The sequence below is a fragment of the Melanotaenia boesemani genome, chromosome 12, assembly GCF_017639745.1.
Source record: "Melanotaenia boesemani isolate fMelBoe1 chromosome 12, fMelBoe1.pri, whole genome shotgun sequence".
NCBI lineage: Eukaryota > Metazoa > Chordata > Actinopteri > Atheriniformes > Melanotaeniidae > Melanotaenia > Melanotaenia boesemani.
In genome coordinates, this window is record NC_055693.1 from 25,802,243 (window position 1) to 25,874,331 (window position 72,089).

The 72,089-nt window shown below is 38.1% G+C and overlaps 1 protein-coding gene across 1 annotated transcript; it reads left to right on the forward strand.

Moving 5' to 3' along the window:
- Window positions 1-10,731: 10,731 nt before the first annotated feature.
- On the forward strand, window positions 10,732-38,406 carry wnt10a (wingless-type MMTV integration site family, member 10a). Its single transcript, XM_042001114.1, has 4 exons — window positions 10,732-11,283; window positions 12,912-13,177; window positions 18,889-19,262; window positions 35,889-38,406. Exons 1-4 carry the CDS (start codon window positions 11,222-11,224, stop codon window positions 36,426-36,428), a joined length of 1,242 nt encoding a protein of 413 aa, XP_041857048.1. The 5' UTR covers window positions 10,732-11,221; the 3' UTR covers window positions 36,429-38,406.
- Window positions 38,407-72,089: the final 33,683 nt, after the last annotated feature.

Consider the following 72,089-nt stretch of genomic DNA (forward strand, 5'->3'; position numbering starts at 1 on the left):
TCCACCACCTCCACCTCCTCTCCCATGATGGAAACACTTCTATGTGTGTTCTTGTTCCTCCTGAAGTCAACAATCATCTCCTTTGTTTTCTTGGTATTCAAGATGAGATGATTGTCACCGCACCATTTCACAAACTGACCGACCAGTTCTCTGTACTCTGCTTCTTGTCCATCACTAATACACCCAACAACTGCTGAGTCATCAGAGTATTTCTGCAGATGACAGAACTCAGAGTTGTACTGGAAGTCTGAGGTGTACAGCGTGAATAGAAATGGTGAAAGTACAGTCCCTTGTGGTGTTCCAGTGCTGCTGACCACCATCTCAGACACACAACCTTTCAGTCTCACAAACTGTGGTCTGTTTGTGAGGTATTCGTAAATCCAGGTGGTTGTGGAGGGATCCACCTGGAATTTCTGCAGCTTCTCACACAGCAGAGCAGGCTGAATCGTATTAAAAGCACTTGAGAAATCAAAGAACATGACCCTCAAAGTGCTGCCTGACTGGTCCAGATGAGAGTGGGCTCTCTGAAGCAGGTATATGATGGCATCTTCAACCCCAAGTCCATTACGGTATGCAAAGTTATTAAGATAGTACCTAAAGGGTTCTTCAGTTGGTTTAAATACCCTTATTCCAAAAATATGTTGATTAATGATCTTTAAACTAACTATGTTTGATTGCACAAAACTGTTAATTGTATGAAAAATACCCACAGTATTCTGTTCTGATGGAATAGCACAGACTGACAGATAAACCTATAAATTCAGCCTGCGGTAGCGCATTACTACACAACACCGGCAAAGTGTGGCGACTCATGCCAAGCTGTGGCTGCTACTGCAAGTTGGTGCTGCAACAATTTACTTGCTGTCTCTCATCATATGATGATCAGCAGGTGAACGTGTCATCGTTGTGCTCTGTGTGTGTCTGAGTTTGCAGGTAGGGCTGAGCAGGTTGCCATGGGGACTGAGGGCGGAGTCTGGAGATACAGCTTATCATCCAGCTCGTTATCCTGCTCAACTCCCTGCTATTTAGGGACAAGCAGGAGCTCTAGTCTTCACCAGATTGTCTCTATTTGCTGCATGATAATCAGGCCAGCCGCAGTAATTTCCTTGCATATAACCTGACCTTGATATCTCTACTCCTCAGCACCTTGATATTCTCTCCTTGGAACTAACAAGCAATTCTGGACCAGGACTTCTCTAGTGGTTCATAGTTCATGGTTCATACAAACACATATTTACCCCTGAAGTATTGTTTTTGGACACACTAGCAATAGTAAGCAAAATTGATCAATCTCATGTCAACCAGACCCATGTCACTGTCACGGGAAGCTAAAAAATGAAACATGTTGATAACAACAGCCTATTTCATTTAGATATTGATGGCCTTTATTTCATAGTACTTTTCAGTATTAATGAGGTTTGCTAGTGACACACAGTTGTAAAATCTACTAGTCATAAGACAGCACACATCTATGAAGATGGACCAGGTTTGGATATCTAGTGACAGTGAAACAGCAAAGGGGACGTCTTCTCTAAATCATTGGTGCTCTGCAGATGTTGGAGACACATCATTTATGGGGCTTGTGATGAGAGAAATTATGAAAAGGTTCTGAGATACAAATCAGAGTGTGTCTCTCCTCTAACAAGGTAGTTGTCAGATCGTAAAGGATTTGTTCTTCAGCTATGCAGGGGTGAGTCTAGAAAAGTTTTGAGCATGGGCCAGAAAGGGCCACTGGCCAGGAAAGGAGGCGGGGGGCATAAATGAGATCTTTTTTAATATCTTTTTCTCTTTAACATCTAGATTTTATGAAATATTAAACAGATAATTACAACTAAAGTGATCATTTAATGTAAAAAGTGAAGAAAAGCCCTTTCTGTTGATACAATGCAGTAAAAACAGACATATTTCAGGCATAGTTGTGAATAATGAGTAATCATGATTAATTAACTTGCAAGCTGTGATTAATCTGATTTAAAGTTTTTATCATTTGACAGCCCTTCTTATTATGTCTGGTTTGTGTAATATGAACACAATATGGCGATTACATAAGTATGTAGATTTTTGTAAGTCATTTTCTAATAGTGGCAAATCATTTCTTTCAGTTTGTAGTTTATTGAACAGGGACCTACTGTAGCATTGTTCACAGAGGAAAAAATGCACTGGACCAGATTGTAGCCCTCTGAGCTAACTTCCATCTGCAGTTCAATTTTCTTTCCTGTTATCAACAAAGCTGAAATTCAGTGTCTCAGTATCTTATGTCAAATTACATTTTGAAGCATCTAAAGTTAATTAAATTGACCTAGGAGGAGGGGGCTAACTTCCCGAGCATTACCAGTGCTTTACTATTGCTGGTGATTGATCAGTTTGCTGTAAATGTAACACACCCATGGTTCCAGTTACAGGGAAGCAAAGGGGAGCTCAGTTCCTCTCAAAAAAAAAAAAAAAAAAAAAAGAGCTCCTCTGAAAACAGTCACCTGAGACCCTGAGGAGGGTGCCCGAGTTCATTTGCAGCTTTTTTGTCTGTAGAGGAACTTTTTGTCTTTGTGATGTGTTTATCAGCTGCACAGTCATAGAATGTTTTTGGCTATAACAGTAAAATATATATGTGCATGAACATGACTTAGGAAGTTGTGATGTCTGCTTAAATATGAAACTCCCGCGAAAGCCCCCATGCAAATCGAGCCCTGAACATACTCATTCATTTGCAGTATTTGTATTAGTCTTAAAGCATATGGGTGTCACCATGGCTCTGGTTTTTAACCTCACTGGAGTAGAAAATTCAGAAAAACATTCTAGTATTGATTTATGCTTTTAAGGCTTAAGTGATATATGAGTGTGGCATATTGAACTTTATTTGAAATGAACAGAAAACATCAGCCAACAACACACTGCATTTAGAGTAAACAAGTTAACCAGTTTAATTACTTTTTTCCATTTAATTGGAACATATATACATAGTGTGCAAAACATGCAACCTCTTTCTACAAAATGGTTCAAAACTGTAGCTGATTTGTCTTTGACTTCTTATGTCTGTGAACCTCAACATTTCGAGAGCACTCTGCAGTGCAAAAAACTGTGTGCATACTCCAAATAACAAAGGCAACAGCAAGAATAGATTAAGGCAGTAGTATTTGTGCTTTGTATCATTTGAGTTTTTGTGTGTATGGCCTTTATTCAATCTTCCTCCCACCGTCCAAAGATATGCCTGTTAGGTTAACTGGTCACTGTAAATTCTCCCTAGGAGGGAATGTGAGTGGTTGTTTGCCTTGTTTGGCCCTGCAAAAGACTGGTAACCTGTCCACGTATGAGATAGAAAATGAACAAACGAATGAATGTGGTTTCAATTTAAATTAGTCAATAATGTATTTGTAATTTTTCTTTCTTTCTTTTTCAAATTTAAGTTATTTTGGCATTTCAAGTGCACTTGGGGGCCCCCAGGTGACATGGGGGCTTCATGTGACTGGAGTTCATGTATTCCTTGGATCGACAGCATCTTACCATCACTGTCTATATAATGTGAACTTATTATTATGTAGAATCTGAGCTGTCTTGCTAGTTGTTTTGTTTAGTAAGAGATTTATTCGTTAAATGTCTTAGTACAACATTTTAGATATTTAAAACACTCTTCAGTATTATTTTTTAATACATCCAATTTGCCAGATGTCTTTATTTGAGAAATTCTGTAAATCTGCACAATAAACTTGCATGGGAAAGCATTTACTGGCCATAACACTGGAAGAGCATCAGAAAAAATACCTATGAAGGTGCAAAAAAACTGTGGGCTTGAGGTTAAGGCCACATGACAGATCTAATTTTAAAACACTTACTGATTTTGGGTTTCAGGAACACATGAATCCAAAAACTAGATTCATCAAGAGGAGAAACTGAATAAGCTTTAACTTTAAACCCTGCATATTTCTCCGTAGTGATATGTCTCTGCTGTTTCATGCTTCTACTACACAAGAAATGAACATGCCAAAAGCATAAGCCCATGAATGCTGTATGACCTAATGTGTTTGCATGGCACGCTTTACCAGACTGTGAAAACTTAGCTTGGCCGTGTCTCTCCCTGCAGGACAATATGGATTCAACTGAACCAGACACTGCGACCTCACAGAAATACAAACGCTATTGGGAAAACTCTGTGTTTCAGCTTATTATTGAATTAAATGTTCAGTAGTTTCATATTTCATGCAGCAAAAATTGAGACGATGAGCAGCACAAGACAAAAATAATAAATGTTTTCACAGGGAAATCATGTTACAGTAAAAAGGAAAAAAAGAACAACTTTCAGGAACAAAACTGGGAACTCTAAAATGAAACTGGAACAAGTACTTGACAAAAATACAGGCTCTATTTCTCTGGACACAAGAGTCAAGTTGAGCTGAGAGTAGAACTGAAATGTTTCCCCACATCATTTTTAATGAATGTAACTGAACAGGAACATACTCTCTGCTGCATACTGAGACACTGTGTGTGTGTGTATGTGTGTGTAAGAGAGAAAAACAATGAGCGTGGAAGAAGAAAAAAGCACTTGAAGAGGTCCCTGATAAAGACTGATGGCTGTTCTTGACATGGCCTCTACTGTAGTCCAGATGTGTACCTGTATCAGAATTTGATTTTGCATGTGTGTGAGTTTGTGCACACAATCTCCATCTTATGTGTGTCAAAAGTGATGATGATGATGATCTCTTTTGTGAGAATCTTCATAAATTCCAGTTCCAGTTGGATACCTCCACCACCACCTGGATTTATGACTACCTAACAAACACCATAATTTGTGAGACTTAACGGTTGTGTGTCTGAGATGGTGGTAAGCAGAGAAATGGTTAGCATACAGTTCCTTGTGGCAAGGAGTGCCACAAGGAACTGTATGCTAACCATTTCTCCTCACACTGTACACCTCAGATGCAGAGTCTAATCTGCAGAAATACTCTGATGACTGTGCAGTTGTCAGGTATATCAGTGATGGACAAGACGCTCAGTACAGAGAACTGACCAGTCAGTTTGTGAGATGGTGCGCTAACAATCATCTCATCACAGACAAACACAAGAGATGATGTTTGACTTCAGAGGGGAACAAGAGTAAACTATATACTGTACATCCTGGAAGAGGATCACAGACAACAAGGCTAAAAAAGAAAAAACGTTCATTATAGCTTAGCAGAGGTGTTATACAAGTTAAAGTTGATTTCTTATCGTGGGATGTTTGGTAGAGACTAGTAGTATAGTCCTTTAAAAGAAGGCCTATTGCTATATGAAGATGCAGTAAATTTTGGTTAACAAACTCTAAATCAGGGGTCTGCAACGTCTGGAGCTGCAAGTGGCTCTCTGGACTTTCCAAAATGGCTCTTGATGCATGGCTAAAAAATGCTAAAGAACAAACTAATGTTTTTACATATAGATATAATAACAAATGCAGGTTTTAGCAATTTTTCAGCTTTTTCATGAAATACTTGCATTTAATTTCACAACATGACACTAAAAGTACCAGTTATATATATATATATATATATATATATATATATATATATATATATATTTCTCTTTTTTTTTTTGTCATTAGTTTGGAAACTATGGTTTTGTTTTGTTCTTTTTTTTCTTTTTTTTTAATTTTTCATAAACATCTACCTCCCATAGAAGAAAGTCTGACTATTTTTTTTCTTTATTTTAAAATCTAAAATTGGAATAAAAATGTGGTTCTTCAAAAATAACAAATTCCCTGTAGTAGATATTTAGTCGACCGATCTAGTGACGCTATTACAAAGAAACAACTAGCGACAAATCTAGCGACATTTTCTGGTGTTATTTGACACTTTTAGAAACTGACATGAAAGCATGTAACATTTACTTCTTCACAATGAGCTTCGCTTCCACCCCTCCCCCATCCGACAGCTCTTACAGCTGCAGTCGGAGCAGGAGATGTTCAGCTCTGCTCCATGACCAGACTGAAAATGAAACGTGCAAAGCTGCTGCTGGCTGATCTCACCCTGGATTACAGTCAGACATTAATGCCTCTTGATGGTGCATTTACACCATGATTGTAGTTGTTGCTTTATATGCAATAACATAATAAATATAAACACACAGAAACAAACACCTATGTCTTCATACTGAACTGATGTGAGCTTCCAACTCCCTGCTTTGTCATGCACTGAGCTTCCCATGCATCACCACCAAGATGAAAATGGAGTTTTTCTTCTTGTAGTTTGTGAATTTTTATTTAAGTTTCTGCATTTTCCAGCTTTAATCCATACTGAACACCCATATCCAAAACTGAACAGCTTCCTTCCTCTTCCTAGGTCTGGGTTTAATTCACGTGAACCAGATGCAGAAAGCAGGTTACAACTTATGTGGTGAAAATTGAAGTTGCCCTACATTAATCAATAAATGAGTTTTCTTGTTTGTCGTTTGTCTTCTCTTTCACTAAGTTTTGATGTAGTGCCACCTCAGGCACGGATGGAAACACATTCAAAAGTTCAGCTTGTTTAACTAAATGCAGTGTGAAAGTAAACTGGCTGAATGTTGCAACCCCCTAGTTGAACTTGAGTGTCTAACCGTAGCAAGTCTAGCAGACTTCTTGGTGTAAAAAAAACTAACATTTTATAAACTCTTGTCATAGTCTAATACACTTGATTAACATGTACAAATTTAATCTCTAATTTAGTGTTCTACCTCAAAATTTTGTCTTAACTTTCCATATAAGAGTTTTGACTGATGAACTATGGCTTTTTCTTGCATCATCAACTTTGGACTTATTTTTCTGATTATTGTAGCCAAAGTGATTTGTTCTCAAACTTTTTCTCTGTCCCCCTTCAGAGGAATAATCAATCCTAGTAGCTCTTTCAAACCCCAGTGTAGGTAACAGGGAGAAAAAAAAGACTCTTCTTGTTCTTGTATGGTCTACATGGACCAGCAGAACAGAAGTGCACAGTGGTAACTTGTGGGTATTTTGTCTTGATAACTTTAAGGACCGGATTCATGTGTTTTCAGATTGCTGCAGAATCGCCTCTTTGACTCTGAAATTGTGCAAAACCCTGTGTTTCCACCCTTTATGTAGTACATTCCAGCATGCAGTGTTATCTGGCCAGCCTGAACTTTAGGCTGATATTTACATGTCCAGGATTCCGAAAAATCAACGTGGATAATTTCTGTACTTTCATCGCAGGTCTCAGTCGTGTTTCCATATGCTTTTGACTAATTTTGTACAAAACATACATGTGGTTTCATTTCTAAGCTTTTCCTCATAGAGTTTGATGAGTTTCATTGGACCTTTTCTGTCTGGATCTGTTCTGTTCCTCTCTTCAATACCTTCTCTGGTTGCTCTGTCTCACATCTCACATATTTGATGCAAACTCTTTTCTTCCACCGTTGCCTTTCTCCTTCTTGCATGTCATTCATGTCTGCTCTCTGACATATGACAGGGTGGGGACAGCAAAGCTAAATAAAACTTGTAGTTTTGGCACTGCTAGCAAAACATGGACAAATTTGTGAAAGTACCAATGGGAAACAATGATGGATCAACAAGAGAGGCTTCAACTACTAAAAAACAAAAAGTATTCCAGAACAGGAAAACCCTGTACCTACTTTTTCTTTATTTTAAATTGTTAAGTCAGTTCTTCACTAGATATCCTCTGTGCTGCTGTTTTTTATTACCAAAAAGACACTTTAATATAGCAAGTTCTATTTATCATACCATTCATATTTACAAAAACCTGTGATTCATAAAGCAATATTATGATTAGTCATTATGTGTTTGCAGATGATAAAATGCAGCACATCCTGCTGTAGAGCTTAAGTCAGAGTCACAAAACCACCAAGTCTACATACAATCCAGCTTTCCTCACGTCTTGAAATAATTAAGCACAAATTTGCCATCCCTGCCAAACCTTCCAGGTCAGGGTGCAGTGATAAATCCCTCTGGGAGAAAATTTGATGTGGGATTGTTTCCTTGATCTTCTAAATTTGTGTATGGCAACTTAATTATGTCTGAATGCTAAACCCATGTTATGTTTGACCACTCCGGTGACTCCATGCTGGCAGAATGCTTACTTCCCTGCACTGAAGGGGAAAGCCTTTTTATTTGTGGTTACTAAATCTTTATTCTGAGCAACTCATAAAGCACTGAGATGAGTGATATCATGTGGTCTTCATCAACAAAGGAGCTTTTGTTTTACTTTATAGTCATTTAAATAGAGAGATTAAAGACCGTGACACATGGGCAAGGTCAGAAAGCAATGGGAACCAAAATTTTTAACAACTCCTCCTTTCTTCAAAATTTCTTCTACTAAAAGAGCATGAGGGGTCCACACATTTACAAAATTCAAACTGTGTCAAAAAAAAGAGAAAAAATTAAATGAAACTCTTACCAGGGGTTACCAGATAGGATGGGTTTTTAATGATGCAATGTTAAAGCTGCCTAATGGGATGTTTGTTTCAAGCATCACTGAAGCTTACTCCTTTCAGGTGCTGCAAGCAAAGACATTTTCATACCTGCTGTTCTGATTTTGTTACTATAATTGGCTTTATATTGCTGTGTTTGCTTCACATTTAAAACATGTGAAAACATGTGAAAAACAAAAGTTGAATGGAAAGCATAAAAATCAAATAAACTTCCACTAATTTGTGAAAAGGTTTATACGCTCGCTTTTTGTCTGTTTTGAATAAGACTTAATGCATAGTAGAGGGAATGGAAATAACTTTGTTAACAACATCTGATCTGACAAAGATTTAGAAGAGGTGGTGTCGCTGATATTTTATGCCTGAGCAAACAAGCTATGAACTCGTGTGAAGGGCCAATTTTTCCAGATGTGCTATAATATGGCAAATATTCCCAGAGTTAAAAAATAATTCCTTGAGGAGTGCTCTTAATTTTTCTCTTGTGGGTGTCCACCTCAGTTGTTTCCTTCAAACCAGTTTATGAAATTGAATTTCTGTTCTTGTTTTACAGCTAGCATGCCAACCAGCTACACTAGCGCTAGCCAATACCCTAAAAAATATTGCTGTACTTGAGGATAGGAAAGTGAAAAACATCAGATCTGCCCTGAGCCTGAGGTTTAAAACTAAGTGATACCAAATCCTTGTCATCATGAAGTTCAAGTTGTCAATTAAGTAGACATTAAATGTCACAGTCGTTGAAGCATTTTTAAGCAACAACTGGAAACCAGAATTAACTGGACATGAGTTAGCTAGACCTCTTTAACAAACTTAATCTCACTCCCAAATGATCCCAGATCATTGTTAAATCAGCCCAATTTGCACATTTTATTATAATTTTTAAAATAAAGACAAATCCTTAATACATAGATGTTATAGTACTGTACTCTGTTGGTAGTAATTCCCACAGCTATAACTCAAAAAATGGAAGAGAGGCTTGTTGCAAAGGGAAGAAGTGCACAATTTTAAATGTCAGAGGGTGTACTTTAATCCAAACCATAATGTTTTTCTAAACATAAAATGTAAATAAAAATGTAACCAAACAGTAACTGAAACTGAAATTGTAAAGTTAACTGTAGCACATAAAATTTCGTAATGTGTCAGGGGGACAATTTTACAGAAGCTTGTAACAAAAGGAACAAACTAATTGATTTTTCTTGTGAGATTAGTTAAAAATAATAAGCCAAAATATGTCTGAGAACCATATTTATAAGAAATTCTAATCCCACGCAATGATCGCTATTGCTTCATGTTGTCTTAGACAAACGCTTGGCCTCTGAGAGGTGATGGTGACAGCTGGACTGGGTCTGAATACACTGTACCACACAAAGCAGTGAAAATAAACTGGCTGCAAAGATTTTTCCAGCTTAATTAATCAGGTGTACCACGCTTTTCCCTTCACTATCAACCATCAACTACCCTCAGCAGCATGTCAGGATCACCCATGTGATCTGTAGATTGCCATACAGTTGGGATGTTAAATATCTAAACCACAGCTTTACCTTTTTGTTTATGTTACATCACCTTAAATATACTTTAAGTCATTAATAAAATACACATTAGTCTATACATAAGTCAGCATCTTGGGACTGTTAGAAAGCAAAATAAAATCCATCTATCATACAAGTTATGGAAATTTTAACATTAAGTGAGAAAGACACGAAAATCAATAGTAAATTCAGTAAATAAGCATGGTCATTGTAAAAATGAACAACTCTGAAGCTTTTGACAGGGGATAAAATATAATTTTCCTTGTTACTTCATTTTGTTGGGGATACACAAATGTGGATGCAGGCTACACACACACCCAAAATAAATTAAAACTATCATCTAAACTCATAAATGAAAAAAAGTTCATGTTTATTTCTATAGCACGTTTGCAACGACAGAGCCGCACACAGTGCTGCACAGCACAATAAAACACTTCAAATAAATACAATAAAGCCAAATTAAAAATAAAAACGTAAGTCTAATGGTTTACATTAACAGCTGCAAAAACGTGACTAAATATGATGATCATCAACTTTTCTCTTGTCTTTTTTCTCTTCACCATCCTCCTCCACCTCAGCATCGCTCCTCCACGGTGAACAGAACCGCTCCTTCAGGGAGGGCGCGGGCTAAGTGTTTCTGGTGTCCCTATCTTGAAAGATCTCTATTTTGCTTTAACGAGGCACTTGACCTCCCTCGGCGCTTTTCTACTCCCTGAGTGACGCAAAAAAGTGGGCTGGCGAAGCGTTAAGAGCAGCGGTATAGAGGACAATCGGCGCGCACCGAATCATCACAAGTCAAGCAGACTTCATTAGAGCGCCTTTAGATTCAGCGTCTCTGTCAGATGTTCCGTCAGCGCAGAAAGCTCGCAGGCGGAGATACCGGCATGTGTGCGGATGTATCTGAGAGGGGGAGCGCCGACTGTTTCTCAAACTTATAGCAACCTCTGTCAGTCACTAAGTTGGGAGGTTGAAAAAACTTTTCTTTTCTTCTTTTGTTTTTTTATGAATGAGTATCTCACTGCTGGTTGGCACATCTGGATTCAGGGCAGTAGGAGCTGTCAGGGCAGCCAACTTTTAGCAGGACCTCAGCACTTTTTAAAATTTTATTTGAAATATTTTTTTTAATCATATTTTTTTCCGCCGCTGAAACAGAAGGGGGATATTGGAATTAGATTGAATTAAACCCATTTCCTAATTTTTTACAACTTTTAAACTTTTATTATTGTCATTTTACTTTTTTTTCCCTATTATTATTATTTTACTATTATTTATATATTTGTTTACGAGGCACAAAGATGGATCACTCAGTCCTGAGATTGACGTGCGTCTTGGTGGTTATCTGTCTGCTGGATAAAAGGTGAGTTCATTAAGGAGACGTGAGTTCAAATTAAAGTCCAGTTGTGCTAATTTAACACATTTAAAAAGCATCTCTGTCTCTCGAATTCTTTGTCTCTTGTGTTATTTGCAGCAAGACACTGATAATTACTAAGAAGTAAATATATAAACTGCATCTTCACCAACAGTACATTTATACTTCATACAAGTTAATGTTGAATAACTCAAATTATTCTAATACATGTAACATACATGAGTACAACAACAAAATATTGTGATTAAAAGTAATCTTTTTAACTGTCTTATACTAGTTTTACTAGTTCATACTAGTACCTACATTTAAAAAAACAAACAAACAAAAAAAAAAAAAACAACTTTGCAGCTGCAGTTGTTGAACTCTTAGAGCAGGAAAGACAACAGGTAGCAACTGTAACTGGAAATTCAGGGGCACACCAGCTTCAAAGTTCCGCACCGTTGTGCCAGTGAACTAAATATCACATGTCATGGCATGTTGTATTTCTTGATTTATTTTTTAATGTAAATCCAGAGTTACTGGTTGATTTAGAGAGCAAAACATAGTTTTATGAATGAAAGTATAACTTAAAGTCTGTTCCTTTTGTTTAATTAGAAAGGAAAATAGTTGCAAGAGTAACACGTGTTGTAGAAACTGTGCAAAGCGGTGTGTGTGCAGGAGTAAGTGTATACACTCCTTCTTACACCTGGGTATTTGTGTGTGCATGTCAAAGTGTGCTCAAGCATGTGAGCGCAGATACAGTGTGTTTGCCCAGAACTATGCTCTCGACTATATGTAGGACTGTGTGTTTCACTGAAAACGAACAGGGAGACACACAACCTGTATTTACTGTGTAATGACAATGAAAAGAAAAGCAGGACAGCTTTCAGCTCATAAGCCATCATCAGCGCAGCCTGTGTTTTCCTTGTTACTGCTGTTGCTGCTCCTCTGTGAAGTAGGAAAGAGCTCAGAGATGGCTGTCAAATGAATTACTGGTGTTCACATGATTGATTTGCAACAGAAACATCTCAGGTTTGAGTGCACAGACACACCTTATGGCTAATAAAAAATATGTGTTAAAGTATTTCCTCTGTTGATTTTATGAGGCAGGTGGGCAGTTTTGTGTTTTGTTTTTTCCCCCCCCTCTGAACATGTGTTACATATTCATAATGATTGTGGAAAAGTTGATAGACAGGTTACTGTATTAGGCTTGAATTAACAAATACATGCTTTAGAAGTCTTATGTGACTCATGTGAATTACTTAAGCTTTTTTTTTTTAACAAGTTTGCACTATTATAAAGTGAATGCATCTGAAAAACAAAAACATACTTGCAAATTTAAGAGTGCACTTTCCTCTCAAACCACTTGCATCTGGAGATGGTTTTACAAGTGTTAACCCACAGTATGTGTGTATTTTTTTGGTTTTTACAAGAATCAACCACAGCAGAGAACATCAACTCGGAGCATCTTTTTGTTAATGTGGGAACCGAACATTGGGGTCACACCTGAGAAGCACTAACAGAAGCACAAATAGTGCTAACTATACTTTAGTGTCTAACAAAAGTTAGTAGAAGGCAGAAAAAGAGTTTGAGTTAAGTATTCATTCAGCCATTAACCTGACATGTGTTCCCCACAGGGTGGACTCCAATGAAATCCTGGGCCTGAAGCTCCACAACATCGAACCAATCCTGAATGCCAATACAGTGTGTCTGACACTGCCAGGTTTGACAAGGCGCCAGCTGGAGGTGTGCATGCGTAATCCAGACGTGACGGCTTCAGCAATTCAGGGAATCCAGATTGCCATCCACGAGTGCCAGCACCAGTTTAGAGGGCACCGCTGGAACTGCTCCAGCCTGGAGACTAGAAACAAAATACCCTACGACAGCATAGTCTTTAAAAGAGGTCAGTTATACTGTCTCTTTTACTTTTACTTTTTGTTTTTACAGGCATCTTGCCTTTTATAAATATAAAAGTTTAGCTAAACATTTCTTTTAGCTTTTAAAAGTTGAAACATACCTGTTATTGAAATCATATTATCATATCCACACAATTTAAAGCCTTCATGACAAAGAGGTTGTTTTAGGCTTCGGAGTTGAAATCTCATCACAGGGTACCAGGCTAAAATTCGGTCTTCAAACACACTGTGGTATTCTCCTCAAACACACTTCAATGAAGCATCTTGAAAGGATAGGCTTAGCAAGATTAGTTGGCCCAGAGATACAAAAGGTCCTGAACAAGAGTTAATATAATATTCTTCAAACAGGACTATACAAAGAGATCATTTTCCCCTTGGTTACAGTTCATGAATGCCATCTCACAGTATGTCCTCCAATGGTCAGGTTATCTCTAGTCACTAGCAAACTGGTGTCTTTTTTCTAACCACCTTACTGTAGCTTCTCAATCATACATACAAAGGAGAATGTAACTTCAAAAGCAGTTAGTCACCTCCAGATTACCAAACCTCATGCAGATCAGTTTTCTCTGTTGCTTTGTTGTGCTTGGAGCTTTGCGAGTTGGCCACAAAGGATGAAAGAGGATCTTTAGAGTTGAGAAGCCTTCAGATGGTCTCATCCTAGGTTATGGACTGGAAAAGGCATCGATTTCTTAGTAGCCTGAGCACCTGGATTGATAGACCAACACACAATGTGGCTGTCGGTTTACGGGTTGGGTTTATAGCTGTCAGCTTTTCAGGAAGTAAAGAATCAAAGAATCATCCGAAATATGCAAATGTTGTATCAATATTTTAAAAGTTGTGGGAAATTTTGAGAAATTCAACTTCAGATGTGCATTTGGTGACATGGTTAAGATTATTGCTTTGCTTTAATATCTTTCATTTTCGTGTACGAAGTTTATTTTCATAGCCACTCTATTTCCTATCACTGTAGAGAATTCAAACGAAGAAAAAAAAAACTACAGTTGATGCTCACACACACTTTCACTCCTCACTGACTCATTGAAAAGCTGTTTGTCATTATTAGAAGAGTCAGTTGCTGGTTGTCTGGCATCCCTGGTTTGCCTCGGGTGCAGAAACACCAAACCACTGACATAAACAACCTCTTTAAATCGGATGATTCATCTGTTGCAAGTTGATATGATCCTTTCTTCAGAAGCTAAAAAATGGATACAAGTTAAGACGCTGCAGCCTTTATTGCGTGCAGCTACTGCAGAGAAGCAGTGCTCTCAGTGAGGCATGTTTACAGACATGGGTTGGATGGAATTGGGGAGGGCTTTGAGCGTAACTGCCTGTAGAAAAATAACTGACAGTCTCAGATGAGACTTGTGAGTGCCAGACTAGTATTGTCTTCAACAAGTTTATCTATGTTTTTAAAAACTTTGTAAAGCAAAAGTCTTTCTGGTAAAACACCTGTCTTTGGAACCTCACCTGTACGAATATTGTTGCAGAGCTTTTTCAAATCTATGAAGTTTTTGAATGCGCTATCAAGTGCTATTAAGTTTAGTATTTGTTCTGATGTCTGATTTAACTGTTTGGATCCTCTGGCTCTGCTACAGACCTCTTTGCTGATAGTCTGTGACTTTTTTGGGTCTGCATTTCAGCTCAGGTCACCTTAAAAACTAGGCTAAAGACGAACCCAGGAAAGATGTGAATAGACCTAAGTAGGAGAATTGGTTCCTCTCTATCTGTTTTTCTTTCCTTCATTCTCCCTCTTTGCTGTTGCTGGGCTGCTCCTAATGCTTTTACTTCCCTTGCCAGTGCAAGTACTTGTGAATTTGCTCTCAGCACTTTCCCAACTCTCGGCGGCAAAAGCATAAACCTGTTTAGTCGGTTTCTGTAACACAAAGTGACAGTCTCCTTTGAATCTTTAATTCATTTTGCCACTTCCTCTGCCATCAGTTCAGCCGGGCGTGCCGCAGCCAGTGAATTATTTGTTAGATTGATTTGTTCCCAGTCTTCCGGGGGCCTGCGTTGCGGAGCCCAGAGCAGAGCAGGGCAAGAGCTAAAACAGGCTTTCTATGTAGGAGGATGTGCCTAAGTGCCATCTCTCCTCTTTCACCTTGTGCGGGTCAAGGTGATAGGGTGGAGGATGAAGGGGGACAGGTTGTGACTTTGCGAGTGAAATTATATATAAAGTCAGTGTAGTTTCAAAGTTTCTGTGTGTGCCTTTGCTTTTCAAAAATAGTTGTTTTTAATCAGATATGAAGATTTAGATTTAAATTAAATGTAGCTTCATCAAGCTGTCATGTGGCCAGAAAACATGATCTAAGATTAATTAAGTCAGTTTCACATCTTTGCTGACTTGAAAGGTGACAACATGTTGATGCTGTGTTTTTTACTTGTTTTCACTGCCTCAAATTGCTAATCACTGTCAGCTTCCTCAGTCTGCTTCTGGTCAGCACACTGCCTTTATGAGACTAACTAAAAGAGGATAACCTCAAGCCTGCTTTTGTGAAAACTAAAATTTAGAAATTTAGCAGTTTTCACTCAGAAAGTGCCTCAAAGTCTTTCTGCCACATGAAATTGAAAAAGTTTTGTGCAAGACTCCTCAGTTTAACTTTCACTGTTCACAAAAGCAAGCTGATTCATTGGAAGGGAAGAACAAATTAAGAGGATCCAACACTGGCACAAGTTTATCCCCTGATAGACATTAACTTTCCAAGTTTTTTTCTTTTTGGTTTCCTATTCAACAATTTTTACCTGTCCTTTTACTTGCTATCAGCTTAGGTTAAGGACTTAAAAAGTGCTTGGCCTGGTTTAGGAAAGCATACCAGGTCACAAGTCCTGTCCCATCTGCAGTTAAGGCTGCCACTTTTTCTGCAAGTTGAATTCAAATGAATTTAAAATTTAAACACACACATCTTTGAAGGTATTTAAGCCCCACCCTATTTCACCTCATAATCTGTTAGAGTTTTTCAGTTTGATTGGGTAACTTCCATATATTCAAATGCATCTGAATTCAAAACTACAAATGAGTGGCTGAATCTCAGGTTTTGGCACATTAAAAATGATGTTCCACCCATCCATTGCCTATACCTGCTTATTCCAATGCAGGCTCACAGTTGGGGGGCTGGAACCTATCCCAGCAGCCACTGGGTGAGAGGCAGGGTGCATCCTGGATAGGTCACCCATCACAGGGCCAACACAGAGAGATGACCACTCACTCTCACACTCACAGGGAGAATCTAGAAACCAACTGACTTGGGATACATGTTCTTGGACAAGAGAGAGCCCACACAAAGAAAGAACATACGAAAGGTTCCAGCTGAGGTTCAAACCAGGAAACTTTCAACTGTGAGGCAACAATGAGGCAACAATGCTAACCTGAAATGGTTAGAAAATGGTTAAAAAAATAAAAAACGAAGAAACGAAGAAACGAGTTAGTGGTTTTTTTAAGTTTTGCATGTTGTGGATGTTTAATCAGTGAGGAAAGAACTGGTATAGTAGTAAATCCAGGCATTTAAATGTCAATCTGAAAAAGATCCCTTTTAAAGTCATGTCAGTATCACAAATAAATAAGTGATTTTTGTCCACCTGCACAAATAAAGTATTTTGCTTTTGGTTTTGATTAAAAAAATAAACCTTTTTATTATTAACCGTAACACTGAGTTGGAAAATAAGGAAGACACATTTGTATTTGTGTCTGTATGAAAGACTACCTCTTGCTCAGCGTGTGAATCTCTCATTTACTGCCTATTACGCAGCCTCCAACTTTATATGTGTTCAACATTAGTTATGCAGAGCAAAGAAGTTCAGCAGGGCAGTATCTGCGTCAAATATTACACCATATGTAATATAAAAGAAAAATATAGTATTGCTCTTTTTTTAATTATATAAACACGTATAAAGAAGGAAGTAACCTCAAACAGTTCTAAAAGGGGCAGCTCCAGTTAATAGATTTTTATTTGACTCCAACAAGCAGCCTGAATCATTTCCCCCTTCAAGCACTGCGCTATAAACCCCTGAGTGGTTTCTTTTCATGTTTTCTTTACAAGTTTCCATTCTAATCCATTTTCTAAACCAGTAAGTGACTGCTATTGAGGCTGCTTTTACAGAACCTGAGGGCACCTTCACAGGGCGTAAGCTGAGATCTAACAACAAACATCACAGAGGGTATGAGTGCAAGTGTTTCTGTCTCACTTCATCTTTTAGTATTAACGGATTCTAAGATTGGACATGGACCTCTTTGTCACAAAAAGTATACTAACATGGGCAGAGTGATTGTGTATACACAACTGTATGTGTGTGTTAGTGAACTCTTCTTACAACATTCAGTCTTCAGATGTATGGATCAGTCATGGTATAGGTGCGCTCATTACATGTACTGCAAGCAAATCAAGGAAAAAAATACTGGTATTGCTGAAAATGCAAACTCAGTTACACATTATATGTAGACATAACACATACAAAGTTGTTTAGCTGACCCCACTTCTTGCAGTAATCTGTCTGAGTCAGTTTGAAGTGATTACAAGGCAAGAGCTACAGTTTGGCATTATCTACCTCTCTAAGCTAAACACATGGACACCAAATCTTTGAAATGTCCAAAAACAGTTAAAGGATCAGCCAACAGCCACCATTACACCAGAAAAACAAGGCGGTAAGGAAGTCTGCTAAATGATCACAGTCTAGGTAAAAGATTAATGTAAGATGGTTACAGTTAGTTCAAATTCAGGAATCATCTCACTACCACTGCTACTCACTTGTAAGCAGTAGTTTAACTCCAAGCTGTGAAGCGCACAGCTGGATATCTTGTATATGATTAGTAGGACAGACAGAAGGAGACACAGCCCTTTTTAGTCACAGTGTAGGAGTCTCTTGTGTATCTTGGGGTGTGGTGGGGGTCTGTTCATGCTCAGCTGGTCCTTTGAGACAGAATACATAAGTGTTTGGAACTGTTAATTGCTATTGTTCCAGGTGTTTCCTCTTGTTTTAGGAGATTATGGTGTGTCTGTATGTATAAATCTGTGGGTAAAATCATCTGTGTATTATTTATCTTGTTAGAAACAAAGAATGCAAAGAAACAACAAAGTGCAAACTCACTAAGCATCACATAACTTCCCAAGTATTAAAAGTTTGTCTTTTACCTTGCATTGTATTAAAGAAAAAAATCTTTCTGGCTTTCTGAGGGAATGAAACAGCTTTGTTGCTACTTATCTGAATAAGAAAGACATGTCCATCTAACATCTTTATCCCAGCAAAATAAAGATGGAATCTTACAAAGAAATGTTTCAGTCTTCTAGCTGACTATATAATTCACTAATTTCATCTGACAAGTTCAAGGCACTTGTGCTCTGCCTGCAGGTTATTTAGAGTTCCACATCTTTGAGTGTAACACTTGAAATGTTTTTTTAACAGCTTCTTGCAATCTCCAAGGCACATTTCCTATATAGTCTTTGTGTCAACCTTTGTAGAATTTGAATTTGATGCTCATGTCATTTTGGACATGGCAGTAAAACATCACACTGTAGATTGTCAGTTGGCAACTGGTGTTAACTGAAAACATGTTTTGGACTAGCCAGTGTTATTGCTTTCTTTATTTTAAACATATTCCAATCATTTCTTTTCCAAATCCAGTTTCCTGGTTGTGCCACTTCTAATAACCATTTTCTTCCCCATTAGTATACATACCATAATTGCACCCTTCTTTCTGTATCCACAGGTTTTAGAGAGAGTGCCTTTGCGTATGCCATTGCAGCAGCAGGTGTTGTCCATGCGGTGGCCAATGCCTGCTCCATGGGCAAACTGAAAGCATGTGGCTGTGACGAGAAGCGCCGTGGGGACGAGGAGGCCTTTCGCATCAAGCTGCACCGCTTGCAATTAGAGGCCATCCACAGAGGGAAGGGTATGGTTCATGGTGTCATGGAGCACTTCCCAGCTGATCTACCGGGGCCTCAGGACTCCTGGGAGTGGGGCGGCTGCAGCCCTGATGTGGAATTCGGTGAGAAGTTCTCACGGGACTTCCTGGATGCCCGTGAGACCTACAAGGACATCCATGCTCGTATGAGGTTGCACAACAATAGAGTTGGGAGGCAGGTGAGTGGTTATTGTGGATGACTGAGGGGATGTGTAGTGCACTGCACAACAAGATTTACTTCATTTTAATAACATGCAACAAACAGTTTAGCCATATTGCATGCTGGAATTCTGTTATTTATTTAGTAGCTTTGGCAATACACAATTTAGGAATACATAGTCTTTTCTGGCTACAGTAATTGCTTCACCAGTGATGTAACTAAAGTCTCATATTTTGTCTAGATGCTGGCCCCCCTACCTGTGAATAAACATTTAGATTCAGGTGTTACTCAGAAAATCAATTAGTGCTGCTTTATGACCCACCAGTACCACTGCATCAGTGTAAATCACTTCATTTTGAATGAAAGCTTGTCACAACCTTACCTCGATCATGTCACTATGATCAGTTTGTTATGCAAAAGTCACACCTGGCTGTTACTGGGTCAAAATGTTTCATGTTTACCATTTGACACTGTAAATGAGGGATGGATGGCTGGGTTGTCGTTTGGTTGTTACTACCTTTAGTTTTTAGCAGCCAGGGGCGACATATAGAGGATGGATCTAACTGAAAACACAAGGACCCTATATATATATTTAATGGCTAATAAGCTCAGGGCTTGTCTGCCAGTCACAGGAGCAATTGTCAAGGATGTCTGGCTGAGACACACAGTTGGACAAACTTTGCCCAACTAGTTTGGGTTAGGAGGCAGGGTTGGCGGTCAGTGGGTGTAGCTTCCAAAGTAACATGATGAATGATTTGGATGTGGGCTGAAACGGATGGTCCAAATCCACCTTCCCACAGGTTGACACGAAAGAGTATTTGCAGCTGTAATGGATTGCTGAATTTTGCATCCTTTTCAGCCATAGCAGTTGCAGCATCGTTCAACAAATCATTGCATAATCTCATTCTGCTGTTAATGTAAATATCATGCTGTTTTTTCTGTCATTTGAGGCAAAATAAAACAGATGTGGAGTGGGTGAGTTTAGTGATTCTTGGACGTTGATAGTTTTCCAGTACATTGTAAAACTTTTTCTAATCTGTCCCATATTACGCTGCTGTTTTTATTATTTTTTTTCTTCTTTTCTGTTGGCTGACAGACAGACTGTGTTTATGTGTGTGTCAAATAACAGGGAAAATGTTTTTAGAAAATCATTCAATTCAGTTAAAAGAATTGACCCCTTTATAGCTGTAATTTGAATATATGGGAAATGTTTAAAGTATAACTTACAAATACTTAATTTCTTTCTGCTGAAATGCAAAAGTCAACAGAAATGAAGGATCTTTGTATTGGATTAAAATCAGGTTCTAAAACTGCTCTAGTGGTCAATATTGCCTGCATCTTTTATTGTGTTGTCCATTAACATGCTTAGCAACCGTTTTTAATTTAAATAATTTATTTTCGATTATAGTTCCAGTAAAATTTTTTCTTTTTTTCTTTCTTTTTCTTTTTGTAAAGCTTCCTAAATAGATTTAATTACACCAATGTTAATTACACCATTGGTTCCTATTACTATTAAGACTGATATGCTGTCATTTTGGAAATTTAAGCCATGATGTTGCTAGATGCATTGGTCATAAAAAAACATTGACATAGCATTATAACTGCTTATGTTGGGGCTGCAGTAGGTGCAGTATTCATCCTGAACAGCAAGCGTAAAAACTGAGACAGTGACACCACAACTCTGCAGGGATTTAAAGTTTAAACTTCATTGGGTTAGTTGATGTTTCCGAAAGTTTTTACAATAATTGTACGCTACCTCTTGTGGTTTTGTTGGGTCAAAAAAAGGCTTGCAGAGATACTGTACTCTTCCTGTTTTGAACATGAGATCTGCACACAAGAGCTTGCAAAAATTGTGAGAAATACATTTTCTTTTTTTTTTTTTTTAGAAGAAACTTGCTTAATACATTTTCCAACAAGGTTTTGTAACTAGTTCTGGAGAATTTTTGCCTTGGGCGACATGAGGGAAAGATGTAAATGACAGTGATAAGACTTGGCAAAGTCCAGCAGTGTGGTGCCACATAGACAATAAGCAACCATAAATTGCTCATTGTTCCCAGTTTCCTCCTGAGTAATTTGGGACAGTATCTTTTCATCAGTTTGCTTCTGGTTTCCTTGATTATGCAGACAAAACACAAATGTGGGAGCTTGTCAGTCTGATCCGACAACAGCTGGCCTCCCTGTAGTAGCTGCAATGGTTGAAACAGTCTTATACGCAGCGCTAGTGACATAAGCTCCAATCAGTGCTTTGGACATGGGAGTAAACACGGGTGGGGGCTGACATGAGTAATAATGAATAATTGAGCCAAGTAAAAGGGTCATAGTAGTATATGTGTAAGCTGTTTTCCATCTGTCCCTCTTTACGCCACAGGCCTCTACATAATTAAATATTTGGAGGTAGTACATTGATTTATCAACTGTCTCACAGCCAACACATTCCAGGTATAATCGTGTTTTGTCTTTGCTTGTCATTTTCTAAAGATATGCAATTAAATAAAACATTGAAACTTCTCTTTTGATGGAAGATGTAAATCAGAGTTTCTTATACTACAAAATGCTAAATAATAATTTTTTTTATGATTATGTGTTTGTAACTTTGAGTTTTCTTTATAAATGCAGCTTTACATTTACAGAGGTAATATATATATTGCCTCTGTAGCACACACACACACACACACACACACACACACACACACATACACACACACTCACAAATATATGTATATATATATATGACTAGTGAGAGCAAGAACTCCAGCGCGTTGCTTTCTGAGACTAGCTTGATGGCCTCTGATGACCTTGGTTGAGTTCCAATCTAAAGTCTTTTGCAACTAGCTTATCTGATACTGCAGATCTGATAACTGAAAACAAACTTTTAGCTAGATTGTTGACAGTGAAGAATCCCTGTTTTCTTGTCAAGATAACAAAGTGGGCTTAATGGATTCTTGTAATGAAGAAAATGTTTAAATAGCAAAGTTTTCAGCAAAATACCACCAGCTACAAGGTTGTCTAAACTTCTGGATGTGTTATAGCTGACCTGGAGTTTCCTAGTTAAGTAACCAAGTTTCAATTCTCTAGCAAAGCAAATCTGAAGCAAACTTTAAATGCTAGAAAACAATGTGAATTATGTTTTCATAGATTGGTTGAAAGGAATAAATTAGGTTATGTAGTGTCAGCAGAGAGTAGCACTATACGCTGTGTGTGTGTGTGTGTGTGTGTGTGTGTGTGTGTGTGTGTGTGTGTGTGTGTGTGTGTGTGTGTGTGTGTGTGTGTGGTTTTCGGGGTAGTTAGAGAAAGGAGGAAGGGATAAAGAACAAACTTGACTCACTGCAGAGCTGTTTTACTGTAGAAAACCCCACATCTGACACTTCCAGTGTTATAGAAAAGCCCAATAAAACCCTATTAAAACCACACAACACACTCATACATGTGCACACACAGACCCTTGTATCAAACAGAAAACCCTGACAGGTGGGGCTTTAAAATAACGCCCACCCATCCCCTCTGTCTTTCCTCCCACCAACCCAGCACTAGCACTACTTCACCTCCCTCCCCCTGTCCCTCTCACCCCTTTCGGAGAAGTAGTCTTTAAGCACAGGAATGCGGTAGTTTTTTCGCGGGAGTGCATGTTGCCTCATGCCCACCCCAGGGTTCTCACGGCGTCCCGTCTTGTTTTTAGCCCTAATTAGTGACTGCTTGCAGTTTGAAAACAGATGTTTAAAACCCTGCAAAAGATTTTAGACTTCAAACAGCAGGGCGGAAAGTAGAAAGAGATTCGCCCTTCCTTCCCTCCCTTTTTTCCCGTTTGTTTCTCTGCCTCCTCCAACTTTGCTCCAGCAGGACTGATGTTACCATGTTAAAACACCATATGTGTAAAGTAATAGCTCATACTTAGTAATCTAAAATATTGATCAGAAAAAAAAATTAATTATAAAATCAAACATATTTTTTTTTCAATTAGGACTTTTTTTTAAGAACTGGATTCTTTAAATGGGATTAAAAATGAATAAAGTAGTAGTATTTAGCACTTACCAATATATATATATATATATATATATATATATATATATATATATATATATATATATATATATATATATATATATATATATATATATATAAATTTTAATGTTTACATGTACTTCGACCATTTTAATTTAGCTAGCATTGACAATTCAGTCCCCCCCCCTTTTTTGCTGTCATTAGTTTCCAGTAAACACAGACACTGCTGCTCAGTTGTTATAATAAGCAGTTTTAAAATAATGAACCATCAGCTAGCAATAAATTTGATGACATTTTCATCCTCCCTCTGAGTATTCTTATCTGTCATTTAAAGAACACACTTCAAAACAAATACTTGGCATGCTTTCCTGTGTTCATGTTGCAGAGCTGGGAGCGATGTAGAGGTTTCTGTTGAATCCTGCCTGTTCTTCAAGCAGGTGGTGACAATGCTGGCTACACAACAGTGTGTGGTGTTACTGGCAAGCTTCTTCTGGTAATTACAATTTACCATCAGGGCCTGACTTCAGGCAAGTAAGGAGAGATGGGTTACAGCTTTTCAGGAAGGAAGCTATCCATTTCAACTCCTTTCCTTCCCTGTTTTTTTTTTCTGATATATACAGTAGTGTGCAAAGTTTTGAGTTACTGCTTATTTAAAGTATTGTCCAAAAAACTAGGTGCAGTAATAAATTGAAATATGTGCAAAAAGAATGCAAAAAAGTTTGAGCCCATCAAGCTTTTTGGAGTATTAAGCTTTTCTTTGGCTGTTTGTTGCCTTTTGTTCTGTTCTCAGTCAAAATTAGCTCACACTGCTTGAATAATGCTGAGGTCTTTGGCGAGGATCTATCATTGTGTAAGACCTGTTGCCACTGATATTACCTTTAGTTCTTCCTTTTTCTCAGCCATTTTCTACCTGTTTGCTTTCTTAATAATGGCCTCTTGACAACCAAACTGTGCTGACCATTTCTGATGAGGTTTCAGTGAGCAGTTGATGGATAAACTGAAGGACCAGATACATCTCTGAGGTCCTGTGTCAGGTGTTTGCAGGATTTTCTCAGAAGACCTCTTTCATGCTGTTTTCTAACCTGCTACTTCTTTCATCCTTTACCTGAACAGTTTCTTAAATTTTGTTTGTAAGGATGCACTTCTTATGTGTTTCTGAAATATGTTGCGTTTTCAAGTAATAGCCCTTTGGTAACCATCTTTAAACCGTAACCACCTTTGACACTTTTTTACCGAAGCACCTACAGAAATGGGAGAAAATGTGTCAGTGTGACAGCTACTAGTATCACAGTACCAAAGGATACAATTTAAAAAGATTTTTTGTTGTTGTTGTTATCTGTTAAGACCCAAAAGTGGTTCATGTGTAAACAAAAAAAGCAAAGTCTGGAGAACTATTGCCTGACACCTCAAAAATGACAAGAAAGTCTTGCTAATGCTGCTAGAAGTTTGCACAGTAATGCACATCTGACCATTCAGTGGTTGACAAAAACACTGGTAAACATTTTAGGTTCCAAATATTTATCCTAGCTCTCAAGATCATTGTCACCCTCTATCTGTAATGATACCTCTATCTTTGTTATTTTGTTGTGTCTTCTTGAGTTTCTGTACACAGGTTCAGACATGTGCTTATGATATTATATATTTCAGGTGGAAAATGTAGGTAAAGTATGTTGACTTCTAATAGAGTCGAGACTTGTTTTGGTTAATAACTTAACAGAGGAGGTGCACTGTACAAGTCTGATGTTGTCAATGCACACCTTGTTTGATCAAGATTATGTATGTATTATTGTATGATAATGCAAAACTCCAAAAAACAAACAAACAAAAAAAAAAAGTAAAGTAAAAAGATTCAGCCACATTTTAATTATTTTTTGACCAACTGAAAAATCCTATCATAAAACTAACTATGTGTGCCAGCTTAACACTGCCTTACTAGAGCTCCCTTAGATAAATAAGTCATTCTGAATTTGAGCAGCACCCCTTTGAGATCTAATCTGTCCAGCAGTACAGGAACTTCCAGACTCTTTTATGGCTAATTTAACCCTTGAGCAATGATAAACTGTTCTTAAGAGTCCATTCATGTTAACCCATTGACTCAGAACCCACACTAAAACCAAAGTGCGTTTGATCAAAAAGCATTAGCGCTGTGTTAGTCTTGTGCTCCTCAGAGGCCATTTCATATCATCAGGGGTGTGTGGAGCGTTCTTGACAGTACAGAGGAGCAGGATTTAATCTGACCTAACACACACTCTGCATGTGTCCACATCTAAAAAGAAACAAAAAATAAACCTTAAGCCTAATCTGTCCATACAGTTCTGCTGTAGTAATGCACACACATACATATAAGTATACACTGGGGCGAATGTTTCATAGTAAAAACTCAACAGGTGGAACTGCTTATGTGGGTAATAACATTTTATTAAACTCTTTAAATGAGAGCTGTGGACACTGTGCAATTAACAGTGAGTAAATGTTGTGCACACAGACACAAAAGCGCACACGTTATAATGTAGCAAAACTGTGTACTGCACATAAGCATTTGTGCTGTAATTGCATGTCATTGTGCGAGTGTGTGTGTTTGTCTGCGTACCCTTAGCCTTTCTTTTGAAGCAAGGCGTTCGCTTTGTTTAAAGCAATGTCTGGGTTTAATGTGTTGCTGTGGGATTTGTTTGTGTGCTTTGATGCCTGGCTTTAAGGTCCTTCAGTAGATTTGCTTTGAACTTACAAACACAAGGCAGCAAGCGGACTAGTCGGCTGTTGTTCTGCAAGAGGGTCGATTTTGGGACACGCAGACATAAAATTAGGATTTTCCCAAATGCGGTTAGTGGTGATGACACAAGGATTGGCCAGTGATTAAATTCAAGGCACCAAACAAAACAGGGAATAAGACGTCATTTTTACTGCTGCACTTAAGCTGGTTATTACAGGCAAGGACATCGCTTAATTTCTGTACTTCCACATGGTTAATACATCATATTAATTGCATGCATCATACGTTTTGTAGTTATTGTGATAAAACAGGAAATGATCACAGCTGGAGTTTGAGGTGACACATTTGATGGTGAGGAAGACAAAAGGAATTAAAAACACAGACAAATTCTTATCAGATTATGATTAGATATTTATCTTGCAGTTTGTGTCATGCCAGAGGACTTCCCAAATGTTGTTAGTCATCCCCACCTGCTTCATGACCACAGAGTCAGTACTGAGTCAACCAAGTCTTTATATTTGGTGACAAAACTGAGAGAATATTTGGCTAAAAGAATGTGGTAACACTTCACCTTTGGCATACAGCGGTCCTCAATCACGGTATGTGTTACAACATGGTTGCAGCAGGCAAGTGCATGCAAGAATTGAACTGCCTCATTAACTTTGTATGTTCTGGAAGAAAAAAAATCACTGTAATTATTAACTATTGTTTAACTGACATGCAAAATATAAGTCTCTCTGGCGCACAACTGCAGCTACTATGGGCAAATTGTGTCTCTGGATCTTGATGCATGTCATCGCCTTGTCTTTCTTGTTTTTACTTCCGCTAAGGCAGAGGTCATGTATTCGGCGACATTAGTTTGTGTGTCTGTCTGTCTGCTTGTCAGTTAGCAACATAACCCAAGTTATGGGTGGATTTTGATTAAATGTTTAGGAAATCTCAGAAATGGAATAAGGAACAAATGGTTAGATTTTGGGGGTGATCAGGATCACCACCTGGATCCAGGAATTTTTTTAAGGATTCTTTACTATGGTGAGATGGGGAAAATTTTGCCATTAGTGCTTCTAACTCAAAAATAATGCCCACAATCATTGGCAAAAATGAAATTACAATGGCTTGGCAGCAATCCACGCTCTCTGAGTGCTTTTAGCTTCCCTTTGCTTTCGACAGCTTGCCACATTTTTTCTTTGTTTTAATTTCAGAATCACACTGTGCTAACAGGGTTCCAGTATTAAATAAATCCATTTCATCTACTCCTCCACATTGCACAATAGTCTGCATTTACTTTTTTTCTGGTCTGTATTACTGTATTATGTAGCTTCCAGTCCTAGTCTGCCATCAACATGTTGTATTTGATCTCCGTCTGGGGTTGTTTTTATAGATGTGTCTGTCTACTCTCTAGGCCCATTAAAAGTTGCCAGATGTTTGTTCAAACTATGGTCCTCATTTGACGTTACAGTAATTACATCTCTGTAGTGTATGTGCAGTGTATCAACAGATTTCAATCCATATACCAAATAATCCAGAATTTCTAAGGGCAATATTTGATGCATATAACAATCAAAATTGCAACCCATTTTAGATATATATTTAGTTGCAAATTAAAATAACTACCAACATAAAGTGGCTGAGCATGTGCTGGGCAGGAATGTGCCAAGCGAGGAACAATATTCAAGTGTCAGTACAGGAAAAAGCCATGGTTTACTCATTAAATGCCTAGTCTATTTTTGTCTATTGAAATTACAGTGTACAAGTGGAACAGGTACAGAGGGGTGCAAGATGAGGAGGTGACCTCAGAAGAGAAGAGCCTTTAGCTGTTGTAGAGATGGATGCTCCTAGATTGAACATTGGGATGGCAGAGCCAGCTGGTTCTCCTATGAGAAACACCAAGATTGGGAAGGAGTATACGCCTGTATGACCGAGTCAGATAGCTGGGCAGAAATGATGCAATCACTGTATAGGCTAAATTGGTGACTTGAATTAGATTCTGGCAGCCACAGGTAGCTGGAAGAGATTGATGACTAATGGTGTGATGTCTGTCCATTTTTTTTTATCAAGCTGCTGTCCTGTTCTTGTCCACTGTGTATACTGGGAGATCTGCTCAAAGATCATTGAAGTGGCTGAAGTGAGAGTTAACTGTTGATTCAACCAAGAGTTTAGAGGCATACTGAGTCAGATACAGCCAGATTTTTCTTATGGTATAGAGCAGGACTATGCAGGACCATGAGGGCCACTGTCCTGCATGTTTTTTTTTTTTTTTTATCTTTCTTGCTGTAACACACCTGAATCAGATTAATAGGTCAACATGCTTGGGCAGCACTTAACAAGCTGTTATGGAGAACCATTTAAATTGAATCAGGTATATTGAAGCAGGGCAACATCTAAAACGTACAGGACTGCAGCCCTTGAGGAGCTGGATACCTCTGGTATGGAGTTTAGAGCAGTGGTTCCCAAACTAGGGGGCAGGCCCCCTAGGAGGAGCTCAGAGTTATGATAGGGGGGACATCAAGGATAAATAAAAGTTATAGTTTTTGTACTGCTTGAAAAACATGGACACATTTGTGAAAGGTCCAGTGGGCAAACAATGATGAACTACAAAAAATAAAATAAAATTAAAAAAAAGAAGAAGAAAATATGATGAGGCATATCCTGCCCTAGGATTGACCAGGTAATGGTCACGTAATGGTAATGGTCAGTGGCAGGTTATGAAGAGAGACTGTCAGCATCATAAAGCTAAACAAGCTGTACTTGGGGACTTCTTATCCTGAACACAAAGAAAAGCCTGTTGATTAATTTAGAAATAACTACTCCACTGTAATATAAAGCAGAGTTGTTTTATTAAAGCAGCATCTGTCTCATTGAAAGCTCAACTCACCTAAAGTAGAAAGAAGAGTTTCCTGGTTTTCGCCTCACACTATAGCAGAGGAACTGATTCCTACTGCCACAGACATGATTTTAACTATAGTTAACAAAGAAGTAGTGAATAAACTAAAGACTATTTTCTGGCACATTTCTTCGTATATTTCTTTGTAAGCTTCGGGGTGCATGTAGTAGTGGAACTGGGGATGAGGGGGCCTTGATATTATTGTTGTTGATGGAAAGGGAGTCCTGCAGAAAAAGTTTGGGATCCACTGGTGTAGAGCACCATGATTGAGAGACAAATATTAAACAATCAAAGAGAAATCTATCAAAAGAGCAACAATGGGTTTTAGGTACTTTTGTTGGGCAGACAGGTGCAGAGGAGATTTATATATTAATATTGTGTGACTGGTTGGGATGAGCAGTATCTCAGTTTTAAAGTGATTAATATATGTGTGTATGTCAGGTAGTAAAGCTGAACTTTTATATTCATTCTGTGTATTTCTTGAACACTTCTTGAAGGTTTGACCAATTTCAAGGAAAATACACTCCTCTTTTTCTTTAGTGTTTTATGATAATGGTGAAACACATCAGTCAGCATAGTAATAGTTGTTCAGTTGAGTTCAGAGCTGCCTAAAACACACAACTCATATGTTTCAACTTCATCAAACCAAGAAGTATTCAACACTGTAAGGGAGCATTATTATCCTGAAATTCTGAAGCGTTTCTTCTAGGGATGTCTTGATTGGATTAATTTGTTCCTGATATTAATGCTAGTAATTTAAGGTTGAGTATTAGTCAACACTGAATCTCAATCTGAAACCTGCTTTTTTCTGCAAATTGCACAAACTGACTACGTCATTGGAATTTTCTTGATCAAAAATAGCCACATAAAAATATATACAAATGAAGAAAACTGTTAACATAGTGAGTAAAGCATACATTTCCTGTTATTTTTAAACAAAAGATAAATATTGCATATTAGAAATTGAGAAAACTGCACAACAAAGATTAGGAGTTGATGCATACTCACTGACAATGGGTACATATACAGCTGAGTTGAGCTACTGTAATATTTCTCTGCATTATGCTGCTTCTAACTTTTGCTGTGGGAAATCATCATACATGTAAGTATGGCTGAATTAATTTCACCGATGTCTTTAAGGAACTTGAATTAGGATTTTGTCAGATGACTTGGCTTGTAATCTTAAGGACCTGCTTTTCAGTAACACGTCCGACATGTTTAGCCATCTGACAAAAGAATCAAGTAAAAGTGTAAATAAGAGCAGCTTTGTTGGGAATATAGCTTATTAATATACTCTCATGCATTAAAAAGATGCAAAATTGATGGACCTGTGGAGCTTGTGCAGAGTGCTTAGGCCCTGGCATGCAGACAGCCACATTGTCTGTATGAGTTTGTCTGGTTTTGAGAGCTTTCATTTTGTACAATTTAGGCCAGAGTAACACATTTACATGCATTATTAAAGAAACGTTTTGGTCACTAAGACAGTAATCTGATTTCTTTTTCTTCTTTTTTGTGTGCTGAAATACCCTGATAGTAATCACATTTAAAAACTGCATTGATCGGGATCCTATGCAACACATGAGACTGGATTGGGACATCTTGAGTCCCTTATCCTCAAACATCTGTACATTGATTTGCTATGACAACCTCCACTCCCAAACCTTGTCTCTCTCTCTCAGCGAATCAAATGGTTTGAATCAGCGATTCCAAACTACACCAGCCACTACACTATACAGTATAAGAGCCACTGGACCTCTGTGGGTCAGGTATTCTAAATTTTATATATATATATATATGTTGTCAAACACTGTGGTTTCTTGCTTATTCCAAAAATCCTGTTTTCTTAGTTAACAAAGTGTTACATTTCAGTCCTCTCAGACCCTAAATCGGTATTTTCAATTATCGTGTATTATAGTGATGACAGGTCAGATGGGACTTTTGACTTTAATCTATGGCAAATGACAGCTAGATGGACAGATGATGTGTGATAACATCTATGCACATTTCACACAAAAGCCCTTTGTGTATAAAGTGGTGTTAGCCTCTGATTGTCTTTTCCTTCTGCATCAAGAATCAGACACCTCATTAGAGTCTTTTCTCAAAAACTAAAAGAGGTCTAATCTAAACTCTTAAAACAGGAAGAAAATTGTTTTTTTTTCTTCCTGAATGTATCTCTGTTTCAAATGGACCAGACCACATTTCGAATTGGCAGACCACTTCTAATAAAACATGAGCAAACAGCTTCCTTATTTCCTATCACCTTTGTACCTGTTTACCTTTCATCTATCAGCCAAAAGAATATTTCCCACACACATAAAGCACTTTTCACCTGCAGTTATTTTCTTTTGTTGAGGTTTTAGGAGCTTGCAAAGCCAGAGCACAGGGTGTGCAGCACATCAACAGTGTGATTAATGAACAAGTGCACCCTGAAAAAGACTGAACAGATGTTTTTCCTTTGATGATCAATTGGCAGATAAGTTTGATTTCATAGCAAATGTGACTACTCTGACTTTAAAAAAGAAAAACATACTTGCAGTTCTCATTATTTAAGTTTAGACCAGTAACTAAAGGAACACAGTTAGGAAGTCATAAAGCACATGGCATTGACAGATAGAATAAATCAAAGTAATAGGGTACAGCATTTTTATTTTGTTGTTACATGTTCAACAAGAAAGTGACCCGTCATGAAGTTAGTAGCTGTTTCTTTTTCTACACCTGACTGCTTTACTTCTCATAATCTTTTGTCATTTTGAAATAAATAAACAAATAAAAGAACCAGAAACCTGTAAAACCTGTCGGCCAGTGGTGGCAAAAGTATAGCATTTGATATTCAACAAGGGCTGATTGCTTCTTTGTTTTTAAGCCTGCACATAAGCCTTCTCCACTTGTGTTGGCTGGATTTCCATTGGCCAAATTTGACTTCCTGTTGCTTTCACACACACACATGAATAGGAAGTCAAATAATCACAAGGATCTTTCCAACCTTTTAAATATTATTGGTCTGAAAAGATCTAATTCTGATTGTGAAAATAGTACGTGCAAAGAAGACATGGACTGTTTTACAGCAGCAACTTATGCCAGCATTTGTTTGTGGGGAGGTTTTTTGGTCCAGTTTGCATCATGTAGCAAGATTCTTCCACCATGCAAAAATGACTTTTCAGGCCAGTGCCCTTTCTGGGAGATTGACTTTTCTGCCATCTGAAGTTATATGTAAGCCAGACATGCTGTGCAACTGATGTGCATTGATTTTGAATATTTATGTTGCAACACTTCTATACTCTGTCTGCCTTAGGGAAAAAATGTTTTCCCTTATGAAATAACTCTTCCATATACATAAAAAACTGAAAAGTTTTGCACATCTGTTTGCAGTAAGGAATAAACTCTAGAAGCTACTTCTGCTGTTGCACAGTTCTTTGTAACCCCGACCCTGCTGTGAATTTTCCATCAAACAGTAGCAATGTGGATGCAATTATGACTCCTAGGTCAGTTTGTGTTTTTAAGGTTTAAGTGGGTAGGAGCATTTCATGATTACAGACTTTGCTGTGTGTTTAAGGCCAGTACGTTTGTGATTCTGGGGTTGCCTCTGTTTCTCTATAAAACCTGAACCAGAAGCTGCAATCTGAACTGCAGTGCAAGTGCTGTTTGAACTGTTATAGTGTTGTTTACTATAAAGTCTCACAGCCTCTAGTATCTACTGGCCACTGATCACAGCTCCCTTAAACTTTCTTTTCAACACACTCAGTAACAGTAGAACTCTGTTTATTCAAAATATGCACTTATCAGTCACTTTCTGTTGCCCGAGTACTCTGTAAACAAAACACAATGATGCAAAGACTGAAAATATTTTGCACTCTTTTGCATGATTATTATAGCTTGCCATCTAAATATGTACTACATAAGTGTAACATAAAATTTTCTGTGTTGGAAGAACAGAAATGAAACAATTATTAACCGTAACTGTGTATATCCAAACAAATGAATAAAAAAACACATTCTTACTGTAAGTCTATGAATACTCTCTGCAAAACTGCTCAAAATAGTATTTTAATAGGAAAATATTGCATCATAGTTGGATGCATTTTACCGGATCTTCTTACTTGGTCCACAGATTTTGTGGCAATAAGTGGCTTATTTATTATTAGCCATGGCAGTGAGGCTGGTATCATGAGAAAATGTGGTTCTTGAGTCACCTACTGTTTGTGGAACCGCCTTACATTACAGATTTGTGTTTACATGTAAGTATATCTGGTTGTGCCATAGAATAGCATTTCAGCTATACATACAATCACCGAATCTTGCATGTGTACAGTAGTCACACCTGAAACATGAAAACAAAGGTTAATACTTTAACAGCCTCTTCCAGTGTTTAGCATAGCAAATTTACGTATTAATGTATTTTATTATTTATTACAAATTTAAGTAACTAAACCTGCCTTAGCCAGCTCTACCACTTGGTTTAGGTATGTCAAACATAAAGTAAATGTGTGTAATCCCTTTACTGTCTTGACCCTTTAACTAATGTTACTACTGTTATATTTAACCACCTAAATGGCATACTGTATATGGCGTAAGAGAGTGTGTCAGCTCGATCACTTGTAGCTTTGGTTCTGCCACAAAAAGGAGCTTTTATTTTTCAGTGAATCCCATTCCGTCATTTTAAATTGATAAGTAAGGTGTACTTTACTCTGTATTGTTTGCTCAAATGGGTACCTGGACAGCACAAATGCTGTGGTACACAGTCAGCATGCTCTGTGCAATATTAAACATAATGTTGAGAAAAGTGTGATGGAAAAAAGCAGGATTTTCAACAAAAACAACAACTACTGCCCAACTACTCCCCCCCCCCCCCCCCCCCCCCCCACACACACAACTTGGTCCCCATACTTACAGAAAATCTATATAAGTTGGAGTGCTATCAGATTCAATTCAATTCAATTCAATTCAATTCCATTCAATTCAATTCAATTCAATTCAATTCAAAAATACTTTTTGTTCCCAGGGGGCATTTAAAAGCACATGGGAAGTTATACACACTAAATCAAATCACAAAAAGATACATTAATATAAAAAAGGGGTTTGTATAAACACACTAACATATAGGAATATCAGATAGCAGTCAGGAGAGTGTGGAGCAGGGTGAGATTTCATGCCAACAGTCTGTGTGCGGTAGCCAGTTCAGATCATTCAGATCATCATTGCTATGGAGTATGAAGATTTGTGTGTGTTGTGAGGTGGGTGTGTGGGTGAGGGGAGGGGGGTGTGTATGTGCCCATGATGATACATAAACCCAAACCACAAGCCTGGGCAGCCATCCTTATTTGGACATTCATCTCAATTTACTGTTGAGAGCATATGCTTGATTCTTGACAATGAGCATTTCATGCCTTCTCCTAGTATTAACCTGACCCCAATATACACCTCAGCCCTAAAAAAGACCTCATATACATGGATGCATTAAATATTAAATAGATCTATTATTGCATCATGTGTTATTATTATTATTATTATTATTATTATTTAGTGTATAAATAACATGTGTTGCATGTTAATAATACACCTATTATTACTATATCAGACATGGATTGTTCTTTAAGGATATATTGATATTTTTGCTGAGTATTATTATTATTATTATTGCTATTATTGCTTCATTACAATACAATGTAATGCATAGTTGCTATTAATAATAAATGTAACTATTATAATGACTATGATTATTATTATTATTGTTTAATTGTTAGAATTGGGGTATGGAAAAGAGATGAGATTAGATAATCGTACACCTTCTACCATCCCTTTTAAATGTGAACATTTTGTTGTACTGAAACACTTTTTTATTTCCTTTTAACATTTTTTAACCCTTTGTTCACATTAACTTGATCGATCAATCAATCAATCAATCAATCAATCAATCAATCAATCAATCAATTCAGCACACCCACACAAACATGACATACAAACATAAATGACTCCCCATGGTCTCCTGTGTTTGTTTACCATTTTAGGTATATTTCTTTGTAGAGTGAACAAGTATTTAAGTGAAGTTCATATTTTGTTAGTATGTTATGGTAAGTAGACATTTTGTCAGCACACGTTTAGAATGGTTTTAATGTCCAAACTCTTGAGTTTGTGTGTTGTATGTGTGTGTACGTGTGTGTGTGCTGTGTGTGTTGATAGGGGCGGCAGCAGTAGCATCTGTCAGTACTCTGGGTGGCCTAATGTTCCTGTTGGTAACTGGATCTTAAAGTTTAGGACTGGTGCTGATTGATAAACACATACCAACACACACATATGCACACACACATACACAAATGCACATAGACATTATTGAGTTGGACAAGGCTCATTCCATGTAGGATTAATCTGTCTATAACTGTGTGTGTGTACTTATGTGGCAGGGATGTGGTCAGATTTGGTAGTGTTGATAAAGCTTTAAGTGGATGTTTTCTATTTACTCATGTAGATGCTGACTTTAGACAACAGAATCTTTCATGAGGGAGTTAAATTATGTTTTGCCATGTCTTCACTAATTGAAGTGCTGCCTTCTGAGCCTAATTCACTGAGCAACCATGACTGTTCTTGTCTAATTACCTCCATTGGCTGGCATTAAACCATTAAAGAGAAAATATGTAAATATTGTAATGCCCTGATGCCTAATGTGCTGCTACATGTGGGTCATACTAGGAGTCATTACTTGATGTCATAAGATGAATAATGACTGCAGTTTCTGTTTGGGTAATGCCTGCATCTACAGGGTTATTTGATATCAGCATGTTTAACAACATAGTCAGAGTCAGACCACCTGGATTTCTGAAGGTGGAACCAGTATTTCTTAAGTGATTTTTGTACCACTTACTACAAAAACAAAACAACAACTATGTGTTAGTAAAAATAGTTTGATGTGTACTTGTGTCTAGTAAACTTTAAATACAACCAGAAATAAAGAAAATCATTAATTTTTTTAATCTTCTTTCTCCCTCTCATCACCTCTGCCTACTCCCTCCCTGCATCCCACTCTTTTTGTCTGCCTACCCTGTCTGTGTGTCTCGCAGGTGGTGCTTGACCACATGAGAAGGAAATGCAAGTGCCATGGGACATCAGGAAGCTGCCAGCTGAAGACCTGCTGGCAGGTCACTCCAGAATTCCGGGTGGTGGGCTCAATCCTCAAAGAGCGCTTCCACATTGCCACGCTTATCAAGGCTCACAACCGGAACACCGGACAGCTGGACCACTCTCACAATAACCATCACAACCACCACAACCATCACCACCATCACCATAATCAGCACAACCACCACAGTCACCACCACCACACACATCGGCGGCGGCCAAGCATCAACGAATTGGTCTATTTTGAAAAGTCGCCAGATTTTTGTGAGCGGGACTTGAGTTCAGACTCAGCAGGCACACAAGGCCGGATCTGCAACAAGACCAGCCATGGCATGGACAATTGTGAAAGTCTGTGCTGTGGGAGGGGCCACAACATACTGCAGCAGACACGGAGCGAACGTTGCAACTGCAAGTTTCACTGGTGCTGCTATGTGGTCTGTGAGGAGTGCAGGATAACAGAGTGGGTCAGTGTCTGTAAATGAAGAAACATACTTTAGAAGACTTACTACAGAAAAGAAAGAAAATGAGACATTTTTTCTGTCCAGACCATTACATCAAAAGGGGAAATGACTGTAATATAAATGCCCCAGCAGTTTTGTTTTGTTTTGTTTTGTTTTTTTTTGTTGTTGTTTTTCTTTTTTTTTCTTTTTTTCTTTGCAGTGGACTGCTGTTTTTGCTTTGCAGAAAAAATGCTCAAGGACAGAGCGTGATGCAGTCGAGCTAGTGGATAGATGCATGTGTATGTTAGTAAAGAGTGTGCACATGCATGATACGTATGAACCTGCCACAACCCAGAGAGATGGGACATATACTGTCTCCTCTTGAGCTTGAGGACCACAAATATATTAAAGAAACATTTCAGATGAAAAACATATTGGTTAAATATGGCTGCATTTCAAGTTGCCAAACAGGAACTTGAAAAAGCAGTAGACTGCAAGCAGAAAGAAAACAAAATTGCTTCGTGGCTACAGCAGCATAAGGTCTGCATGACACCTGAGAAACTGATTTATTTTTATGTCGTACTCTAAAATTTCCTCAACTGTTAATACCATGACTTACAGTTAAGCACACTGTAAATCCAGCCATTTATACATTTCCTATGTCTTCTATTCACATCATAAAAAGACAATATACAGTATTTAAGCACTTATGGATTTTTGCCTCATTCAAAGGCAATAAAAATTCTTCAATATTTATTTAGAGCAGTTGTCACGTTGCACATATAATACAGCAGGTTCAGCTGACACATTGTAGCTATACCAGTCAATGTTTCTGTGTTGATCTTTAGAAAACATTTTGATATGAGAAAAGATCATTTTGCATAGTTTTGTCTAAAATTAACCCTCAAAACAGATTTAACTGCAAGGCTGTATCTAACGGTTGAGAAACTGTAGCCTCTGTGTAACAATTAAACCGTGACGACTGAACGGTCTAAGTTAAAGTCATTCAAAAGACTGATCTGAAGCTCTGATTGATGGGATTGCTCACTACAACACTTCACAACTAAAGACATTTCCTTTCCCCAAGTTGAGGTTGTGAAATAAAGTTAACACTAATTGGTTTTAAATAGAGTAAGTACCACTACTATACACCTTAACATTCATATTGTGGACCCACTTGAAAATCACTGGAAACCATTAAGACAAAGGCCTGTGCTGTGGTTGTTAGTCTCACCATAAAACATAACACAGGTACATTGTACTGAATTAAGTTTTCCAAAACATACCATGTGTGGTCTGTGTGATGTGATACGTAATGTAAGGGAACCATCAGAGTGCACAGCAGACACTCACTTCGTCTTTGACATGACATGAATGGCACTGTAAATAAAAATGAGTAATGCTGCACAAATGCCATCAATAACATTTAACTGCCTCAGGAAACTGAGCGGACATGAACAGGCTCTTGTTGCACACACTATAAACATCCTTAAGAGACATCAATCAAAGTGTTTCCTGTTTTGTGATGCAATGTGATGTGTGCAACACTGTAAGCTTCTTGTTAAATATCTACACTCACCCTCTTCACACTTCTTCGATGTGTACTACAGGGATCTTATGTTGTCAACTTCAGAGTATATAAAAAGAATGTTGATATGGATTTCTGCTTATGTACATTTATAAGATCATATTTGATCTCAACAAACTTGTATGTGTAAGGCTTCTTATCAGATGGTGTAATTTATTTCAAACAATTTATGTTTCTGTGTTGAAACCAGAGAAAAAAAGAAAGAAAAACTGGGATTATGTTTCTGTTGTTACAGGTTATTTTGATTCTGATAAGTAGTTTGCACATACTAATTGTGTCCAAGAAATCTCTGGGAAGATATCAGCAATATGCATTTTTTTTTTGTATGTGTTCCATGTAAAGTTTGTATGTATTTGTATGTTTAATATGGTTATTATCTAAGTTATTTTATTTTTGTGGATAACTTAATATTTGTAAGACAATAAAGACAGATCATGTTAATGAAAGTGGCTTTAATGTGATGGATGCTAAAGATGCTGCTAACATCTACAGGTACAAACGTGATAGTTTTGCAGTAATATATCATTGTTTTTTTTTATTTTTCCATTTTTGTTTAGCCATTTTTAAAAATAATTTCTTGGAAAACAGTTCCCAGAACTCATAACGTAAACTCAGAGAGCACAGGCCAAATGATCTTTCCATGATATGACATCTGAATCTCAGGACAACGTATATTAAAACTAGATGCATTAATTATTTCTTTAAGAAAAACATATTAGTAGTTTTTAAGGAAAATCACAGTTTTGCTCATTTCAGAACATTCTGCTAGTCAAATGGTGTAGAAGTGTTCAGACCTTTTCCAAAAAGCCTAACTTTGACCTTTCATTATTAAAGTCACATACACCATAACTTATTTAACAGTTCCTTTGTCAATACTTGCACCATCACACGCACTTTAATGAATGCAAGTCTTGTGGTTTAGGCAATAAAACAACAAACAGAAAGCAAATCACTGAAAACAAAACAATTTTGGTTGAGATAATGTGTCCACTTAATTTAACCTGAGGTATTTGTTGAAGCAACTTGAATGCCAGATGGGTAACCACGCAATCACCTGGAAGGCTGATTGAAAAATGAAAGGTATCTTAAAAAATAAAAAGGAGAATCAAGGCGACACCATTTCCCAGCAAAGAAGGGAACATATGGCAAACATTCAGCAAACTTTTTGCAAACATTGACTGAAGGCCAAGGGAACAATTACCACTCCAAGAATATTTCCAAAAGGCTACCATTTACCAGTTAGAGTGAAGCCAGTTGATTAAATCAAACTGTAGCTTAATGGGAGAAGAGCGATAACTTTCTATTTTCCAAAAACAATCTGAGGCTGTATTTTACAAGTGTCTTAGAGTGCCATTTTAGTCCTAAGTGCTGAGAAACTGTGGAATTTAGTCTTATTCTCAAACTTAAGAGCACAGCTATTTATCAACCTCCTCAAGTCTGAGGATCACTACTCCAAATATTTAAGAGACCTGCAGAGGTGTCCTAAGTGGTTAGGAGTTGTCTGTAGAGCTAGGCTATTCAACTCGGTCCCACAAGGGCCACAATCCAGCAGGTTTTCAATGTCTTTCTGCCTTGTTAGTCATCTAATTTATAAATTGGAAAGAAAAGGCAAGGCAACTTTAGTTGTTGAACAATTAGGCAACTACACAATTCAAAGTTCTTTCCATAAGAAATCAAGTAAAAGCAGCGAGTTCTACACTTTGAGAGTGAAACACTTGATAAGTAACTTTTAAGTGCAGCATTTAGCAAGGTTTTTTTTACTCATAAGTCAACTCTTAACAGTGTTCTTAGGAGTAATTCTAAGAAGTTTGATAAATACGGCCACTGGAATTTAACATAATTTGAAATCAGGACTACATGGAGTTGGTATTTAAGGAAAGGAAAAAGTTGTCTCAATCACTTTCATTTTAAAAGTAAGCTTACTACAATACATTGGTCTGGAGCTAGCCTGCTATCTTTCAAAGTTTGTATTTGAAAACACACTACGTAATGGTCCTCCTATCATCAACAGAAAAGTATCCATCTTCGTAGCCAGAATTTGCAGAATTTGGGCTGCCAAGTTAAATAAGCAAAGATGTTGATATGAATAAGAAATGGATTCATTCAGTGAAGATATTGGTTTTGGAGGGATACTCAATAATTCAGAAAAAAACAACAACAACAACAACAACAAAAAAACCCAAATGCAACCTTTTCTGTGTGTGTGTTGCAGAGCTAAATAAACAATTTTACATCACAGTTTCCATGGGATTGTATGTGTGTGTACCATACCTGTATATCATGTGTAAGTAATAACTAATCACCAACTCCCACCTCATTTTCACCAAGCAGTTTAAATTTTACAATCTTTCACCAGGGACAGGAATGATTAATAGATGCACTGCTGCCACAATTTGTCAGGACCGACTCACTCCCTTCTGCCACTTCTGTGTCACATTGGTCAAGAGTTTGACTGTGAGTTGTGATCTCAAAGTAGTCTGTCCATCACTCCATCCCTTCTCTTCTGCTTATCAAGGGTTGGGTCACAGGAGCAGCAGCCTGAGCAGATAAGCCTAGACTTCTCTTCCTGGCCACTTCTTCAAGCTCCCCTGGGGGAATCCCAAGATGTTCCCAGGCCAGCTGAGAGACGTGCTCCTTCCACTGTGTATTGGGTCTTTCTTGAGGTGTCCTCCCGGTGGGAAGTGCTCAGAAAACCTCCCCAGGGAGGTGTTCAGGAGGAATCCTAGCCAGATGCCTAAGCCACCTCATCTGGCTCCTCTCGATGTGGAGGAGCAGTGGGTCTGCTCCGAGCCTGTTCTGGATGACCAAGCTCCTAAGTTGGATCAGTTGAAATGAACTCTACTCTGTCACTTGGGCTGGTCTGAGATCTTTCACTCTGTATCCTCAGCAGACATAACTTCTGTGTCACAGAGTTGATAACACTGCACATTTCCATTATAATTTTCTAACTTAATTTCACTTAATCACCTTTGGTAAAGTGATAATACAGGTAAAAAAACAAAACAAAACAAAATACACTGAGTAAACTGTACTACAGAAACAACAGAAAGATAGTGTGGGTTTATGATTTCATGCAGTATGATGGAAAATATGTCTCTTAAAAAAAGAAAATGATAATTAACAGAAAGCACATCAAAAAATATCAAATGTGTGTAGAAGCTTTTATTCCTTCCACAGTGACTGAAAAACACACCAAAAGGGACCGTATTTGGCCTCTCTATTGTAATTATAGTTATTATAGTAATTACTTTTGACTGTACATATGCCAAATGTTTTGTTAGGAACTTTATGATATACCCAGACCAGATAAGACCACAAGTCTGTGGTCAAGTGTAGACCCTCCCTTGCCAGTTGGTGCTTGCGTGCAGAGAGAAATCCTGTGGAGCGTCCTGACTCACTTATATATTCTGTGCCCTGAGGGAAGTGATGAAGTCACCAACTCATGTGTAAGAATGCAAGAGATACACTTTCAAAGTAAACAGATGTGAAGTAAAAAGGATCTTTTTCAGAGTCATGCATTTCTATTCTTATCCAAACATACAGCTGTTGTCTGGCACACCATCTGTACGTTGCGTTTAGCATGCACAGAGCATCTTTCAGTGCACTGATCTAAGTGAAAAAGCTCTTCACATCCCCTCTCTTCTTGCATAAATAGTTTATGTGTGAATGTGTGCTTGCAGTGACACCATGTGTGAATTGCCCGTGCGTGTTTATTTATGCAGTCATGTGTGTTTCTTTTGGCAGGCACATGTGTCTAAGTGACAGGGGGTGTGTATGCACACTAGTATTATGTTTTCACAATGACCTAAAGCCAAGGCTGAGTAACCTGCTACCATTGCTGCTGGGTTCTTCTTACAGGAGGCTTCAGCTTCAGCCTCAATAGAAATAAAACATGTTTACTTTTTTTTATTTTATTTTAAAAATTCCTGAAATAGTGCCATGTTGATTAAACAGAAAAATAAATGGTCATAACTTTTAAGAAAATAAATTTTTATCCTTGATAAATACTTGACTGATATTAACATAACAGAAAAAGAGAAAACATTCATCTTCAAGTGAACAAATGTTGTATGTGAATGTTAGGAACACCAGGTCTGGGCTTGTGAGCTGCGTTTATTTGAACAGTGGCTTTTTATTTTGATAGAGAACAGGTCCCCAAGTGACAGAAGATTTGAGCTAAAACAACATCATACTGGTGAATGAGATTTATTATTCTGTGACATGTACAAACACGTTTGCATCACTTGTTAGACATTTTCTAATGTTTTCAATGAGGTCAAACTGTTGTTTGAGGCCTAAATGGACACTCACCATGCCTGTAAACAACAGCATATTTTAAATGGATGTCATATGTCAGAATATGGCAATATAAACTAAAATATGAACTCATCTAAAAAATGGATACTTAATTCTGAAAAAGTGGCAAATTATAAAACAACATAAAGCTTTATTAACTAGAGGGGTTCAAGAGGAGTGGCTCTGTTACATTGCTAGGTGCTAGGTACATTGCTGTTCTGAATAACAGAATTTAGCAAAATGCAGACATGTTTAGTCAGTGTTTTGGTAAATTTTGACTTTGCATACCAAACTGTCAACAACAACAACCACAACTGCTGAATTTACTTTTTTTTTTTTAACAGCTTTTCAAAAAACTTTTTAATGACTCAGTGGCACACAAAGCAATAAAGTTACTGTGATTAAAAGCATAAATTATTCATAATCCAACAAACATGACCACATAATTCATACTGTGATCAGATTCTTCATGTGATGTGTGTAGAAAAAAATGTAGATGAGGTAAAAGACACTGAGGGTGAGACAAACTTAAGCCTTTGAACACGTTGTGTTTGTGAGCCTTCATTGATACGAATGGTTACGGCATCACTTATTAGCATGTGTTCATTACTATAAGCTAAACCAATTAGCCTGAATAAATAAATCTAAATAAAAGTCCACTTTGTTAAAAAAATAAATAATAATAATCTTACCAAAGAATGGGTCAAACTTTAATTATAGTTTCTGTGATTTTTTTTTCAATTTAATCAAGAAAATGACTACTCATACTTGACATATCAAGCTTGATAACAATCACAATATTATTTATTTATCTATTTAAAATTATTAAAATTGTACACTGAGAGTATTTAAATAAACCGTATAAATTTTTAAAAATCTATCGTGAGGGTGGTCAGATGCAAGTCTGTCAGTTTTCTTACCTTTGTGTTAAGTTAAAATAATAACCTCTAGTATTAACATACATTTACATAACTGAATATTTACAACATGCTCCTTGTCATTTTATAACTTAAAACTACAGTAACATCTATTGAGACAAGTTTGCAAGGTCCTGATGTTCTTCATGTGTAGCCATGTATGTTTCTACAGCACCTCTGCATCATTCAGTCAGATCAGGGCTCCACAGGTGGGTCCTGTTTTGATTTAGTTCCTAAAAGAATCACATGTATGTACCTCTACTAACAAAAGGTCAGTACTCCAATCATTTCACTCTGCAAGGTGCTGCTTATAAGCTGTCATGAAAGGTGTTATATTCTTTGCAGCAATCTCCTGGAGCAGTAGCATCAGTGCCACAGACTCAAAGTAATAAACAAACTGGCTGGCTCTGTGCTTAAGGCCAATAAGAATGTTGCACAAACTGCTCAACAGTATCCTTCCCACAACAAATTGATAAAAGTGAGTGTCTTCAGTCAGAGGTTTCTTCAGCTCACTGCAATAAAGACCAGGCCATAGCAGTATTCCTGCTCACAATAATTTTCTCTTCACTAGGAGAGGGGGCTCCTAGATGTTGTTAATGTTAATAGATTTCTTCACTAACAATCATATTCGATTTTGGGATTAATAAAGAACTATTCATGTCAGTCAATCTATGATGTTATTTTTGACACAGGTAGTTTCAGCTAGTTCTTCTTCTCTTGCATGGCTTAGTTCTGGTAATGAGGTCAACAGCAGTCACTTTAAATATGCACTTATTATATAAAATGCAGGTGTCAACAAAATTTTGGGCATTACAGTCTCTGAATGTTATTGTAAACATGTAACATCAAGGATGACTTGATTCAGGCTGGATCAGAGAAGACAACACAAAAGGAAGATTTAATCAAATTTGCTTTCTCAAGGCCAAAACCTACAGATTAAATCATTTCAAAGTTATCAGCCGAGCTTGCAGACTTGACAAGTTATGTTTAAGTATATCATCCTAATCATTCTTTTATTTTTGCCATTAAAGCTACTGAATGTTTAGATCACATTGCAAACAGATTTGTTAAATGTGTTTTCAAGACAATTATATCTAAAGATAAGCCTTGTGCTAACATAACTAATTCATCGTTTTTATACCTCGTGGGATTCTACTGTGATCCAAATTCAATGTGACAGCAACAGAGAACACGCAAGGCACATTCACATGATCTCATTGGGCCCCTCTTGTATATACAGTCTTTTCAGGTTCTTTACAAATACTTGATCTGCGCTAACACTTCAGTTTGATCTGTGTTATTTATTCATGGTCTTTTCCACCAGGGAAGAATCGAAGAGGAAACAGGGATCATTTTTAGTGTGCTTTTTCCTCATTCATTTTTGAAAGCGGAGGCCAGCGAGTACATGCTTTTAACACCATTTGCAACATGTTCCGCTCGACCTAAAATGACTCTTGCTCCACTGGATCTGCGTTCCACTTTCTTGAAGCCTGACAGGGAATGAGATGGTGTAGAGAAATGCTATGGGTCCTGCTGACGAATTTACTTTAACTCAAGCCGCACACACACGCACATATTACATACTTGTCCTTGTCAGCTTGGGAGATGGGGAGTGACACAAGGAGCAATTTTTCTAAAATATTGATCAGCGAGGGTCAACCATTTCCTCACGAGAAGCACTATTTGTGGAAAAGGGCTAACCCCTCTGGTCCTGTGGTTTTCCCCCTGGAAGAACCTTTAGCTTGACTGATGGGCCCAGAACCAGAAGAAAATGCCAATTTTGGGCTGAACTTTTTTGTGGACATCAAGTTGGGAATATACTGACAATGATTCATACTTAATCAAGAACAAAAGTACAGAATAAAGGACAATAGGAAATGCTTATGTCAGGTTAAAATGAATAATGCTTTAGCTTAGACATTTACTTTCCTGCAGTAAAGAAAGAAAAACTACTTTGTAACACATACTTACTGCAGCATAAATATATGTCTTAAAGGAGTCATCACCCTGAAATTGCACTTTTTCAAGTTAAAACACGTGTATTGGTGTTGGACTGAAGTGTTAACTTCCCTGAAAGCCTTTCTTTCGAAGACAGTTGAGTTTTTCCATGTGAACTCTTTGTTCACAGCAGAACTGCCAACAAGGGTAAACTCTCGCAAATGCGTGATTTTAATTTGCTCCTGGGATTTCGTCATTGCAGGTGGCTATTTGAATAGGCCAGCCCCTCTTCCACACCTAAAATCACCTGCTCAGCCTGCCACAGCAACAAGTTGGGTGAAGATGTATGTGTACCTGCATCTCTGCCTGCTGCGCTCTATTTGCGCCTGAATGTTTCAGTAATTTGGGACAATTTCAGGCGAAGATGGCATCAACGCCACAGGGCAATTCCAGCTTTGAGCGGCTCACCATCAATGCAGTCAGTAAGTGTCGCTACTGATGTTGTGCTTTACTGTGTCTGAGACGTCAGTTAAGCTGATGCTAAAGCTAATGCTAAAGCTAATGCTAAGGGACGAGCCTTAGAGTGTGTCTCAAACCGCGCACTTACATGAGTGCACTGGAAGGTAGTGCGTAGTGCGCACTAAGCACTACCTTCTGTAGTGCACACTATCGTGGGTAAGTCCTAATCCAAATTTAGCACTAATGTTTTGCACTTACCGGTAGTGACGTACCAGCTTAGCAGCGCCGCTCTGTTAATATACTTTTTTTTTTCTTCCAAAATCACGTTAACATACGTGTTTGCTTATCATCATACTTTTATGCTATTAAATGCCTTTTAAAAGGCCTCATTAGTCAAACAAATAACCGTGGCCTCCACTGTATTAATCTATCTCAGTTGATAATAGAAACCATCAGCACACGTTCATGTGTCTTTGCATGTCTCCCCCATACTTGTTAGTATAAAGCGCAATTTAAAACACTAAAAAACAGCTTTTAAATAAACAAAGATATCTTAACTGAATTAAAGTATGTTACATTATACATCTGTTTTCATTGCTGTTTACACTGATACCGTTCATGTCTGGCAAAAGAAAACCGATTATACTAGAAACCATCATTTAAAATATGAAATGCAGTAATGAAGACGCTAAAACAGGGATGCAGAAAACATTTTATTTAAACTTTTTATTAAAACATTTCTCTCTTGCCGCCTCCTCTTCTCCACAGCAGCGTCCTGGCCCGCAGGTGGTAAATGCCTCAGTGCCACTGCTGGCTCGGTAGTTTGATGCCACAGTGACCTATGGTGAACACAGAATGGCAGGTTATATAAAAGCAAACATTATTATGTACTTTATGGGTACTTTGCAGACGCTTATCTAAAGTGATGTACAATCAGCTACGGCTTCGTCAGCAGTACCATTGAAACGGGCCGGTTCTCTAACCAGCGGTGTTTCCTAATCAGTTTTCAGATCAAAGACCATTTCGTTTACGCCAGAGACCCCGCAGTGCTTAATCAGGAGGTTCAACAATCATGAATAAACATACGGAACCTATAGCACTAATCATTTTTAACACTTATAGTCCATCTACATCCGCGAAATCGGCAATAATGGTTCCGGTCTGAGTGAACGCTGGCGTAGCTGTCGCCGCTGCTCACCGGCTGTATACCTGGCCAGTAGCCTCAACGCTTTCTCTTGACAGCGACGGCGTTCTATTGTCAGCTGCCCACCTGTCAAACTGCTGACCCGTCAAACAGCCCACTGATCTACAGCTTACCCGCGGATCCCTGGCTTTCCAGCCTCACTCCCGAGAAGGATGACGTGGATTCTCCGTGTGTTGCTGTGGTTTGCAGCTGGCTGGCTCCTGCTGTCACTTGTCCAACTCCAAGCTGACGCACTGTTCCAGTACTCAGTTGCTGAACTTCTGAAGCTCCGACGCCATGTCGACGTTTTCCAGCCTCCTTCTGGTCTCCCCATTCCTCCGGAGATCTTCTTCCAGCCCTGCCGGAGGTACGTCCACCGTGGATCGCGTGGCAAGCAGCTTTACAACATCTCCGGGTCCTCAATACCGACCTTACTCACCTCACGCCGACGCTCTCCGATCATTCGCCGGGATGCTAACTGCGCCACCCTGGCTAGTTTGCCAAGGGCAGGTAACTCTGCCTGCAAAAGCAGCCACGCGACCGCCACCTTTGGTCTTCTGAACATACGCTCTCTCAACAATAAGGGCCTTTTAATAAGAGATCTTATTGTAGATCATAATCTTGACTTTTTATGCCTGACAGAGACTTGGCAGCTGCCTGATGATTTTATTTCTCTAAATGAGTCCGTCCCGCCGGGCTTTGCTTACGTCTGCCTGCCTCGTGCTTCTGGACGCGGTGGAGGTCTTGCATTGCTCCATCGTGAGAGCTGGAAAGTTGTGCCGATTCCTGCTGCTCCGGTCTTCTCCTCCTTTGAGTATTCTGCATCACTGCTGCCCGGTCCCTCTCCCACAGTCGTTACCACCGTCTACCGTCCTCCAAAATATAACAAGGATTTTTTGAATGATTTCTCCCTCCTCCTTACCCATCTTTCTTCCCTCTCCCACAACTTGATCATTCTAGGTGACTTCAATATTCATTTGGACAATGACAGTGCTCCTCTTTCCAGGGACTTCTCGTCCTGCCTGGACAGCTTTGGTCTTCATCAATATATTAATTTTCCAACCCACTGTAAAAAACATATTTTGGATTTAGTCTGCTGCTCTGGTATCGCCCCTACTGGTTGTAAATCTCATTCTGTTGCTTTTTCTGATCACCAGCTCGTCACTTTTAACATCAAGGTGCAGCTGTCTAAAATTATACTCCCTCGCATCATCTCCTTTCATAATATAAAGGACATAAACATCGAAACTTTCACATCTGATATCAATAATTTTCCCAGTGTATCTTCCTGTTGCTCACCTGATGACCTGGTTTCTTTTTATGACAAAAGTCTTCACACTCTCCTGGACATCCATGCTCCTCTGCGATCTAGATCAGTCTCCTTCACCCGCTCAGCACCCTGGTTTACTCCTGCCCTACGTCAACTGAAATCCCGCGGCCGTCAGCTGGAACGCCTTGCCAACAAAACTGGACTCACTATTCATAATAATATGTACAAGGACCACATCACTGTGTACAAGGCCGCTCTCTACTCAGCCAAATCTGCATACTACTCCAATTTAATCCATTCAAACAGTCATAACTCTAAAACCCTCTTCTCTCTTCTCACTTCCATCACTAAACCTCCTGATTCTCTTCCCCACCATATGCAATCTCACGATTTCTGCAACAAACTCATGTCTTTTTTCATTTCCAAAATCACAGATATCCATACACACCTCACTTCAACTGGAGCTGCAGTCGCTGGAGGTGACCCCACTACCTCCTTCCCATCTCTTACAACCACTTTTTCTAGTTTTGACCTTCCCTCAGTCCAAACCATCTCTGACATTATCCATAAATCCAAACCTTCCACATGTCACCTTGATCCACTTCCCTCCATCCTGGTTAAATCCTGCTGCTCCTCACTTGCGCCTCTCATTACCAAAATCATCCATTCTTCATTGAGTTCTGGTTTGGTCCCTTCTTCACTCAAATCTGCCTCAGTCACGCCCATTTTGAAGAAACCTGGCCTGGACCCAACCAACTTCATCAACCTTCGTCCCATATCCAATCTCCCCTTCATTTCCAAAATTTTAGAAAAATCTGTTGCCTCTCAACTTCATAATCATCTGCTGTCCAACAATATTTATGAGCAGTTTCAATCTGGCTTCCGTCCCCTCCACAGCACCGAGACTGCACTTATCAAAATTTCTGATGACCTACTCATGGCTTCCGACTCTGGACTGCTTTCCATCCTCATTCTCCTGGACCTCACAGCAGCCTTTGATACCATTTCTCACGCTACTCTTCTAAGTCGACTCTCATTTCTTGGCATCACTCACACCCCAATAGCCTGGTTTACTTCATATCTCTCTGATCGAACACAGTTCATACAACTCAAATCTCATAAATCTATTTCCTACCCTGTTTCCGCTGGAGTGCCCCAAGGTTCTGTACTGGGCCCCCTCCTTTTTATCATCTACATACTCCCACTCGGCCACATCCTTCGTAAATATAATATCAATTTCCACTGCTACGCGGACGACACCCAGCTCTACCTCTCAACTCAACCATCTGCCTCGCTCCCGCCAACCGCCCTCACCCTCTGTCTTGAAGAAATCCAGTCTTGGTTCTCATCCAACTTTCTAAAACTAAACAGCTCTAAAACGGAAGTCCTCTTGGTAGGCACACCTCACACCCTATCCAAAGCCAATAAATGTTTCATTACTCTTGATAACTCAACTGTCCTCCCCTCCCCTCAGGTTAAGAGCTTGGGTGTCGTCCTCGACAGCACATTGTCCTTCCAGTCTCACATTAATAACATCACCCGGTCCGCCTATTTCCACCTACGTAATATTTCTCGTCTCCGTCCTTCCCTCACTTCCCAAACTACTGCCATTCTTGTTCACAGCCTGATCACATCCCGCATTGACTACTGCAATTCACTTCTTTTTGGCCTCCCCAATAAGTCCCTCCAGAAGCTGCAGCTCCTCCAAAACTCTGCCGCACGTGTTATCACTCGGACCCCCATTGCTCATCATATCACTCCCATCTTGCAACAACTCCACTGGCTCCCCATCAAACAAAGGATCATCTACAAAATACTGATCATCACTTTTAAGGCACTCCATAACATGGCTCCATCTTACATCTCTGATCTCCTTCATCCACACACCCCTTCCCGCACACTGCGTTCCTCCCATACCCATCAGCTTTCCGTTCCCCCGGCACGTCTGGCAACAATGGGGAGCAGGGCGTTTAGTCGCTCGGCTCCTCATCTCTGGAATTCCCTCCCTCCTGATCTCCGTACAGTGGACTCCTTCCTTCTCTTCAAATCCAGACTCAAAACTCATCTGTTCAGACAGTCTTATCCCCCCTAAGTCCATATACATCTTTCCACAGTGTTTCCTTCCTCTATCACTTATTCTGTTTTGTGCTTTTAATGTTTTGCTTACTTTTAGTGTCTTATGTTTGTACAGTGTCCTTGGGTGCTTTGATAAGGCGCTTTTTTTAAAATAAAATGTATTATTATTATTATTATTATTAATAAAACTGCTAACATTTACGTTGCTAACTCTACTGCAGCCTCCAACAAATGATGAGATCCATAACTGTCATCAGGGATAGAAGAGATAAGAAGCATGCTGCAGTTTATATTAGAATTATGATCAAATATCTTCGTACTTACAACAGTAGAAAACAGCCTCCACCTGCATTGGTACCGCTGAGTCGGTGGCTGCCAGCTCTGAAAAACTGGTTGAAAGTCCCTCCCCTTCCGCTACATCAGCAAGATGGCGTCCGTTTAGTGCGCGTAGTGTCCATCGTATCGCACTACATTTTTGGCCGAGTTTAGGGCAGCATCCGGGTACTTTCAGTGCACTGAGTTTTTACTGAAATTTCTGTGTCAGCGCACTAAGCACTTAAATGTAGTGTTCGAAGTATAGAAGTGCGCGGTTTGGGACACACCCTTAGAGTTTATTCCTCTGCAATGTACAAATGAGCCCTGTGTTTTCTTTTTTATAAGTGGGGTTAAGTGCTCTGCCACGTAAATCTTTGTGAATGACTTACCTATTTCTTATTTTTCATGCCTGCCACCACACAGCACTATAGTATTCCTGATTGACGGTTTGTCATGATGGATGTGTGGTCACAGTTGTAGATGTAGCTTTGCTAGTCTCCCTACCACAACACAGCAGTTTTTATCATGTGATCATTTAATCTAACAAGGTGACCATAATATAGTCAGATTGTATCACCGAACCAGAACGCAAACTTTTTATTTTGCTGACATTTTCACGTCATGTATTACACTGGCTTCCAGTCAGTCACAGAATAGATTTTAAAAGCCTTCTGCTTGTTTACAAATCCCAGAATGGTTTAGGCCCAGAATACATCTGTGATATGTTCAGAGAATATAAACCTAGCAGAGCTCTTAGGTCCAAAGACTCTGGTCAACTAGTCCAGGCCAGAGTCCAGACTAAACATGGAGAAGCAGCATTTAGCTGTTATGCTGCAAACAAATGGAACAAACTGCCAGTGGAGATTAAACTTTCCCCAAATGTAGACATTTTTAAATCCAGGTTAAAAACATTTCTTTTTTCATGTGCCTATGCATGAAATCTGCACAGTAACTTTTTTTTTTTTTTTTTTTTTTTTTAACTTATCTTGCTTTTAATCATTTTAATGTAATTTATTATTTTATTGTGATTATGTGTTGATTATGTGTTGATGCCTTTTACTATTCTAAATATCTGTAATATCTTTGTTTTATGTAAAGCACTTTGAATTGTCCTGTACATGAAATGTGCTATACAAATAAACTGCCTTGCCTTGCCTTGCCTAAAAAAATTGCATTTCTTTTAATCTTTATTTATTCATTTATTTATTTTATTTTATTTTATTTATTTATTTATTTATTTATTTTAATGCACTTGTATTGCTTTCTGCACCCTACTGTAATGATTTATGTAAAGCACTTTGAATTGTCTTGTACATGAAATGTGCTATACAAATAAATTTGCCTTTGCCTTTAAAACGGGAGTTGTGATGCATGTAATCTGTACGGCTAGATTTTACTGGTAACTGGACAGAAATGAGCCCCCTGGAAGAGGCTAAAACTGATGAACTGTCAGTATTACAGAGGCTGTAGTGTAGTGTAGAGGTGGTATCTTCACTCTCAGGCTCAGTCTGGTTCAAGCATAAATGGCTAATTTCCATAAGCTGCTGCTCGGTCAGATTCACTCGTCATCACTAATCTGTTGATGTTTTGGAGACTGACGTATAGGCGAATCTTTTGTGACGTCAGTGTTTACCTTTTGCCGCATTGCATCACGGTATTGGGTGGCAAGAAGCTGCATCTGTTAGCAGGATTTCTTTGCGTTTGGAGTTTGAGGGCGATCTACTACATGGTTCACTCGTGTTGTGTGATTGGCTGTACGGCTCGTTGGGGGCCCAACAAAAAGTTTTTCCGCATTCCCACCGAAAAAGACCCCGAAAAAAGAAGGAAATGGTTACGTGCTATGATACGTGCTTTGATACCTGCAAGCCTCACTGGTACACGCAGCTGTTGTGAGTCCTATCCTGACCGCTGTTTCTACTTTAAACATTAAAGCTGCTACATGACTGCATGTTTCTCCTAGACTGGATTTGAAAGAAAAATTTTGTAAGATGTTATTATCGTTTTTCACGATAGACCAAACGCCATTTAAATTATAGTTAACAGGACCAATAAAATTGAAAAACAGTCATTAGATTTAAAATGAAAAATTCAAAGGCACTGATAAATAAAGCCTTACCCGGCTTTGCAGTCGCAGTGACATGTGATTATTTCACCGTTTTCTTGGGCGATCACCCACGGAAGATGCGAATCACGCTGTGACTCTGCTTGGCCGGGTCTGACCTCCGCTTTGAGCACGACCACTGATTTTTGTTTCACCGAAAAGATTGGCCCAACCTTTCTTGAAACAAAATAGTTATAAGCTTCGAGGCTTTTAAAAGCTTTTAACCTCTCGTGGGTGAAGGGTCCAGGGCTTTCAACTAAATAAGAATAAATATCTCCCCAGCACATCTGTGGCCAAGATGCAGGTGAGTCAGACCAGTATTTTTCGTCATCCCAGACTTCATATGGGCTTTGTATTTGTTCGATTTTGTCTGCAACACAAATTTTTAGTTTCTCTCTAAACCTCCTCTGGTCTTCGGAGCTTAGCGTACTTATATAATTTGGATTTCGCCCGCTTACTTTCTTGTTTATGCTAGCAGGTTCCGCCATCTCAACAGGTCTTCTTGCCACCCAACCACACGCGCATGCGCAAAAAGATGTAAACAAAGATTCGCCTATTGTGCATGCACTGGGCCAGCTCCCCTTCTGACTCTGGCCTCCCTGCAGCTAATCAGCGTGCACCTCATTAACATTATTTAAATTAGTCAAAAGCTTGCATGAAGTTGTGGTATGAGCAAAGGGTCAGAACAAGCTCTATGTTTGTTTGTTTTTTTTTTGTGTTTTTTTTTTGTGTAATGAGTTTTCAAAAAGATATTTAAAGACACTTAGAGGACAGTGGATACATGAAAAGACTAGGTGATGACACCTTTAAGAATATTTGTGTTTCCAATAATGAAGCATTCTCTGCACAAGACACCTCCAAAATTAAAAAAAAATGTTTTCACTTTTTTACCCAGAAACAAAAAGGACACACAACCTTCAGTTATCAGTGAACTTTGAGGTGAACCTGTTACCACTGGATGAAAATGAATGGGATCAATCTTCTCTCTTCACTTTGAGCAAAACAACACAACTGCTTTTCATATAACTGTTCCATTAACCTCAGAGGCTAACTCCCATTTGAAGTCAAAAACACATCTGAGGATGGCTGATATCTTAATTGTTGCCCCCTAAGAAAGGAATGAACTTAATGTACCATTGTTTGGTCTTTTATCTTAGCATTCTTTCCTCATCTGTCATGCATTCCCTTCCATGCCTGGAAACCGTTCTGAACTCACCATTCCACCCATTAATTTCAAGTGCACACACTTACTTCCCGACTATATGTATTTGATTGTGAGTATTCAAGGGAATGGACAACATGGTTTTAAAAATTAGTTTTAACAATGTTATTTATTTATTTTTTTATTGTCTCACACGTGCATGCATAGTTTTTTTCTTCTCCTTTCCTTAGTTCATAGCTGTATGGTCCATCAGCCCTGTCCTTTCTGTGCCAGACGGTTGTTCTGCTTTGATCAGTTATCAGCACCAAAGATGAAAAATTGCTGCATCATCAACCAAACTATAAAACTAAGGCAGACTAATTAGTCGTTTCAGCATTAATGACATATTGTGTGACAAGCAATAGTACCCTTTAATCTTAAACTGTTCAAAGGGTTGATTCATGCTCTTTCCACTTCCTACCTTTTTCCCCCCTACTGACCCATGACAGCCTTTAACTAGATCAGCCTCTAAACCTTAAGGGTTGCACATGGTTCCACAAGCAAATCTGAAATCTAATGACAAGCACAAAAATTTTGAGAGAAAATTTTAGCTTGTGGTTTTGTAATCACCTATTACATTTACTATGTACATTAATGAATCAAAATATTGTAATGGAGTCAAAGGATCTGCTAGGATTTGTGGCTTCTGTGGTGTTCGTGTACGTAGACAGCTTGTGCCCTCAAATTAGTCCAGAATGCAGAGTTTTAAGGTCAAAAAGGGACAGAGTGGGTCTTTAAAAATTTTTTATAGAGATTACAGATAAAAGAAGAATTCATCTTATAAGCTTCAATGTACCTTATATCTATCAGTGTTGCTGTTAGCTCCTACAGACAGCCATTTTTCCAACATACAAGTCCCAAAACATAACACTGTATAACTACAAAGCACCCCAAGAGACATAGTGACATTTTCTTTGTGTGTTACGTTGCAATACTTTGGCGTTTCTCCCGCAAAAAAGGAATAATCTGACAAACACGGCTAAATTTTCGGTAAAAAATACATCATAATCACAGCAGCTGATATACGATATGTCACAGCAGTCAGATGGTTTATTCTTTTTGAGCCAGAATGAGCCCAAGAGAAGCCAGCATTATGTATTATAGTGTATTTTTGACACAATTACCAATACCTTAGTTCTTAATAATAAACTGTACTGAGCAGTTAAATAATTTATAGTCATGAAAATAAATCAGAATTGGAATTTATTTAATAAATCATATCAATTGTACTTTACAGTCTAAATACAAGAGGCCAACATAGTAAAACAGCAACATGTTTAATACCATTTCAGATTACACCAAACCTCTTTGTCTGCACTAATTAATCCGTTAAATCACTACAACATTCTTCCTCCGTTAACATGGACGTGGTGTCAACTTTATGTGTGTATTAAGTTGAGCTGATGCTGAGAGGAACAGATGCAGAACAGAACACCTAAAGAAACTGAGCAAAAAGGCTTTTAAAGGTTGTGCACACTCTTGTAGTCGTGTTATCAGTGTTTGTCAGATGATTCTCTGTTTGTGAGGGAAGACAAAAGAAAGAAATCTCCCCATGTTCCCTAGGGGGCTTCGTATATAACCCTTGACAATGATGTTATGTGTTAGCTAAAAGCTTATTGGCTTACAGTTAGCTTGAGCAGGGAGGGGTCGACAAAAATAATTTTATATTAAAGAGGACAAACTGCAAACAACAATAAATGGCAAGAATCACAGTTAAAAAGGTCAAACAACCGCAGTGCTGAAAAGTTTTCGTTGTTCAAGACTTAACTACACCACAAAACAGATCTTTGTCCACTTTGAATTGAGCAACAGCAACACAACCAGGACTCTAAGGGTGCTGAAGATGTTCAGAGGGAAGGATTTCTGGAAGATTCTTGAGCGTAGAGAAGGTGCCATTACTCAGATAGCATCTGCTAGCTTTTTGAGTTATTGTTGAAGCAACTGACTTGTTTTTAAGAACGGCAGGTCCAGATAAATACGAAGGAGCATAAGCCTGTTTGAATTTAGAAAGCATGACCTGCAGTGACTTTGAAGACAACAAAACATGGCAAGAAGGCTCACTTGATATCGTTATTTCTCCTCTGCGTATATATTCCCCTTGATTTAATTTATTTTCTGCCAGTTCACCATAGTCTTCTTGCAATGTTTTGTAGTCTTCTTGCCATAGTCTTCACGTCATGTAGTTTCCATGTAATGTCACGGTCTTGCCTCTGAATGCAGACCTCATTCAGCCTCATAAGTCTGCACTTGGGTCCTCACCTCCACCTTGCACCTTGACACATTACTGATTTTAATTAGATTTTGGCAGCCATGGTTAGTGGAGTTAAGATCATAATAATGGAGTGGTGTAGCCCCCTTTCTAGATCAGTGGTCCCCAACCTATTTTCCTAGGGGACCCCCCTTCATGCATATACTAAAAAGTCATGGACCCCTTGTCCCACCCCGTGCTTAAACCATACTTGGCTTTATGCTTCAAAAGTGAGATTCTCACTGTAAATAATGTATTCTGGCTGAGTCTTGTCCTTCAATGAAGCCAAAGTTAAATAATTAAATTAACATATAGCTTAACTTTTTTTTTTCCTTAAAATAAGGACAATGTGTAGACATTAATCACAATGGCTCTTAATGTTCAAAGCCTCAGGGACCCCCTGTGCACTTTGGGGATCCCAGGTTGGGATCCACTGTTCTAAATGATCAAACACCAAATGCATTCTGAAGAATCTGTAGGCGTTTCACAATGCATGCAGGTAGACCGGTTATTAGAGTATTGCAGTTGTCAAGCTGAGACATCCATGGCCTGCAGCTGTAGTTGGGTGGCATATTAAGATACAGCCTAGTTATATTGTGTTGTAAAGTGTAAAGTTATATGACTAATGGTGATACAGATATAACAAAGTCAGAGAAAGACAATACAGGACTTTTATGTTTCTGTTTTCATGGATAGACTGATTTGCAAGGATTACAGTAAGTCATTCTTAGAGAGGTTTAGCTGAATATGGTACATGTCAGAGGTAAGTTTAGATTCATACAGAAACTGTGGGGTCATTCTGGCATTGATTATGGGTATCACCTCCACAGCAGTGATATGACAAGTCATAAATGCATATGACAAGGCCCAAGGAGGTTGTGTATACTGTTGAAAGAAGTCCCTTCAGTAAGCTTTGGGCCATCATAGTAAAGAAATGATGGGGTGCCAATGTTGCTATGTAAGGTTTTGACATGGTTTACCATGTTGAAAGCTGCAGAATAAAAAGAACCTACAAAAGGCTGTGATGCAGCTCTAGCCTTCAGGGCTTCCGTTACAGACAGCAGAACCGTTTTGTGAAGAAGGCACTCTTAAAGTCAAACTGGTTTGGACCAAGGAGCTTCTTTGTTGTAAGGACAAATCTGAGACCTGTTAGAAAACTGCCTTTTCTACAGCCTTAGGTTGGAGATTTTTGGAAGCAGAAAAGAAGTGTTCAATATTTTGTCCAAGTCCAATTTGCCTAAAAAGAGAAACCTAAACCTCTGAAATTACTGAGAAAAGTGTCTGCTAAATGACTGTAGAGTAGAATAGAATATTCATTAGTCAATATGCAAATCATGTGCAATTGTGTGCTTTCAAACATCCTTGTAGAACAAGGATGTGCATCGGTGTGTAAGTACTGCTGCAAAGCTACTGTTTACCCCCACAGTTCATGATCAATCAGCAGATTGCAGTGTTACCGCATCATTGTACACTATCTGCTCAGCTCACTTTTTGCATGAATGCTCAAATTAATCATTGAAGTAAAAAAAAAAAAAAAAAGTGTCAACGTTTTAAAAGACTTGGATACTCCACACACAACAAACAGACATACACTTTTTACAGTATTGATAACTAAGTTAAATTGAACATCTAAGAAATGTTTTAAAGTAAAGCACGCCAATAGGGATGAAAGGCAGTTTGATAATGTCTTTAAAAAGAAAAAAAACTGGAGTTCTGATGAAATTGTTTCACATGAAACAGCCACAGAGATGTAGTTTCAGGTAATTTTGTTGATCTTATTCCAGCATTATAAAGCCTTTTTGTATTTAGAGTAATAGCATAATAGGACAGCAGCCCTACAGTTGCAGAATACTAACCTATGCCTATATACGGTTCCTGAAAGCAACCTGAGCAACACAGCTAGAGGACAGAAGGTGCTGCTGTTTTTTGCTACTACATGACTTCGTTTCAACTGAAATTACTTCCTTTTTAAGTGAAATTCACTCTGACGCACACTAATAAAATTCCTTTCATACATACAAGTGAAATGTGATTTCAGAAATTTCACTATAGTGTGTGAATGATTTCAGTATTATGAAAAAGAGCATTTTAGTATAGTATATGAGGAGATTTCAGTATATTGTATAAGAGCATTTCAGCTTCCCTCATAGGAAGCTGTGTTAAACAACCGCAAGTCAGCACAATTTGAAAGAAATTTAGTGCAAACTCTACAATTAGGCTCTTCTGTTTGCAGGCTTTTTTGATTAATCTAAATCTGATTCTAATTCAGTTAGACTGTTTTTTCACTTGAAGACAGTGTCTAAGAATGGGTGTGAGAGGTGGTTAGAAGTAGGCTAATCAGTAGCAAGTTATTTGTGCAGAAGAACACAAAGACATGTCCCTAGGCCATTTCTAGTACCTTACCAAAAGTTCACTGCGCATGCTGTCTCTGCACAGACCTGCCGAGTTGAGCTCACCCTTCATTCCTCACATTTTTCCTGCCACTGTTCCCTCCTGTCCATCCCTCCTTTCTCTCCCCCTTGATCCCGGAGGGCAGCACTGCCTGCAGACTGTGACACAACGTGGGCAGATATGCCGAGAACTGTCTGGATCACATTGCCTTCTTTGACCTTCTGTTGTCTAGCACTTTAAAGTTATTTGCTCACTGCACCGTGGATCTTATTTTGTACCCACCTAGAAAGAGGTAGTTATCCATCTCTCAAGTGAATTATTTTCAGAGAAAAAGAATATTTTTACATTTTGACAGAAGACACATGGATATAATATTTCCTTACAAGTACAAACATGGGGTTCTTATTTCTTTTAAAATCCCTCACTTTTTCCTCCTTGTTTTGTTACATACCTACAAAATACAGTGGATTCCATGTGTACTAAAGGGGATCTTTTGTGGTATGTAGGTTAAAACTTTCACCTTCTGTTTTGTACAGGTGTGACTGTTGCTCACAGATCCTATTTCATGTCAAAGCCACGCACACACATTTTAACCTACAGGTGTTGTTTGCTGCTCTTCCAATTTACCTCATAAGTGTTGTACAGACCCAAAACTACACTGGCAGAAGGACATACAGTGTGCCTAATATTTCTCTCTTCCACTCCTCCTTCCTCTGTTAATGTGATAGAGGTGATCAGGTACAGATTAAGAGGAGAATCTGTGATGAGGACAGATTTAAACATGTCAAGAGGGGAGTGCCAAGGCGTCACTGCTACCATAGTGTTCAAACCTGCCCCTTGCTGAAGGCGGGAGTGTGAGGTTGCATATGTATGTGTGAATAGAAGACACTTTTTATCCAAGTATGTATCTCACCACACTAGAGCCCTCTCTACAGCTGCACTTCCATTATAGTATTTCGCAAAAAACCACAGATATTGCTAAAATTTCGACAAAGTGCAATTGCGATTTGCAGGAGCTTCCATTAGCCGTTATTACCATGAAATCTCGTCTTGTAAGACTCAACTTTGAGGAGGAAAGACATTTCTAATTCTTTGTAATAACTCTTTGATTTTGCTGTTGTTTGCTATCAAAGATGGCACATATATTTTTTCTTTAATCATTTATAAAAAGATTTCCGTCTCCTCCTGCGGCCACTCATACCGTGCCATCTTTACCTGTCATGTGACCCCTTACGTCATGTCTGGGGATGTGTATATGTGAAAAAAATGTTTCCATTACACTTTTGCGATATACTTCTATATTGACAGATCTGAAAAACCACCTCATGAGAGCATAAAAACGTTTTAGCGATATTTGAGAGGTTTTTCGAAATATCGGTGTTTCCATTACTGTTTTTTTTATTGCGATATTTAGGTTTTGCGCAGTTCTAGGTTTAATGGAAACGCACCTTATGAAGCCACAAGAACACAAAGGTTTCAGGATCAATGGCACTTTTAATCCAATCAAATGTCCATTAAGAATAAAAACATGTCATGTAAAGCTGTCAGCTGATCCAACTGGCCTCGATTGGAAAGAATTTTCAATACATCAAGGAGGGTGGTTTAAACTTTTTCACGATTGGATCAGCAGGAATAAATAACCATGAATACACTCATTCTGATGGTTTTGTCTTGTACGTTGTCTCTGCGTATGCTTGAACCATGTAGTGGTTGATGTAATGAGTTTCAGGGAATATGTGAAAAATGCCGGCAGCAAAACAGAACAGGACTGTGGCAGATACGTTTTTATTAGAAACCAAAAACAGTTAAGGATTTCTGTGCATTTTAATGGTCAAAAGGTTCAAAATAAAGAATTTCATCTTCTAACTAATTCTTATTCTTACTTTTATTCTTAACTTAACAATGTTCTCATTCATTCATTCATTCATTCATTCATTCATTCATTCATTTGTAGATTCTCGCCACCTGGTACTGCCCCCTTTTAGGAGTCTGTTTCACCTTTGGATTGTGCTACAGTCCATGCTGTTCGACCTGCTTGGCTGGCAGTGTTCCTTCATAAACTCCACTTGAAGTTCCTCTGCCAGCTGCTGCAGAAACTTATTGTGATTATTTGGCTGCCAGTGCACTTCTTCTTCTTGCACTGCTTTTCATACAAAAGCAGTGCAAAGTGCTTTACAAAATTAATTTTGAATATATTAGAAAAGAAAGAAAAAAACACAAACTATCACACATTAAAGCATAAAACATTTAACCTCAACAACACACCTGATCATACTCTTTCACACAAATTTTCACACTCACACCAACAAAGCACACACACACAACCCCCCCCCCCCACCCCCCCACCCCCCACACAAACATAAACTCTGATTTCTAGTTTTTGTAACTAAATAGATACAAAACAGATATAAAAAGAACAAATGGTTAAATTCAAATCAAATTTTATTTTTAAAGCACTTTTCATACACAAGTAGCACAAAGTGATTAACATAATCTGCACACAAAAACAATGTTTGCAAAAACATTTTATTTTGCAAATAAAAAGAATATAAAACAGCAATTAAAAATCCACACCTACTCTTTCTCACACACACACAGACACACACCGATGCAGCAATTTTAAAAAGGGTGTAATGTGTTCCCACCCTCTGGTCCTCGTTAGAACATGTGCCGCTGACTTATTTGACAAAGTTATTGAATATTTTATATTTCAAAACTGTCAGTAGGTCTGCATTGAGTGTTCTAGTGTTAAGGACCAAGTTTCCCTACACCATTCAATGAGATGTGCCACCTCAAGCCTGCAGGCTGTTTCATTGTTGTCAGTGATCAATCCAGCAACTGTTGTGTCGTTTGCAAATTATTACTATTATTATAGTGTTAGATGGGTGGATGGAGTTTTAGACCCAAGTTATGAAGTTTGCTGACCAGTTGTTGTATTGTGACAGTATTAAATGCTGAGCTAAAATCCACAAATCCTTACATTTCTGGTTTCTCAACATGTGTCAAGGCAGTGTGGAGAGTAGGTGATCCTCTGTGGAGTGCTTTTCCTAACAGGTTAACTTATATTTATCAAGATCAGGTGGGATGATTTAATGCAGGATAATACCAGTTGTTCAAAGTACTTCATAATTCACTGTTAGGGTCTGAGGCGCTGCTTGTCAACAGGCCAACCAGGCAAATGCTTGGTGACCCAAGCCAGAAGGGAACCTCCGAGGACCAACCAATTTTAAGTCAAGACAGAGCAGTGACTATGTGGAGCGTTCCCAATGACAGTGACCAACTACTACAGAACTCCCTAAAGGGGCCCCACCTCCACCTCTAGGTCTTGCCGTGAGTAGTGGTGCGTCTTATGTAAACAAACCAGAGAGAGCAGGTTTATAAAAAGTTCTATCTGGCAGTGACAAAAGAAAGATAGAAAAACCAGGAAGAGTAAAGAGACAAAGACAGTGATAAGTAGTGCAGATAATCCAGAAAGTAATTTAACTCAGAGCAGCACAATCTGTCCTCCTGAAGACTACCTGGGTGTCAGGAGGCTGAAAATAACTTGGACAATAACTTGGACAATATCAAATTAAAGCTGTCTAGTTCAGCCTAACTGTAGAGCTAAGAATGTTAAATTATAGAATCCAAAGGCAAGAAATCTGATATGAACTACTAAAGTTAATGGATGAAAGTTATTTTGTGCAAGTGGTGTTTATATTTTATTTTCCATGTTCAGAAGGCTTTATGCTTCTTAAAACTACTTATATATGTGCTGTTTTAGCTGTAAACATAATCCTAAAGGGTCATAATGCAGGTTTCAGCATATAGATTTATCTTCTGTATTAGAACTAAGTTTTCATATTGTCCCTGTTTAATTAAATAAAAATAGTAAATAATGAAGTAGAAGTCTGTACCAGAAGTGAAAGCTGTCAGAGAATATTTAAAAGTTGCAGTTGAAGAATTTTATGTTGTAACAACATTGTCTTTAAAGATAACATTATTAACATGTTATCATAAGTAAACAATATAATAATAAAAGGACAATAAACACTGCTTGGAGGTGCCTCCTGTGAAATTTTGTTTGGGGCCCCAAAGACCCGAGAATCACTCCTGGTTAGTGTTACTGGCTGATGGTCATTTAGATATTTCACAGTTGTTTTTATGGGTAATGGGATGACTATGGAATATTTGATGCAAATCTTAGAAATCCATCTTCTTGGCATAAAGTGTCTCTTTGGAACGAAACATAAGATTTAGCAATTTTCAACATGATCCAAGCTAATTTAGGAGTGGAAAACCAGACTTTTAAGTGCATATAAACATGTTAGTCGGAAATCTATGCTCTCAAAACTAGCCAAACACAGCCAGATGATGCATTTGGAAGGCAAATAATTCCTGCATTCTCTACCTTTAAGTAAAAGCTTATCTATCAAAACATCAAACCAAGGGTTAACCTTTCCTGTAAATATGATACTAAATGTCTGATACTAAGAAACTCTGGCTGTACTGTGGCGCTGTATTTTAACCTGAGATAATTTATGTAGCCATTGTGTGATAGTAATATAAACTGTAGCCTACAAAACCTTCCGTTTGCTGAGTGTGAGCTCCTGAGCATGACTTAATAGCTGACCACACGCAATATTCTCACCTGCAACTAAAGTTCCATGCACAACATTCCTTTTTTGTATCACCCCCTATTTGCATCAGACATGATCACACCTTCTGGCTGGATGACGTCTATGTGTGTGAGCTAACCAAGAATTATCCTCATTACAGAAAGTGAACATTCATTTTATGTGATGAGCCCAATGTATGATTGACATGCCTGGTATCTGGATCCAGGCTTTGCTTTTAGTGAAGTTGTGACATTAAGGGTATACTCTTACAGGGATCAACAAACAACATAACTGTGTGAATGTTTGCAGGTCTGTGTGTACTTGCAGGTACTTGCTTTCACTCAGTTGTGTTTATGTGCTCCCATTTAGCTCCAAAGTGAACAGAACAAAGAGATCACATGGCTCAGACACGGCATTTTGAGGGTACACCTACATCCCAGTGTCACAGCAATAGCCTTCATCTCACCTACAGAAACCACAACAGAGACTGAAGGGGGATGCCTGACTGTAACATGACTAATGGCTCCCGCCTACAGGGGAATTCCTAGCTAAAACCAATTTCATGCTCAGGTGAAGTATTTTTCTAACTACTCTTTTAGAGTTGTCACAGTGTCGCTTGCAAAAGAAGAAAAAAAAAATATTTTACCTTATGACAAAGACAGTGCAGATCCTTATTTTAAATGTTTGTAAAAATGATCAAAAATAGTCAGATAATTACAATCAAGTCAAGTTTATTTATATAGCACATTATCAACAAATTAAAACTAAAATACATCTAAAATAAAATGAAGCAATAAGATTAGACAATATACAATAAAGCAATTAAAACCATTAAAAAGAAATGAAAAACAATTAAAACAACGACAGGGTTCATCACACCATGACCCCTGGTTAGTGTTACAGCTGATAGTCTTTCAGGTATTTCACAGTTGTGAAACTGTTGTGAAAATTGTTTTATTCTTTTTAATTAGGGTCAAATCATTGGCATGCATCAAACAAAGAAAACTTCTAATCAGTGAGGTTAATTGGAGAAAACGGCTTCAATTTGCTAGGGAGCATAAATATTGGGCTCTGGAACAATGGAAGGTCATGCAGTCTGATGAGCCCAGATTTATTTTGTTCCAGAGTGATGGAAGCATCAGGTTAGGAAGAGACGCAGATGAAATGATGCAGTCATCATACCTAGTACCTACTGTACAAGCCTGTGGGGGCAGTCTATGATCTGGGGTTGCTACAGTTGGTCAGGTCTTGTCATGAAGAGGTGAGGACCCAAATGCAGGCAGAATCAGGTAGGAGGCAGAACTGGTGCAGGTAAAGGGTTTATTTACAAACCACAGGACAGGGAACCACACTTAACAGGGAGTTAACCAAATAATGATCTGACCAGGAGTAACTGAAAACCCAGGACTTAAATACACAGACTATACTGACAAATTAAACACAGGTGACATGCATGAGTAATCAAACAAGGTGCACTAAAGAACAGAAACCAAAGAAACACAAAACTAAGCCCTGAACACCAAAAAACCAAGAACAAAAACTAGAAACATGACCAAAACTAAACACAAAGTCAGAACCGAAACCATAAACCGTGACAGGTCTAGGTTCAGCAACATTACGTGCCCAAAGAATGAAGTCAGCTGACTACCTGAATAAACTGAATGAGCAGGTTATTCTATCAATGGATTTATTTTTCTGCGCTGGTGGTATCGGCATATTCCAAGATGACAATGCCAGGATTCATCGGACACAAATTGTAAAAAGGTTGTTCAGAGAGCATGAGACATAATTTTTACACATGGATTGGCCACCACAGAGTCCATACCTGAACCCCATTAAGAATCTTTGGGATGTGCTGGAGAAGACTGCAGAGATTTTATTTGAAAAATAATGCAACACTGGAAGGAAATAAACCTACTGTCTTTGCAGAAGCTTATTGAAGCAATGCCACAGTGAATGGTGCCGCAATCAAAGCTTAAGGTTGTCCCACAAAATGAGCATTAGGTTTTGTTGGTGACCTTGTTTTTTAGGCCAGGCATTTAATTTATCCAGTAGTAATAAAAAAAAAAAAAAATTAAGTAGTTTTGCCACTTCTTTGCTCACTTAATAAATATTCTACAATAAAAACTGTGTATTATGTATATTAGCAGTTCACCAATCTTGTTGTTATACTAAAGACAATTTCCATCTGAAATTTGTATTTATTACTTTCACTCTTGTAAATGAGTTTCATTATCATGTTTATAGTTTTCTGAAAATATAAAAAGTAATAGGAAGCTAAATAGCAGAATGACAGAAAAAAAAACCATATCTTTAGATAATTAGATAAGGTACAGTTACCAAAAAAAATCTTTTAAGTTGCTCATAGAAAATGTAAAAGAAAATATTTTTTTTTAATTAATCATAATTTCAGTCAAATATAAAATTTTAAAAAATGGTGAAAGTGAACTACAAACGTGAACCACTGTGTGCCCTCGTGCAAGGCCCTTAACTCCCAGTAGCTCCCCGGGCACCAGAATGCCAGGCATCCCACTGCTTCTCATGACGACTAGAGCTGCGTTAAAAGCAGAGAATCAAATTCCCTACTGTGATTCATGAAATATATTTAAAAAAAAATGTTTTATTACATTACTGACCAAATAGAAGAACTTTTCCAAAAAAAATGCATAGTAAAGCCAATTAATACTAGCAATCCTCTGCAATCTTTGGACTAATTCTCTGTATTTTTGTCCTTTTAAACCATATTTATAGACAATTTATTTAAAACTATACACACTAACATCTCAAATTTAACATTAAAGGACTAAAATTAAGCAAAACAACTTTTACAGTGTAGCTCTCGACAGGCAGAGCTTTAAATATCTTAAAATATAAGAAAACTCCACTAGGAGGTTAACCCTTATTCATTCATTCATTCATTCATTCATTCATTCATTCATTCATTCACAAGACATCGTCAAAGACAGTACTATCACACAATCATACGCAGGAGAAAGGAGTGGTTGGAAGAGGCTGTAGGGGCCACAGCAGTAACTGTCTGCCAAATGGCAGTTGTGAGTGGTTTTAAACAGTCCTGGTGACGTTAGTTCTGATGCACAGGAGGAGTCATTGAAACACCTCTTGCAAATATGTTTTGGCATAAACATTTTACTTACGTGGCTGTTCACATAGATGAGCCATTGTTTTGGCTTCAATGAAATAAACAAAAAATAATCTGAAATGCACAAACATCATACTGAACTCAAACAGTAATCTGTTCAATAACTTTTTCGTAATCTTTTAATATCAGAGTTTGGCAGGTGTAACAATTGCAATTGCAATTCTAAGTGGGCCATTTCACAAACTCTCAATTATTCATCCATTCATCCATTCATCCATTCATCTAACCGCTTACTAAGGGCATCCAGTACAGTGCAAGCCTCTAATCTGCAGGCCTGAGCAGCTGCTGCCTTGTGGTTGACAGACAGCAGGGCTCTTATTATTGTACACACACGCATTCACTAAAACACACAAAAGAACACACACATATGCACATACACACATGTATACTCCACAGTTCTCTAATGTGGTAGGCCAGCTGCCAGTGGCGTGCCTTCCCCTTCACCAGTGTGACCCAAACGGTGCTGGTGCAATTCTTGGTGCTACTGCTTAACTCACGGGACTTTCCAGTTTTGAGGTGAGACAGAAAAGATGAATGTGAGAAAGCAAGTTTGCATTAGGAGAAAGAAATATGAAATTAATTAATAAACCAGGTAATAGATGAACTTGTCGTTTGTAAGACTTTGAAAAGTTGGCAAAAGAAGTTTTTTCAAGTGAAGTCTTACAGTGGAAAAAAAGAGCTACTATCCTTTTTTACAGCTTTATTTACTGCTTATAGCAATACTTCACGTCAAAGTAAAATTCCTTCTCTACATAAACCTAATGCTGCCATCTGAGTTTATTCATATTTTCTATAGTTCATTTGCCTTTTCTGATTCTAACAAGCAATGTGCACTAGCCAACATAATCCAAGAATGTCCACCAATGTGTTTTATCAAGCTATTCACTTCTACACATTTAGTCTTCATTTAGAAGAGTCCTAAGCAATTTAGCAAAAATTATATGCAAGATCTTACATGGGAATATCCATGTAGAATTAACAGTCCAGCTCCTCTCTGCCCAACCATGGCATGCCTATCCCAGCTTGCAGACAGCACATCTGCTGGTGAGGTCAACAATCTCTTCCCATCGCAGAAACATGAAGATGATGAATGCTTTGGCCACAGAGGTTTTCTGTGTGGTTTCTTCTCTAGAGCTTAGCTTCAGACTTACTCTGTCCATCTCTTTCCCCTTCTCTGATCCCTCAAGTAGTGATCATCATGACTGCCATCTGTTGCAACTATATCCATCTTAGAAATATCAATTTTTTTCACTGTGCTATCACTATACTCTCTCTCTCTCTCTCTCTCTCTCTCTCTCTTTCTCTCTCTCTCTCTCTCTCTCTCTTCTTTTGCTCCTTGTTATTAGAGAAAACTTTGGGCAGGACCAGGCAATTACCTCTACAAAAAACAAATAAACAAACAAAAAACAGTAATATCTGTGCAACATATACAATACAGCAAATCTAGTTTTAACAATACTGGCGACCTGTTCAGGGGGTGCCCTGCCTCGCACCTGCTAAATGTTGGGTTGGATTTCATCTTCCCCACGACCCTTATTGGACGAAGCGATGGATGGATGGATGGATGGATGGATGGATGGATGGATGGTTTTAACAATGACACCAATATGACTTTCGTGCAAAAAGTTATTGACTTAGTATCTATTGAGAGATGTTAATGTATTTCAGACCAATAAACATCAGTTTTTTTTACATGGCTTATTCTTTAGATCCAAGGGGCTAAGATTTATTCATAACTGAATAAAGGTTTCATATATTTTTTTTATTTGTTTAATTTAATTTGAAACTGTAAATATGCCAAATTATGAAACCCTTTATAGGAGAAGCTCAGCAGAGGGTTCTTTGTTTTTCTTCTTCTCCTTCTTCTTTATTTTTAAATGTTTTATCAGTCATAAATCATAATTTTGCCACTGAACTTTCTATTTTATCATCATGGAAACATAATGAGAGGTAGAACACATTCATTCCTTTTTTTTTGTTTGTTTGGTTGTTTCATGGTTTTGAACAAATATTCTTCCATCCATTCAACTGGAGCACATACATTACACTCACACGAAGTACACGCACATTGAGTGTATGCACACATGCCCTCCATGGCCAGCTGCATCTGTTCATAGGAGGTGATGGTGAGATCAAAGCAGTCGTCTTGTCATCCAGCACTAAACTGATCACACACCCTCACACACACACTTGCACAGCTATCCTTATTACCAGGACGAGTCTAAATCAAACCGTAACTCCAACCTTAACTTCAATTCAAAGCGAAGCCCTAACTTCGACCAGAACCCCATAATTTATATTGTGTCTTGTTAGAACCAGGCTTTAGTCCTCATAATCACTACTTGTCCAGGAAGGATAGTGATTGTAACAAAATGGGTCCTAATGCGTTATGAAAACTTCACACACTCACACAAAGTATTCAGGATGTTGTTAATCAGTAGCAATTCCCCTATGATAATTATTTAAATCATAAATTGGTAAAAACATCTCTCTATGTAATATCAATTAGTAGAGCAGATGTATGAACAGCTGTGCATTTTCTTCAGTTTTGTATTCAGTAAATCTTCTTGGCTAAATGACGGAGACCTGCATACTACTTACTTATTTGAGCTGCATTGTTTCAGTAGCTATGTACATGCAAAACAATCGGCTGGTTATCAAACTTCATCTAAACAAAAAAACTTTCCAATTATAGCATGTATATGAGTTGCAAAACAGTACTCTATAGGTGTGTCCCAATTCAGGGTCTGCACACTTCAGAGTGTGCAGACTACGTAGGCTACAGAGTGTCTTCTGGAGTCTACACATTTCGAAGTCTGCTTAAAATTCATGAAATGAGACAACCTACCTAGTCAACAACAATTTCCCATAGCAGGACACTTCAGTGGACATTTAAACCAAAGCAAGGTTGTGTTCTTATAAAACAAATTTAAAGTAGCTCTTAATAAGCAACTCTGGAGTCTGAGTATGTGTTATGCAGCATCAGTGTTCGTCACAAACAGCTGTTGAGACTCAAAGAGGATTGCCTGTTTTAAGATGTATACATGTCCATGTAATTAACCTAAGATGGTGTTTTTTTTATCAGTGCAAATATGAACTAATTTTGATTAAGGTAATCAGAAAAGACTGTTTTCCATCGCCGTCAATTATGCAGAGTTTTAGTGACTAAATGTAAAAAGTCACTAAATGAAGGGGGCAGATTGTTTTCTGTAAATTAACTGACTTTGCTGTTAAAGAGCAAGATATTATATTTTTTAACAATTTATTTTCAAAAACAATCATTTATTTACCCACATGTTGGTTTACATGAAGTTAAACCTTAAAAAAGGGAGTTATAACATGGAAAAAATATTACAATTTGCATTGTGTACATTTTTACTGGTGCAATACAGTTTTACATTTTATTTTATTTTTAACACTTTAAAATTGTACTTTTTTGTACTTTTAATATTTTGTATTCCTTCTGTATTAAAAGCATCTTTTTTAGACTTTTTAAATGTCCTTTACCTTTAAATTATTTGACTGCACTGAAAAAGAAGATGCTTCCCAATCTCGTTGTACACAGTATATTGACAATAAATGCCATTCTAAAGAAGGGAAATCTTAGCTATGTGGATTGATTCATCTTCTTTTGCTGTCATTACTGCTCTGGTTCTCTTTTGATTAACTTGAATATATCAGGATTGTTGTTAGAAAATAGTGTTTAATAAACAGTTTTTTCTTTTTTTCTTTCTTTTTTTTAAGCCAAGAATGACAACATAATGAGGAAACAAATCTGATAACTGTGTTACAGAATAAATTATTAAACATACATGAGTATTGTAAATCAGATTATTTTAAAAGTTCCCAATAAAACCAACACAGACGTGTGTAGGGATATCTGTCCCTAGCAGCAACACACTGTTGTAGTGTCTCCCTTATGTGACAACATTACGGGAACTTGAGGCTTGAGTTACGGTAACTCTTTCTGTGGTTCTGTATTGAGTCACCATTCTTGCACCATTCACAAACTGAGGTCAGAGGTCACATGAGGTCCCGCCTGTTTCATTGGAAGCACCAATAATTCCTTTAGTCACAAGCTTCTTGTGTGGCTCCAGAGATTGGATACAGGGGAAGAAGAGGGAGTTAAGCTGGGAATGGACTGAAAGAAAAAGCTTTATTTAAAAGCTTTATCTTCAGTGTATTTAACATCCACTCATTCGCAGACAGGAGTCGGCTGTAATGACACAATTGTATCCAGATGATCGTGATGGAGGGGAGGATCCCATCAAAGTCTTTTCTCACAAGCTTGTTTACTTGCACTCTGTCCCACTCAAAAACACACAAAAAAGACCCATTAAAAGTCATTGGAGCTCATGACTGAAATAAATATAGTTATTAGGCTATATTATTATCATATGTTGACTAAATACATAATACCATATGACTAAATCAGGATGTCTGAAGACAGTTTCTCAGAGCAAAGATTTTATAATGTACCCATGTGCAATAAACAATCAAAATCCAAAGTATTAATTGAAAAAGAAAATTTAAACTTTTGCAAAAATAATTTGGATACATTACCTGAAATTGTACTTGTAGATTAAAAAATGTGTAATGTTACATCTTTTTTAATGATTAAAAAAGAATGTGTTAACAAAAAAGTAACAGGAGCGTCACTCTTACCTTCTAGATTAGAGTGTGTTTCATACTTCAAGATTGACCGCTATTTATTCTTGAAATCTTGAGGGAAAGAGGAAACTTGTTGAAGAAGTGGCCAGAAACAGTGAAGAAATCTGACAGGAGCAGAATTATGAAACCGCCGAACACAGGGTTCTAGTCTTAAGTTTCTAAGAACTTATCAAATGTTTGAAATGAAAAATATTTTTGTGCTGCATGGTGGTGTGGTGGGTGGCATGGCGGCCTCACAGCAAGAAGGTCGCTGGTTTGAGTCTTTGGGGATTAAAACAGGGGCCTTTCCATGTGGAGTTTGCATGTTCTTCTTGTGTATGCATGGGTTCTCTCCAAATCTTTCTTTATCTTTCTGTTTTACTTTGGACTTGACGAAATATCTCAATGAACACAATGTATAATGCAAACCCATAATGCATGCATTGAAGCCTAACTTCATTTGTTTCAGATTTGCTGATTTCTTCACAAGTATAACATCTTATTTGTGCCATCTGTCGCAAGATATTGAACATGTTGCCATATCCGGAGCAAAGCATCCCAATTAGGAGCTAACTGTCAAGCTTAATTTCCATAAATATATATATATATATATATATATATATATATATATATATATATATATATATATATATATGTCTATGAAGGTTGGTTATGGTTGAAATCAAGGCCTTTCAAAGCCATAGCAACCATACAAGGCAGAGATACTGATGAAAGTGTGTTCACAGCTCTATGTGTTTGAGTGCACATATGGTATCTTAAGAAGGTTTTATTGAGCAGAGTAGAAGTTCAGACTGCGGGGTGAAACGTTGACAACTTGGTCAATATTTCCATTAAGTAAGCGGTTACATCACTTCACACTGGTCTGACATTTAGCTCCCATCAGCGTAATGTGGCTTTACACCTGGAGTACTGCCAAGTAACAGAAACAGACTAATATCTGTGTCTTGGCAACGTAAATGGAATAAAAAAATGCCAATAGTAAATAGTGCAAAAAAAGTTTGATGTTAGTGATAGCGTTGCATTCTTTTCGTGGCAAATATGGACAGTAATAAAATGTCCCTGTACTTATCTGTAATTTCTGTTTCAAAATTTGCTACATATGTAAGAAGTCAAAAGATTGTTTTAACTTAGTTTACTATATAGTTTATGAATATTCTTTTGGGCTTTAATCCACTCTTAGCAGGTATAATATCACAAGTTTAATAAAAGTTTTAATAAAAAATATGATGTTACATTTAACAGAACAGACTTTTTTTAAAAATATGTGTTCATGAATTGAAATGCAAAATAT

What these genes read in the sequence shown, in the direction of transcription:
- wnt10a (XM_042001114.1), top strand. Translation starts at nt 11,222, where the DNA reads ATGGATCACTCAGTCCTGAGATTGACGTGCGTCTTGGTGGTTATCTGT. An exon ending in ATCTGTCTGCTGGATAAAAG is followed by an intron (nt 11,284 to 12,911) that starts GTGAGTTCATTA and finishes TGTTCCCCACAG; the next exon opens with GGTGGACTCCAATGAAATCC. An exon ending in ACAATAGAGTTGGGAGGCAG is followed by an intron (nt 19,263 to 35,888) that starts GTGAGTGGTTAT and finishes TGTGTCTCGCAG; the next exon opens with GTGGTGCTTGACCACATGAG.